The 72,089-nt window shown below is 46.4% G+C and overlaps 1 protein-coding gene across 5 annotated transcripts; it reads right to left on the reverse strand.

The window, feature by feature from the left end:
• Positions 1-31,121: 31,121 nt before the first annotated feature.
• On the reverse strand, positions 31,122-36,929 carry LOC123137156 (probable serine/threonine-protein kinase DDB_G0276461). Of its 5 annotated transcripts, none has more exons than XM_044556767.1 (9): positions 36,711-36,906; positions 36,082-36,231; positions 35,363-35,887; positions 34,657-34,822; positions 34,519-34,569; positions 34,091-34,273; positions 33,877-33,973; positions 31,980-32,683; positions 31,122-31,765 (listed from the first exon to the last, which is right to left on the reverse strand). In XM_044556767.1, exons 3-9 carry the CDS (start codon positions 35,824-35,826, stop codon positions 31,424-31,426), a joined length of 2,007 nt encoding a protein of 668 aa, XP_044412702.1. In that variant the 5' UTR covers positions 35,827-35,887; positions 36,082-36,231; positions 36,711-36,906; the 3' UTR covers positions 31,122-31,423. The 5 variants fall into 5 exon arrangements, with proteins under 5 accessions (XP_044412702.1, XP_044412703.1, XP_044412701.1 ...); XM_044556768.1 differs by lacking the exon at positions 36,082-36,231 and having other exon boundaries at positions 31,122-31,375; positions 31,499-31,765; positions 36,450-36,905; XM_044556766.1 differs by having other exon boundaries at positions 36,450-36,904.
• Between the last annotated feature and the right edge of the window lie 35,160 nt (positions 36,930-72,089).

Here is a 72,089-nt window from a genome sequence, read left to right on the forward strand (position 1 = left end):
ACAATAGAAGTACTGCTCAATGGAAAGCGCCTGGAAAACTCAGGCAGCTTCTTGGGAGCCATAGGTTTCCACTCAACCCCTCGTCTGTACAATAAGGATGCACCCTTGTTGGTCGCCTGATCCAATAGTAAAGAAATCGAAGCCCATTACGGGGCGCGGAACCGATCTGGAGGGATGGCTCGACGGGCGATGCAAAATACACACAACACCGGATACCATATCAACCCACAGCCTCAGAGCATGTTGGATACTCCGGCAAGTAGCCAAGAGCGGTGAAGATGTCCTCACCAAACATACCGCAGAGCAACATCCCACGGAAGACGATGACCTCAGAGTATTGACGGTCTTCGATACTTTTGCCTCAAACAATAGGCGCAAAAGGGCACTCCACGGCCTCGCCGAAGTCTGCCAAGTCACAGCAATAAACAACCCCTGGAATGACACGGCCATAACTTCCAATGACAGCGATGAACCAAAATTCAGGACAGACTGGGCACCAGTCGCATTGGTCCTCAGTCCAACTGTGGACGGCTTTCGGCTTACCAAAGTGCTCATGGATGGCGGCAGCGGACTAAACCTCATTTACGAGGAGACTCTCAGCAAAATGGAAATAGACATGAGCCGCATTGAGCAAAGTAGCACGACCTTCCGAGGAATCATTCCCAGTCGGGAGGCGCGATGTGCGGGAAAAATCACACTCGATGTGGTATTTGGCACGCCGGAGAATTATCGGTCCGAAGAGATAACCTTTCAAGTGGCCCCTTTCAACAATGGATATCACACCCTATTAGGGAGAGATGCATTTGCAAGCTTCCAAGATATACCCCATTGCGGGTACATGAAGCTCAAGATGCCCGGGCCCAATGGTATTATCACTCTTGCTAGTGATCCGAACATAACACTACACGCTGAAAATAAAACCGTAGCCCTGGCCCTCGAGGCATTGTGTGAAGCCCTTGCGGCCGAAGAATTAACTGCATTGCGCTCCGCGGTGGATAGGGACGACATGATCCTGGACAAGCGGCCCAAATCCACCTCCTTTAAACCAGCAGACGAAATAGTCAAATTCCAAGTCCACCCAACAGACTCCAAGAAGACAGCATCGATCGGGGCACAGCTGGACCCCACGGTCGCCGCCGCATTGTGAGTGTTCCTACGCAAAAACTGGGACATATTCGTCTAGCACCCTTCTGATATGCCAGGGATCCCATGCAGACTGGCCGAACATAGCCTAAACATAATGAAGGGATATAAGTCGGTCAAGCAAACATTGCGGCACTTTTCCGAACCCAAACGACGAGCTATAGGGGAGGAGCTAACCAAGTTACTCGAGGCCGGATTCACCAGAGAAATAAAACACCTGGACTGGCTAGCAAACCTGGTAATGGTACCAAAGAAGGATAAATCCTGGGGCCTATGTGTCGATTTCAAAGACCTCAACAAGGCCTGCCCTAAGGATCCCTTCCCCCTCCCCCGCATCGATCATATTATCGATGCTACCGCACGACACGACTCATTGTCCTTCCTCGACGCATACTCCGGATACCATCAAATCAAGATGAAGGAATCCGATCAAGCCGCAACAGCATTTATTACCCCATACGGGCCTTTCTGCTTCAACACTATGTCCTTTGGGCTCAAAAATGCTGGCGCCACCTACCAACGTATGATTCAAACATGCCTGGAGAAACAAATCGGCAAGACAATTGAAGCATATGTGGATGACGTAGTCATCAAAGCTAGACACGTCGAGTCATTAATAGATGATCTGCGTCTTACATTCGACAACCTCTGTACATAGGACATTAAGCTCAATCCAGAAAAAGTGTGTTTTCGGCGTTCCCATTAGAAAACTGCTGGGCATCATCGTTTCCAATAGGGGAATTGAGGCGAACCCGACTAAAATTCGAGCTTTGTCATAGTTGGCCAAGCCAACGGACCTTAAACAAGTCCAAAAACTATCCGGATGTGTGGCAGCTTTAAGCCGCTTTGTCTCCAAACTAGGAGAAAAGGCATTGCCACTCTATCGTCTTCTCCGACACACCGATCACTTCGAGTGGACAGATGTGGCAACGGCCGGACTGGAAGAAATAAAGGCTCTTCTAGCGAGCAACCCAATCCTAGCCGCGTCGAATATCGATGAACCCATGTTATTATACATATCTTCCACACACCAAGTCGTAAGTGTGGTGCTCATCATCAAACGGGAAGAGGACGGACACAAATTTCGGCTTCAAAAACCGGTATACTACGTATCCACTGTCCTCACACCATGCAAATCCCGGTACCCTCATTACCAAAAAAATAGTGTACGCGGTCTTCATGGCATCACGGAAGCTACGACACTACTTTCAAGAGTTCTCAATAACGGTGGCCTCCGAGGTACCACTCAATGACATAATAAACAACCGCGACACCACGGGCCGGATTGCCAAGTGGGCCATTGAGCTCCTCCCATTCGACATAACATACAAACCAGGTCGGGCCATTAAATCCCAAGTACTGGCCGACTTCATCACTGAATGGACAGGGGCCAAACTCCCTAAAGAGTACGGCACATATTCCAACTAGGTCATGCACTTCGACGGCTCCAAAATGTTGGCAGGCTTAGGAGCAGGCGTTGTCCTAACATCCCCCACTGGAGATACAGTACAGTACGTACTCCAAATATTATACACAGACTCCAACAATGTAGCCGAATACGAGACCTTGTTGCATGGTCTTCGGATGGCTGTCTCCATGGGCATATGATGCCTAGAAGTGCGCGGGGATTCAAACCTCGCCATATGTCAAATAAATGGAGATTTTGATGCCAAAGATCCGAAGATGGCGGCTTACCATAACGCCACTCTCAAAATGTCGGCTCGGTTCGAGGGGCTCGAGTTTCATCATGTGGCTCGAGAAAGTAATCAAGAGGCGGACGTCCTCGCTCGCATCGGCGCCAAACGCGACCCCGTCCCACCTAACATCTTTTTGGAAAGGCTCTTCAAGCCATCCATAGTGTGGCAAGGGGAGAGCGGCAACACCAATCCAGATCCGACTATAACCCCCGATTTCGAACACACCGATATCATCGGGGCCTCAGCCACCGAAATTACACTGTCAACCCATCTTATCATGGCAGTCATTGCCCCATGGACCGAACCCTTCTTGGCCTACCTTAATAGGCGAGAACTCCCTGAGGATCAGAATGAGGCGCACTGTATTGTGCGGCGCTCTAAAGCCTACAAGGTCCACAAGGGAGAACTCTACAAGAAAAGCGCTACCGGAGTACTTCAAAGATGTATCTCCAAGGAGGAAGGGCGGCAGCTCTTGGCTGAAATTCATGCCGGCCTCGGTGGTCACCATGCTGCGGCTCGGGCCCTCGTAAGCAAGGACTTCCGTACAGGTTTCTATTGGCCGACGGCCCGAGCAGACGCATAGGATCTTGTCCAACATTGCGTCGGATGCCAGCTTTTCGCCAACCAAAGCCACATGCCACCCACCGCTCTACAAACAATCCCCATCACTTGGCCTTTCGTGGTCTGGGGGCTCGATATGGTCAGACCCCTTAAAGGAGGAAGCCATAAGAAAAAATATCTGTTGGTCATGGTGGATAAATTCACTAAGTGGATAGAGGCCAAACCAGTTAAAACGGCCGAATCCGGACCAATGATGGACTTCATATCTGGTGTTGTGCACCGTTATGGTGTTCCACATAGCATCATCACCGATAACAGCTCCAATTTCATAGCCGATGAGGTGAAAACCTGGTGTACTAATCTGGGCATTAAGCTCGATTACGCCTCCGTCTATCACCCACAAACAAATGGTCAAGTCGAACGAGCCAATGGTCTTATTATGAGCAGTATTAAACCAAAAATAGTGCGGTCTTTGAAAGAATCAGACAAGCACTGGGTCAAGGAGCTCAACTCCGTACTCTGGGGGCTGCGGACCATGCCCAATCGCTCTACCGGATATACACCTTTCTTTATGGTGTACGGCGCAGAGGCTGTGTTACCCTGCAACATTATTCCGGACTCACCTCGAGTGCGCATGTATGAAGAAAGAGAGGCCGAGCTTGATCGTCAGGACAGCTTAGATGCCCTGGAGGAGGAGCGTGATGTCGCAAAAGCCCGTTCCACATTCTATCAACAACAGGCCCGCAGATATCAAAGCAGAGAAGTACGGGACAAGACTTATAATGTTGGCGAACTCGTTCTACGCTTGCCGGAGAATAAAAAGGACAAACTCAAGCCCAAGTGGGAGGGTCCCTTCATCATTGACAAAGTCCTCACCAGAGGAGCGTACCGCCTGCGTGATGCACCAGACAATCGCCTAGAGCCGAACCCATGGAACGCGGCTAGACTCCAAAGATTCTATGCCTAGCGCCGGACTCTTCGTTCGTCTCCTTTCTCCCTTTTATTTCCATTCTTTATTTTCCTCTCTTTTCACCTTTTCTTTTTTTAGTCTTAAAAGCTCTCGTGCGGCTAAACCGTACACCTACGACGCACACATTCTCAAATATGTGCGTCAATTATACCTGGGGGCTTCTTGTACAGAAGCTTATTATTATTATTTTCCGAGCATCAAGCTCACCACATATGTGTCTTTTCCGCGTATGTACCTTTTCTTCGCCATTATATGCATCGATATGACTTTAGTTTTGGCCAAGCTGGGTTGCCTGGCTCCTGTGCTTATGCCCTACGTTCCCGTTAGTTCAGCTAGGGCATAAAGGGAGCACCTCTGCGATTGTTACTGACGGGTCATCCGGATGTGTACCTCAGACTGGATGAAGCCGAAAGCTAGCGTTCTTAAGGGAATATTCGGTCGGTGGACTAAAGATGTTCTTTACTTGTTACACTATGAACCCCCAGATGTTACGTATGCTGTGATTTTTCAATCATAGTTCAAACATGCATGTTAACGCATGCTGACCCGGGGAAAGGAACCCTTAACGGAACTATTCTCTCTGGAAGATGTTTCTTACAATCAAAATGTAATATAACATGGCTAGCCGGATACTTGTCTGTTCAAGCAACTATGACCCCTACGCCTGGTTTCCACGCATACCCCGGTCTACATTACCAAGCGGGTATTCAGAAACACTCCGCACCTTCGGATCCAGAGGTCGAAGTGAAAAGGTCCGCCATGACAATCATTTTACAATCCAGCTAGGGACAAATTTGTCAATTGAAGTACATAGTCACTTGGACTCAAAAACTTCTTCCTCTATGCCATCTCACAGGCTATCTAGCCTACAATCCTGTTGGGAATACTTGACGGCTACTTGTACCTAGTCATATACCAAACTAACGGGAATTTCTTTTCCATCTGACCCTAAAGGTCTGACCCGGGCCATGTGATTCGGATCGAGCTTGGTATGTCGTGTTTTCACCATGGCCCAGGCCTCTCGCGCACCTTCCCAGCAGGCCGATATCTTCCATAATCGGAAGCGCCGCCGCACTCCCTTGAATAGTTGTACAAGCTCCTCCATACTTCCTGGAGGGGAGTCGGATGGCCATAAGGCCATGGCACTACTTTGCATCGCCTGCCGAGCTCTCTCGTGCATTTGTGACAGCTCTTGTAGCAGATCGCCCGAAGATCCGGACATCTCCTCTTCGGGACGGCTGGTCAGCATACCTGCAGACATAACTCTGTCAGTTCCTTTCCTCACCGAACTACGTGAAGATAAGTTTAAACACATACTAAATATGCTGCCTCGTAGCCTCTTATTTTCCTTCACGGATTCAGCCAGCTGGGCCCGAACATCTTTTAGTTCCACGCCCAGCTCGGTGTTGGAATCCTGGAGTTTATTTTTCTCCTCCCTGACCCGTGTCAGTATACGTTCGCCCGCGGCCAGTTGCCTTTGAGCTTCTGGACCTCCCGCCTGTGCGACTTCCGGTACCTCTCCCGGATGATCCGACGACTCTGCCATAAGATATGCACCAGTATTAATAATCCTGGTATATGATTATGTTTTCTCGATGGAGGGTATCATTACCAAACACTGCCTTCTTGGATTTCTCTAGTTCGGCGGTAGTAGTGGCTAGCTGGGTCTGACACTTTTCTAGCTCCTGAGACAACAAGTTATTCTTCTTTGTGAGCACCTGTTGATACGTCTCCAACGTATCTATAATTTTTGATTGTTCCATGCTATTATATTACCCCTTTTGGATGTTAATGGGCTTTATTTTACACATTTATATCATTTTTGGGACTAACCTACTAACCGGAGGCCTAGCCCATACTGTTGTTTTTTTTTGCCTATTTCAGTATTTCAAAGAAAAGGAATATCAAACGGAGTCCAAACGGAATGAAACCTTCGGGATCGTGGTTTTTGGAACGAACGTGATCCGGAGAGCTTGGAGTGCAAGTCAAGAAGCTTCCAAGGGCCCCACGAGATAGGGGGACGCCCCCCTGTAGGGCGCGCCCCCCTGTCTCGTGGGCCCCTCGGGCGGCCACTGACATACTTCTTCCTCCTATATATACCTACGTACCCCGAAAACATCCAGGGGCACCACGAAACACAATTTCCACCACCGTAACCTTCTGTATCCGTGAGATCTCATCTTGGAGCCTTTGCCGGCACTCTACCAGAGGGGGAATCGACCATGGAGGGCTTCTACATCAACATCCTTGCCCCTCCGATGAGTTGTGAGTAGTTTACCACAGACCTATGGGTCCATAGTTATTAGCTAGATGGCTTCTTCTCTCTTTTTGGATCTCAATACAATGTTCCCCCCCTCTCTTGTGGAGATCTATTCGATGTAAACTCTTTTTGCGGTGTGTTTGTCGTGATCCGATGAATTGTGGGTTTATGATCAAGTTTACCTATGAATAATATGTGAATCTTCACTGAATTCTTTTATGTATGATTGAGTTATCTTTGCAAGTCTCTTCGAATTATCAGTTTGGTTTGGCCTACTAGATTGGTCTTTCTTGCCATGGGAGAAGTGCTTAGCTTTGGGTTCAATCTTACGGTGTCCTTACCCAGTGACAGAAAGGGTTGCAAGGCACATATTGTATTGTTGCCATCGAGGATAACAAGATGGGGTTTATATCATATTGCATGTGTTTATCCCTCTACATCATGTCATCTTGCTTAATGCGTTACTTTGTTCTTATGAACTTAATACTCTAGATGCAGGCAGGAGTCGGTCGATGTGTGGAGTAATAGTAGTAGATGCAGGCAGGAGTCGGTCTACTTGTTATGGACATGATGCCTATATACATGATCATGCCTAGATAATCTCATAACTATGCGCTTTTCTATCAATTGCTCGACACTAATTTGTTCACCCACCGTAATACTTATGCTATCTTGAGAGAAGCCACTAGTGAAACCTATGGCCCCCGGGTCTATCTCTTATCATATTTGCTTTCCATCTACTTTTATTTGCATCTTTACTTTTCGCATCTATATCATAAAATACCAAAAAAAATATTTATCTTATCATACTATCTTTATTAGATCTCACTTTCGCAAGTGGCCGTGAAGGGATTGACAACCCCTTTATTGCGTTGGTTGCGAGTTCTTAGTTTGTTTGTGTAGGTGCGTGGGACTTTTGAGGAGCCTCCTACTGGATTGATACCTTGGTTCTCAAAACTGAGGGAAATACTTACGCTACACTTTGCTGCATCACCCTCTCCTCTTCGAGGAAAACCAACACAAGCTCAAGACGTAGCAAGAAGGATTTCTGGCGCCGTTGCTGGGGAGGTCTTCACTCAAGTCAAGAAATACCAAGTACCCATCACAAACCCATCTCCCTCGCATTTACATTATTTGCCATTTGCCTCTCGTTTTCCTCTCCCCCACTTCACCCTTGCCGTTTTATTCGCCCTCTCTTTCCCAACCTCCTCCTCTCTTTTTCGCTTGTCATTTTTCTGCTTGCTTGTGTGTTGGATTACTTGTTGCCATGGCACAAGATAATACCAAATTGTGTGATTTCTCGAATACCAATAATAATGATTTCCTTAGTACTCCAATTGCTCCTCTTAATGATGTTGAGTCTTGTGAAATCAATACTGCTTTGTTGAATCTTGTTATGAAAGATCAATTCGCTGGCCTTCCTAGTGAAGATGTCGCTACTCATCTTAACAAGTTTGTTGATTTGTGTGATATGTAAAATAAGAAAGATACGGATAACAATATTGTCAAATTGAAGTTATTCTGTTTTCACTTAGAGATCATGCTAAAGTTTGGTTTTCATCTTTTCCCAAAAATAGTATTGATTCTTGGAACAAGTGCAAAGATGCTTTTATCTCTAAGTATTTTCCTCCCGCTAAGATCATCACTCTTAGGAATGATATTATGAATTTTAAACAACTTGATCATGAGCATGTTGCCCAATCTTGGGAAAGAATGAAATTGATGCTTTGCAATTGCCCTACTCATGGTTTAAATTTATGGATGATCATACAAATTTTTTATGCCGGTTTGAACTTTGCTTCTAGAAATCTCTTAGATTCGTCCGCGGGAGGCATGTTTATGGAAATTACATTGGGAGATGCTACAAAATTACTTGATAATATTATGGATAATTATTCTCAATGGCACACCGAAAGATCTTCTAGTAAAAAAACTTCATGCTATAGAAGAAATCAATGTTTTGAGTGGAAAGATGGATGAACTTATGAAGATGTTTGCTACTAAAAATACTCCTCTTGATCCCAATGATATGCCTTTGTCTTCCTTGATTGAGAATAATAATGAATCTATGGATGTGAATTTTGTTGGTAGGAATAGTTTTGGAAATAATGCTTACAGAGGAAACTTTAATGCTAGACCGCTCGCTAGTAATCCTTCTAATAATTATGGAAATTCCTACAATAACTCTTATGGTAATTTTAATAAGATGCCCTCTGATTTTGAGAATAGTGTGAAAGAATTTATGATTTCTCAAAAGAATTTTAATGCTTTGCTTGAAGAAAAATTGCTCAAAGTTGATGATTTGGCTAGGAACGTTGATAGACTTTCGCTTGATGTTAATTATCTTAAACTTGGATCTTCCTCTCCTAAGCATGATATCAATGAGTCTCTCAAAGTAATGATAATTTCCATTGACGAGTGCAAGGAAAGAACCGCTAGATTGCGTGCTAAGAAAGAAAGCTTTATAAAAGCGTGTTCTTCTAGTTTCCGTGAAAATAATGATGAGGATCTTAAAGTTATTGATGCGTCTCCCATTAGATCTATGTTTTGCAATATGAATTTTGATGATTATGGGAGTGATGATGAATCAACTTTGCCAAGAAGGAGTCCCAAAAATTCGGAGTCTTTAGATCTTAATGTTAAATTTGGTAAAAGTGAGATTGGAGAATCCTCAACTTCTAATAATATTGAACCTACTATCTCGAATTTCAAGGAATTTGATTATGATAATTGTTCTTTAAAAGGGTGTATTTCCTTGTTGCAATCCGTTGTTAATTCTCCTCATGCTTATAGTCAAAATAAAGCTTTTACCAAACATATCGTTGATGCCTTGATGCAATCTTATGATGAAAAACTTAATTTGGAAGTTTCTATACCTAGAAAACTTAATGATGAGTGGGAACCTACTATAAAGATTAGAATTAAAGATTATGAGTGTTTTGCTTTGTGTGATTTGGGTGCTAGTGTTTCCACGATTCCGAAAACTTTATGTGATATTCTAGGTTTCCATGATTTTGATGATTGCTCTTTAAACTTGCACCTTGCAGATTCCACCATTAAAAAGCCTATGGGAAGGATCAATGATGTTTTTATTGTTGCAAATATAAATTTGGTGCCCGTAGATTTTATCGTTCTTGATATAGATTGCAATCTTTCTTGCCCTATTATTCTTGGTAGACCTTTCCTTAGAATGATTGGTGCAATTATTGATATGAAGGAAGGGAACATTAGATTCCAATTTCCCTTAAAGAAAGGCATGGAGCACTTTACAAGAAAGAAAGTCAAATTACCTTATGAATTTATCATGCGGGCTACTTATGAATTCAGTGCCAAAGATGGCACTCGTTAGATCGATCTTTGCTTTTATGCCTAGCTAGGGGCGTTAAACGATAGCGCTAGTTGGGAGGCAACCCAATTTTCTTTATGTTTTTTGTTTTTGCTCCTGTTTAGTAATAAATCTTGCATCTACCTTCTGTTTAGATGTATTTTTATCTTTTAATTATTGTTTGTGCCAAGTAGAACCTATAGGATAACCTACGATGATAGTTGATTTGATTCTGCTGAAATAGAGAAACTTTGCATGCACGAATATAATTTTGTTAAATCGCAGAAACGTGAATTTGCGTTGATTCTTTTTGTTTCTGTTCAATAAACAAATTTTCCAGGACTTCCTGTTTTGGTAGGATTTTTAGAGTTCCATAAGTTTGCATTAGTTACAGATTGCTACAGACTGTTCTGTTTTTGACAAATTCTGTATTTCGTGTGTAGTTTGCTTATTTCAATGCATCTATGGCTAGTAATTCAGTCTATGAACCATAAAGAAGTTGGAATACAGTAGGTTTAACACCAAAATAAATAAATAATAAGTTCATTGTAGTACCTTATGCGGTGGTTTTGTTTTCTTTCACTAACGGAGCTTATAAGATTTCCTGTTGAGTTTTGTGTTGTGAAGTTTTCAAGTTTTGGGTAAAGCTTTTATGGACTATGGAATAAGGAGTCGCAAGAGCCTAAGCTTGGGGATGCCCAAGGCACCCCAAGATATTCAAGGATATCCAAAAGCCTAAGCTTGGGGATGCCCCGGGAAGGCATCCCCTCTTTCGTCTTCGTTCATTGGTAACTTTACTTGGAGCTATATTTTTATTCGCCACATGATATGTGTTTTGCTTGGAGCGTCGTGTATTATATTAGTCTTTGCTTTTTAGTTTACCACAATAATTCTTGCTGTACACTCCTTTTGGGAGAAGCCTATTTGATTAAAATTTACTAGAATACTCTATGTGCTTCACTTATATCTTTTGAGCTTGATAGTTTTTGCTCTAGTGCTTCACTTATATCTTTTAGAGCACGGTGGTGTCTTAATTTTGAAGAAATTGCTAGTCTCTCATGCTTCACTAATATATTTTTGAGAGTCTTTTAGAACAGCATGGTATTAGCTATGGTCATAAAGTTGATCCTAGAATGATGACCACCCAAGTTGGGTATAATAAAAACTATCATAGAAAGTGAATTGGATGCTATGATCAACTTGATGCTTGATAATTGTTTTGAGATATGGAGGTAGTGATATTAAAGTCATGCTAGTTGGGTGATTATGAATTTAAAGAATGCTTGTGTTGAAGCTTGTGATTCCCGTAGCATGCACGTATGGTGAACCGCTTTGTGATGAAGTTGGAGCACAATTTTATTTATTGATTGTCTTGCTTATGAGTGGCGGTCGGGGACGAGCGATGGTCTTTTCCTACCAATCTATCCCCCTAGGAGCATGCGTGTAGTGCTTTGGTTTTTGATGACTTCTAAATTTTTGCAACAAGTATATGAGTTCTTTTGATTAATGTTGAGTCCATGGATTATACGCACTCTTTCACCCTTCCACCATTGCTAGCTCTCTTGTACCGTGCAACTTTCGCCGGTACCATACACCCACCATTTACCTTCCTCAAAACAGCCACCATACCTACCTATTATGGCATTTCCATAGCCATTCCGAGATATATTGCCATGCAACTTTCCACCGTTCCGTTCATATAACACGCATTACTTTTGTCATATTGCTTTTTGCATGATCATGTAGTTGACATTGTATTTGTGGCAAGGCCACCTTCATAATTTTCATACATGTCGCTCTTGATTCATTGCATATCCCGGTACACCGCCGGAGGCATTCATATAGAGTCATATCTTGTTCTAGCTTTGAGTTGTAAATCCATAAAAGTGTGATGATCTTCATTAGTAGAGCATTGTCCTAGTGAGGTAAGGATGATGAAGGCTATGATTCCCCCACAAGTCGGGATGAGACTTCGGACTTTACAAAAAGAAAAAAAAGGGAAAGAAAAGAAAAAAAGAGAAAGGCCAAAAAGAAAAAAAAGAGAAAGGCCGAAAAGAAAAAAAAGAAAAGGAGAAAAAGAAAAAAAAGAAAAATGAGAGAAAAAGAGAGAAGGGACAATGCTACTATCTCTTTTTCCACACTTGTGCTTCAAAATAGCATCATGATCTTCACGATAGAGAGTCTCCTATGTTGTCACTTTCATATACTAAGTGGGAATTTTTCATTATAGAACTTGGCTTGTATATTCCAATGATGGGCTTCCTCAAAAGTGCCCTAGGTCTTCGTGAGAAAGCAAGTTGGATGCACCCCACTTAGTTTCTTTTGTTGAGCTTTCATATATTTATAGCTCTAGTGCATCCGTTGCATGGCAATCCCTACTCACTCACATTGATATCTATTAATGGGCATCTCCATAGCCCGTTGATATGCCTAGTTGATGTGAGACTATCTTCTCCTTTTTGTCTTCTCCACAACCACCATTCTATTCCACATATAGTGCTATGTCCATGGCTCACGCTCATGTATTGTGTGAAAGTTGAAAAAGTTTGAAATTACTAAAGTATGGAACAATTGCTTGGATTGTCATCGGGGTTGTGCATGATTAAATACTTTGTGTGATGAAGATAGAGCAACAGCCAGACTATATGATTTTGTAGGGATAACTTTCTTTAGCCATGTTATTTTGAGAAGACATGATTGCTTTGATTAGTATGCTTGAAGTATAACTATTTCTTATGTCAATATGAACTTTTATTTTGTATTCATTTGGATATGAACATTCATGCCACAATAAAGAAAATTACATTATGAATTATGCTAGGTAGCATTCCACATCAAAAATTTCTTTTTATCATTTACCTACTCGAGGACGAGCAGAAATTAAGCTTGGGGATGCTTGATACGTCTCCAACGTATCTATAATTTTTGATTGTTCCATGCTATTATATTACCCCTTTTGGATGTTTATGGGCTTTATTTTACACATTTATATCATTTTTGGGACTAACCTACTAACCGGAGGCCCAGCCCATATTGCTGTTTTTTTGCCTATTTCAGTATTTCGAAGAAAAGGAATATCAAATGGAGTCCAAACGGAATGAAACCTTCGGGAGCGTGGTTTTTGGAACGAACGTAATCCGGAGAGCTTGGAGTGCAAGTCAAGAAGCTTCCGAGGGCCCCACGAGATAGGGGGCCACCCCCCCTGTAGGGCGCGCCCCCCTGTCTTGTGGGCCCCTCGGGCAGCCACCAACGTACTTCTTCCTCCTATATATACCTACGTACCACGAAAACATCCAGGGGCACCACGAAACACAATTTCCACCGCCGTAACCTTCTGTATCCGCGAGATCTCATCTTGGAGCCTTCGCCGGCACTCTGCCGGAGGGGGAATCGACCACGGAGGGCTTCTACATCAACATCCTTGCCCCTCCGATGAGTTGTGAGTAGTTTACCACAGACCTACGGGTCCATAGTTATTAGCTAGATGGCTTCTTCTCTCTTTTTGGATCTCAATACAATGTTCTCCCCCTCTCTTGTGGAGATCTATTCGATGTAAACTCTTTTTGCGGTGTGTTTGTCGAGATCCGATGAATTGTGCGTTTATGATCAAGTTTATCTATGAATAATATGTGAATCTTCTCTGAATTCTTTTATGTATGATTGAGTTATCTTTGCAAGACTCTTCGAATTATCAATTTGGTTTTGCCTACTAGATTGGTCTTTCTTGCCATGGGAGAAGTGCTTAGCTTTGGATTCAATCTTGCGGTGTCCTTACCCAGTGACAGAAAGGGTTGCAAGGCACGTATTGTATTGTTGCCATCGAGAATAACAAGATGGGGTTTATACCATATTGCATGTGTTTATCCCTCTACATCATGTCATCTTGCTTAATGCGTTACTCTGTTCTTATGAACTTAATACTCTAGATGCAGGCAGGAGTCGGTTGATGTGTGGAGTAATAGTAGTAGATGCAGGCATGAGTCGGTCTACTTGTTATGGACGTGATGCCTATATACATGATCATGCCTAGATAATCTCATAACTATGCGCTTTTCTATCAATTGCTCGACACTAATTTGTTCACCCACCGTAATACTTATGCTATCTTGACAGAAGCCACTAGTGAAACCTATGGCCCCCGGGTCTATCTCTTATCATATTTGCTTTCCATCTACTTTTATTTGCATCTTTACTTTTCGCATCTATATCATAAAATACCAAAAATATATTTATCTTATCATACTATCTTTATTAGATCTCACTTTCGCAAGTGGCCGTGAAGGGATTGGCAACCCCTTTATTGCATTGGTTGCGAGTTCTCAGTTTGTTTGTGTAGGTGTGTGGGACTTTTGAGGAGCCTCCTACTGGATTGATACCTTGGTTCTCAAAACTGAGAGAAATACTTACGCTACACTTTGCTGCATCACCCTCTCCTCTTCGAGGAAAACCAACGCAAGTTCAAGACGTAGCACCTGGATATACAACGATCCTCAAATCAGTTGCATCAACTGCTTCAAGTATCAGGGGCTACTGGTATATAATTATTAGAATTATACAAATGTGTACTTACCCGCATATCTTTCCAATATTGGTCAGTGGCTCGGGTAAGCCCATCTCGAGCAGCTCGGATGTATGCATCACCCGAGCTAAAGGTGTTGAAAGCCTCGTCTGAAAAACCAAGGTCGCGAAGAGCGGCCTGCCAGCGCCGATGATTCATGGCGCTTTCCACGTCAGAGTTTGTGACGGATACATCATCTGAATCCTCTGCAGAAGGATAATCCGGTGTCACTCCCGCGTCAGCCTCAGTCCTTGAGACAGGGTCCAGAATCTGGCTAGTGGAGGCATGACCGGCAGGATCCCCGGACATAGTCCAGCGAATGTTTTTCCTGATAAGATACAACAGATAGCGTCATACTTCAATGTGACAGCCAAGGAGCATATTTAAAAAACCATACCTCTTTGATAAAGGCTCGGTTGTGTTTTTATTTCCTTTCCTCTTCGAAGGCATGCCCAGCGTAGGAGCCGATCACCTGTGAGTCGCCTCAGGTGCAGCGTGGCGCGTCGATCGCCTCCATTTGGAGCACGAGATAGTGTGGTGGGTGAGGCAGAATGAGGAAATTCTTTCGAAGGAGAAGTCTCCTGATTACTTACATGTGAAGCAGGGAGAAGGCCGGGACAGTCAGCGGTGATGGCCACTTCCGTGTCGTCATGGCTCTCCTGGTAGAACACTCCATCCTCGAGCTCCATGAATATATCTAGATCCTCTTTGAATCCGGGGTCAAGGGCCTGGTCGTGGTCCTCTGGCTGTGGTGCGGGGCTGCGGAGATCCTTGGTGATCTTCCGCCATTCCTGTTACAAATGGATGGATTAATATTTAGGGTTAATTATCCTTTTGCCCTCAGTGGTGTCCATGTGCTCAGTTTTGCCCTCAGATGCGAATTGTGCTCAGTTTTGCCCCTAGTCCGTGCGCACCGACTCGTTCCGTGAACTCTGCCGTCTCCGTCAGGTCAACCTTTTGACTCGGCACTTACAGGTGGGACCAGGCGGCAGAAACGGCCAATTTTATTCAGACCGTTGCACGCGTGGCTTGTGGGACCCAGCAAAGAGCCGTTGAGCAAAGAGCCGTTGGCGGGTGTGCTATATAAGCGGGCGACAGCGGTGGTGACCACGGCGACAGAGAGCACGACGGTGGCCACGGCGAGAGAGAGAGCACGGCGGCGGGAAGCTAGCTGTGGAGGGCGCGGCGGCGTTGAGATCCCCTTCGGCTCCGAGCTCCATGTCTTCCTCAAGCTCCCACGCCACCTCGCGGATGCAGAGCCGGGCGCATGTGGACATGCCTGTCTTCGTCTGTCCGCGGTGCCGGGCGGGCGTTGATCGAAGGGTTTCTCAGACACCGAGGAACCAGAATCGTCCGTTCTATGTGTGCAGCGAGAATGGGGTAAGAATCGGGGCAATTGCACCATTTTTGTCGTCGAGATGTTTGAGCAATGGGTTGATCTGTTTAGTGTTCATGCAGGTGACATGCTTCTTTCTTTGGGTCGATGCTCTGGCCAAGACTCTGATGAATGAACTGCAAGAAGAGCATGAAGAATGGTTGTGCATGTTGCCACGAACGGCAGTGGCCACACCACGAGCTCCGAAAGAAGAGATGGATGGCGAAGCACGCACTGACAGAGAGCTAGCTATTGAGCTTAGGATGTTGAAGAAGAAGGTTAGGAAGCTTGAAGATCAAGCACTACCAATACCCATTTGCAAATACTTTTGGGCATTTGTAGGTATGGTAATCACACTGGTTGTAATGTTGAAAATGTATGGAAAGGCATGAATTATGAAGGAATTTGTAATCTTGAAATTGTTTGAGAAATTCACCTAGTTTAAATGTTGGTTAAAGTTGTTTAAATGTTGAAACAAAAAGAGAAGAAGTGACCAACATTTAAATATGTTGGAAAAAAAGAGAAGAAATTAGGAATTCAGAAACTTTTGATCAATGAAATGCAGCTCTCTGCTCTGCCTTTCTGTCCAAACAAAGGTTGCTCTTGGGCCAAATTCAGAGCGTAGAGCCAAGTGCAGGCTAGACTAATTAGGCCCATTCAGGGGTTTTCTTGCGTATTTTTCTGTTTTCTATTCTGATTTAATTTAGGCAGTAAATCATAATGCTGAAACTTTTTGTGGAAGCTAATTGAATTATTCCGGAGCCAAACAATTAATGTTAGAAATTTTTTGGAGCTGTTAATTAATCCAATTCAAATACACCGTGATTTAAATCAAAGACCAAAATGTCATGAAAAATGCGCCTCAGCTCTGGTAGAGGTTTACGCGAGGTGCCAAAATAAATGAACATTTTTTAAGGGCATTACATTGAGAAAAACATAATATGTCTAAAAAATGAAGGGTGGAAAATGCACAAAAAATTGGTGCGCCTGGGGACTCGAACCCAGGACCGCGTGGGTTTGTGGTGTTTAGGGCTACGCTGGTAACCGCTAGGACAGATGGCAAGACTTTGACATGGGTAGGGAAAGAAGGTATACATAGTGAGACTATGAATTTTTTTTTAAAAAAAAATAGTGAGACCGTGAATGTTGCACACGCGTGAGAGTGGTTTTCCTTTGTTTTGCACTTAAATTTTGGAGGGTTGGAAGGTTGAAAATGTATGTTGCACTACCACATGATTTTGGTCAGAGTGGCACTTGGTTTAGGGTTAGAGTGGCACTTGGTTTAGGATTTAAAGGGAATAAATTTGCATGTTAGTTCATGACTTTTTGTTTGAATGAAACAGAGGGCTTCTCACCCCCTCCAAAAACCACAAGTTCTCGAACTTCATGACTTGTTTAGGGAAGAAATGATAAGTTTGGGCACGGACATTTTTTAACACACATAATAAGATGGAACACACCGTACCATTACAACTTAGATAAGTTCACGGACAGTTCACGGACACATGATGAAACATGACACGACACGACACGACATAGAAAAGCAACAAAATAAAAAACCAAACATGACGAGCTTGACTCCGGGCTTGAACATCTTCATCTTGACCTCCTTCTTCCACCTTGGCCGCGCGCGCCCCTTCAACACCGTCTTCATCTTCACACCTCCTCCTCCTCGTCGTAGGGAAGGGAGTGCATCTGGCCTGGAGCGGGGAAGATGCGCTCGTAGTTGGTGTAGATGTTGTAGACGGTGAAGAAGATGGCCTCGCAGCCGCACCAAAAGACTTGGCCGAGGAGCTCGCGCGCGTCAAATGGGTTGGTGAAGGTGACCGTGAGCAGTAGGAGGATGCCGCCGCGGTCACGAACCTCGTTGAGGGTGAACATCCTCGGCGAGCCCCGTGGGAGGTGGGCATAGCCGGCTCTGAGGAAGGCGCGGGTGAGTTCGACGAAACCCCTCCACCTTGAAATAGCCCACACACGGAGCTCCCTCTCCACGAGCACGCCCGGTGGGTAGCGCAGCTCCGGCACCACACGCGGACGGCTGAAGGTCGGCCCGTTGAACTGCATCTTCTTCACTTGGTCTCGCTTGGGGAGGGCTCGGTCGCTTGGGTGTTTGAAGTTGGAGAGGATCGGATCTGGCTTGTGGGTGGGAGAGGAAGAGAGGCACCCCATTTATAGGCCTGTGGGTGGGAGAGGAAGAGAGAAAGGATGAGAACGGTGCGTGTGTGAATCCGGACGCGTGTGTGTATCCGTTACGTTTTGCACACTTAAATTTTTGCACGAAAACGATGCATCTTTGACCGGGCAGTGCATGTGAACCGATGCCCTGAACCACCTAGCTCGCCTCGCTAGCCTAGCTCGCCTAGCGCGCCTCGCTCGCCTCACTCGCATGCATGCACGTCGCCGCCTCCCGCGCATGCGCAAACCCACGTAGCCGCCTCCATGCATGCAAGGCCTGGAAAGGCTGAGACGGGCTATTTACTGCAGTCTCAGGCCCAGACAACGAGACGGCCCAACGGTCCATCCAGCGCGCCCGATATTTGTTAAAAAAACAATCTCCCAGCCAATCAGATTGCATCTCGCGGATCGCCCCCCTCCTCCCCGCAGATTCCTTCTAGAAGGGTTAGATCGACGGCCCTTGATCACCGCTAGGGTTAGATGAACGGTCCTTATTCAGCGCTAGGGTTAGCGGGGTTTGGGAGGGGTTTGGAGCAGTCAAAGCTATGTTTGACCAGATTTCAAATGAGCATAATAAATTAAATAAAAATCAGAAAAATGAAAAACCTGCGCACATAGTCTTCTTATGTCATATACTAACGATTTAAGTTGATAAACAAGCTTTACATACATTTAAATGATAAGTTCATGTGTATTGTATGATATCTCGAGTATCTCAAACTCTCTTGTATGAAGTGAAGAGAAGTGTTTTGGGGAAATGAACATGAAAATTTCAAAAAACTCACCACAGCTTCATTTTGGAGTGACTAAGAAGGATCCAGGCTTAGTTTTTCATTTTGATGTTTTACACTTGTTTAAATCTTGGTCAAAGTTAAGTTTGACCAGAATTCAAATGAGCAAAACAAATTTAAAAAAAATCAAAAAATGGAAAAACCAGCGCACATAGTCTGTACATATAGAATATATGTGTAGGAAAGTTATTTGACTGATTTAGATAAGGTCGAAAAAAACCTTGCTTAGAAATGAGGCCGTTTACCCTACCTTTGGACCCCTCTTTTTAGCACATTTTTCATGAAAATTTCAAAAACCTCACCACAACTTCATTTTGGATTGACTAAGAAGTATCCAGGCTTAGTTTTTCATTTTGATGTTTTAGACTTGCTTAAATCTTGGTCAAAGTTAGGTTTGACCAGAATTTAAATGAGCAAAATAAAATTCAAAAAAATCAAAAAAAGGAAAAACCATGTGCTCATTCAAACATCATCCAACAGATATTTAAACATCATGTCAAACATACTTCTAACATAGGTCCAACATCATCCAACAGAAATACAACATGTCAAGTGATAAATGTTTCATAATACAACATCATTCCTTATTCATAATGTTTCATAATTGTTCATAGATAGCGTTGGGGCTTCTGTCTGTTCCTTGAGCTTCTTGTCATCACTTTGCTCCTCGTGCACCTTGTGCTCATTGTTTCTTCTCTTCTTCTCTTGGTTGTCGGTACCTTGCGCGTCTTCTTCAAACCTACCATAGAGCTGTGCAAAACATAAAGGGTCCAAACATAAACGGTAATGAGATCGTGTCAAGTGATAGATGTACAGTAGTATTTGACCCTTGCAAGATTTACATACCTAGCAGAACTCACAACAACAGAAGGTTGGTCACCATTTGGAGCCTCACTTGGATCATCATTTGGAGCCTCACTTGGATCACCATGATCACCATTTAGAGCCTCACTTGGATTACCATTTGGAGCCTCACTTGAATCCGGCTGTTGACCATCATTTTCATCATCTGTTGAGGCAACCGGCTGTTGACCAACATTTTCATCATCTGTTGAGGCAACCGGCTGCTGACCAACATTTTCATCGAAGCCTTCATCGAAACTCTCTCCGAATGCTGGATCTACTGTGTTATCACAATACTTACCGAAATGACCAGACCCACCACATCTTGTGCACTTACGCTTCCTCGCTCCAAGTCCAGCTCCTTCGCTGCGAGGTCTTATTCGACTCTTCCTTGGTCTACCTGCTGCTCTCTTCAGAACTGGAGCGCAAAGCTTGAATCCAGGGTCCACCATGTCCCATTGTTGTTTTCCCTCCATAGCAGGCAAGGCATAAGCATATGTGGCTTTGAACCTTGCAACAGAGTAGTAATCATGCACATACTGCTGTATGTTCCCTGCTGGACCTGGGAGAGAAGTGATGAAAAACAAGGCATGAATGCATGGCAACCCAGTTATCTGCCATTGCCTACAACTGCAAGTTCTAGCTTCTAAATCCACTGGATATCTCCATTCCCTCTTCTCTTTATCCAAATATGATATCTCTGCTGTGGTACCCGAGCAAAGCGTCATGTTCATTTCCAAGCCTGTTGTCTTCTGCTTCAGTTCATTCATCACGGCAGGGATGATAATGTGGCCCATGAATTTTGCCTCGGCTATTCCTGCACGATAATGAAATTTCTGCATGTATTCTATCCTTATTCTGTCAAGCAAATCCACCACATAATGACCCTTTAGTTTCCGGATCGTTGAGTTGAAAGACTCTGCTAGATTATTGTGCACATAGTCAACTTTGCTCACTTCACTGAATTGGCTTCTGGCCCATAACTTGGAGTGGTGTGTTTCCAAGTATTCTTTCACTTTGGGATTCATGTATAACTGCCTCAAGTGGTAGTTGTGCTTCTTCACACTGCATGTCAAAGATGCTGGCCATAAATTGTCGGTATACACCTTTCCTTTGAATTTCTTCATGAAATTTGCAGCAAGGTGACGCATGCATTCCCTATGCTCTACTCCAGGGAACACATTGTCCACGGCCACTTCTAAACCTTTGCAGGCATCTGTATGAATGACCAACCCATTGGGATGTGCAATAGCCCGGCGGAGATTATGCAAAAACCAAGTCCAGCTCTCCTCAGACTCTGTCTCTAGCACACCATAGGCAACTGGAAATACAAAACTATGTGCATCAACTGCACAAGCTGCTACTAACTGTCCTTTAAACCTTCCTGTGAGAAAAGTGGCATCAATAGCCAAATAAGGCCTGCAGCCTGCCAAAAAACCCCGGCGACAAGCCTCAAAGCAGACAAAAACCCTTCTAAAACATTCCTTGGTCTTTGTCACTCCCCTGAATGTGTACTCCACGGTGTGGTGATCAATATCTACAATACTACCTGGGCTTGTCCTCTCCACTTCACCTTTGAATGAATACAACAATTGAAAACTTTCCTGCCAGTTACCATAAATAGAATCCATAGCATGTTGTTTACCATTGAACAACCTCATGTATGGTAAATCTATCTTGAACTTATCTTTGATGTTCTTCTGCAATTCCTTTGGACCCACTTGCTGGTTTTCTTTCACCCACTTTTTTACTTCTTCTGCCACCCATCTTGACTTGGCTCTACTGATTGTATCCTTCCTAAGGGTTGATTCCTGACATGTGTGCTTAAAAGGATTCACTTTGACCTGAACATTAGTGCTATTCCGCATTTTAGCTGCAAGCAGCCTCCATGGACAACCCTCAGTCGGACAGTGCACTCTGTAACGTACTTGATCGCTCTTGTCAACTTTGAAAGTACGTTCTACCTTGATGCAGTATGTCACAAGTGCATTTCTACACTCATTCATGGATGCAAAAACTGTACCTTCTTCCATTTGAGGGTTCAAAGGGTCCCATTGAACAGCTGCAAGGTCTTCGTCCTCACCCATCGCGTCATCATCCACACGGACTGCATTGTGAGCCTCATCTTGGTTTTCAGCCCTAGGTGCCCGTCGTAAATTCTGAATAACATCAGAATATAACTTCTCTTCATCAACCCCAGAATTGTAGCCATCAGGCTCCACTTCAAGGGGGACCCTACTGCTGTTGCCCACACTTGTCGAGCCACCACGTCGCCGTGCACCAACTGAACTGTTCTGGCTAGAGATGCCATTACGACGACTTGATTCTCCCCGAGATGTTGCACCCGCCATCCTAGGTCCAAATGCCTGCTCAAGCACATCAACTTGCAGCCTCACATGGAAATTATCTTTCTCTTTATGCCTAACAAACATGGTAGCTAGCTCTTCATCATTACTAACTGTCACCCAATTCTTTCCCCCATCATAGTATTTGTAAACCACTTCATCAAGCAAACCCCAAGGATATTGGCTACAAATTACCTCCCCAAATTGTCTGAAACTCCAATTACTAGCCATTGGCAACCGATAATCAAAACCTCCTTGGTATTTCTTCTTATCCTTTGCATCGAACATGTACCGGTCCCTTCTAATGTGCACCATGAAAGCAAACCGCAACTCCATCCTAACCGGCGAAAAACAGAGACGCAATCAGCACACTAATTGGGCAAACCTACTCGAATCGAGTGTTCAAATGCACAACTAAGCTCAATCTAAACAAGAGGCGAGACTTACCCCTCGGGAACCCAGTCGTGGACGCGGCGGATCTCCGGCCCGATGCCTGCCTCGCCAAATACTCCGGGGTCGCCGCTGCTCTCCATTTCGCCCTAGGGTTCTTCCTCCTAGTTCAAATAGCTCCAGCAGCCCCCACCTTTGAGCGCTCCGGCCGGGCGCACGGAAGGAGGCCGCGCCGCGGGTCGAGCAGGTGGCGGGCGCCCCACCCGTGGCGTCGCAGGAAGGTGGTGGGCGTCACAATGAGCCGTGGAGCGTAGGCGCGGGGAGGTAGCGGCGGAGCAGGGCGTGCAGCTGGTGGCGGGGCATGTGCTGGCCGCGGCGCAGGTGGCGGCGGCGGCGGCGCACGACAGCCGGCCGGGCGGATGGGTGTGAGCTAGAATGATTTGGGGATTTAGTTGCAGGGGCCTACATGTCAGCTCCGGACCCACGTCCACGCGGTCCCACGTGTAAGCTCCGGACCCACAACTACTAACGCCGGCGGACGGAATGGACTCAAATATGGCCGTTTGGCCTCGTCGTAGTTGATGTGCACGGACTAGGGGCAAAACTGAGCACAATTCGCATCTGAGGGCAAAACTGAGCACATGGACACCACTGAGGGCAAAAGGATAATTAACCCTAATATTTATGGAAAGTGACTCAGGGAGTAAATTGAGTGGAGTAGTGGGATGGAAACTCACCCAGCTGGGAGGATTGTACATGCAAAATCCATCTCTGCACTTAATGTGGATGAACTCCTCTTTCTCCCCCTTGTATAGTCCAGCCAGTATTTTGGCCAAAGCGGCGGGGGTATCTGGACCCTTCCGACCGCAGCAGGTGGCGTCATCTTCTCCATTATAGTGCCACATGGGATGCCCTATGTATTGAAGTGGCTGGACCCCCATACTATGGATGTCGCCATAACCTCGACTATTGACAATCCGGACCGGGAAAGCGTCTTTATCTTGCTCATCAATTGACGGACTTCTGTGCTATCTTCCTCCCCGAGGCTCCAGGGGTGCCAGCTGTGGCGTTTCTTCAACGGAGCACTTGAAAATTCAGGAAGAACCATTCGGATTGGGTCGGGAAGGGAGATGTCCTCAATATAGAACCATTCGGAAGGCAACTCTTCGGATGCCTTCTTCGGCGTGCCGGACAGGTATCCGGTCCCGGCGATGCGCCATACCTCGGCACCGCCCACTTGAAATATTGATCCCTCTTGATTACGAGGGACGAGGCAAAACAGTTTCTTCCATAAATCAAAATGGGCCTCACAACCCAAGAATAGCTCACAAAGAGCAACGTAACCCGCAATGTGCAGGATGGAGGCAGGAGTGAAATTGTGCAGTTGGAGGCCATAAAACTCCAGAAGCCCTCGAAGGAATGGATGGATTGGAAATCTGACACCTCTCAACAAGTAGGGAACAAAGCATACTCGTTCCCCCTGGATGGATTGGGGAAATTCTCCGCCTATGCCCCACCGTTGAAGGAAGCCAATCTGGCTCGAACGGGGACTAGATCTGCGGGGGGAAGAAATCCCTGTGTTTGTAGCTTTACTAGCTGATTGTGGGATACGAAACACTTTTCCCAATCTCCTTTTTGGGGCCGTGGGGCGGGAGGAAGAGCTGGGAGTGCTAGCCATGTTGGAGTGGTTTCTACTGGCAAGCTCTGAGGATTCCTCGCTTGGTGTGGACTGGATTTGAAGATCCCCATCTCTTTAAATAGACAAATTTCTTACATGGTCAGGGTGGTATGTGCAAAAATGCCCTGACCTCTCGTATTCGCTCGACACGTGGAAGCTGAAATCATGAAGGTGCAGAAGCCAATGAGCGCAACATTAAATGAAAAGCCGGATACTGCTCTTTAAGTCAGGTACTTTGAAGTAATCAGAGAAGGAACCCGCCTTGCAATGCCGAAGACAATCTGCGTATCGGACACCTCATCATTGAAGCCTGGTTTGGGTGCTACTGAGGGAGTCCTGGATTAAGGGGTCCTCGGACGGCCGGACTATTAACATGGGTTGGACTATTGGGCTATGAAGATACAAGACATAAGACTTCTTCATGTGTCCGGATGGGACTCTCCTTTGCATGGATGGCAAGCTTGGTGATTCGGATATGTAGATTCCTTTCTCTGTAACCGACTTTGTATAACCCTAGTCCCCTCCGGTGTCTATATAAACCGGAGGGTTTAGTCCGTAGAGCCAATCATAATCATATAGGCTAGACTTCTAGGGTTGTTACGATCTCGTGGTAGATCAACTCTTGTAATACTCATACTCATCAAGATCAATCAAGCAGGAAGTAGGGTATTAGCTCCATAGAGAGGGCCCGAACCTGGGTAAACATCGTGTCCCCCGCCTCCTATTACCATCAGCCTTAGACGCATAGTTCGGGACCCCCTACCCGAGATCCGCCAGTTTTGACACCGACAGGAGGATATATCGCCGACGATTCTGAGTCGTGTGGGATGGACCCCCCCCCCTATCGCACACATAGGCAAGGCGATGGGTAAAAAACCATTTGTATAGGATGTCTCTGCACCAGTGCATCTTCTTCTTCTCTCCAGCAAGCACAAATATGTTAATCATGGTGCTTCTCAAGTTATCTTAATCATTGACCTCGGGATTTGAGAGTGTACATGAGGATATGGCATAGAGTGTCATATGTAGGAAGCAAATCGTTGATAGATTCAACGACACAAGACATCTCCTCCTTATACGAAAACGATATCTCATCCTTGGTCCACCTAGTCTCCCTAACATGTCCAAACCTATCATGCTCCTCGAGATAGAATTGTTAAGGTGATATATGAAAACTTAGCCATAGGGGCATTGCACTCACGGGTGCCAGACATCCAATATAAGATTCTTGCAGCATCATTGTCAAAGAAGATCATAGCATAGAACTAGATCACTAGATCCTTGTTGTACGGGTGGCTGAAAGACACAAACAAATTGAGTTCAAATAGAACAAGAGCATCATATACTATGGGATATATGTGAGAATTGTCCCAAAGATTAGTCACATTAACTTGCTTGTGCAGTGCAAACTTCTTCCCTTTGGTCATCAAAAGGTCATAGTAGACTTTGTGATATAAGATGTTCTTGAACCCTGGATCAACATCACTGTCATTGTCACGAATGTAGGGATCCTCATGTATGTAGACCTAGTAGCGAGGCTTGTGCCAATGTGAAATAGGCAATGCTTTGGGATAAGGTCTAGCTGGAAATATGTCCTCATTCCCTTCACCCTCTTCGTACTCATTCTACTCATCACCTTCATTTCCCTCCGCCTCATAGTGAGCATAACCCTGAGAGTCATACTCCACATCATCTGTCTCTACATCGGATGCCCCTATCACTCGAGCCATGGTTGTAGCCCTAGCAGTGTTGCAGTAGCAGAAGAACACTAATCAAGACCCTCTCACCATTGATGATGGATGGAGACAATAAATTGTGCGATGTCAATCCTTGGCATTGTCCTGATACGTCTCCAATGTATCTATAATTTTTTATTGTTCCATGCTATTATATTATCAATCTTGGATGCTTTATATGCATTTATATGTTATTTTATATCATTTTTGGGACTAACCTATTAACCTAGTGCCCAGTGCCAGTTGTTGTTTTTTGCTTGTTTTTGGCTTTCACAAAATTAGTATCAAACGAAGTCCAAGCGGAAAAAAATCTTTGGATTAATTTTTTCTGGACCAAAAGGGACCCTACAAGCTTCAGTAGGAGACCAGACGAGATAAGAGAGAGCCACAAGCTCGAGGGGCACTCCCCTGAGCTTGTGGGTCCCATGCAGCTCCATTTGACCTAATTCCACTTCTATAAATTCGGAAATATTCCCAAACCAACAAAGAGCTACCCGAAACACTTTTTCCACTGCCAAAAGCTTCTGTTCTTCCGTGATCCCATCTAGAGGCCTTTTCCAGTACAGTGTCGGAAGGGGAATCAATCATGGAGGGCTTCTGCATCATACTTGCTGCCTTCTGATGATGAATGATTAGTTCACCATAGACCTAAGGGTCCATAGCTAGTAGCCAGATGTCTTATTCTCTCTCTATCTCTCTCTTTGATCTTCAATACAATGTTCTCCTCAGCGTTCTTGGAGTTCTATCCGATGTAACCTTCTTTTTGTGGTGTGTTTGTTAGGATACGGTGAATTGTGGGTTTATGATTTGAATATTGATAAGAAGTAATTGAGTCTTTTCGGAATTTTATTATGCATGATGTTTATAGCTTTGTATTTTTCTCCGATCTATCTGTTTGGTTTGGCTAACTAGATTGATTTATCTTCAGCGGGAGAGGTGCTTTGCGATGGGTTCAATCTTGCGGTGCTCTATATCCCAGTGACAGGAAGGGGACAAGACACGTATTTGTATTGTTGCCATTAAGGGTAAAACGATGGGGTTTATTCATATTGATTGGGTTTACTTTCTCTACATCATGTCATCTTGCTTAAGGCGTTACTCCGTTTCTCATGAACTTAATACCATAGATGCATGCTGGATAGCGGTCGATTGGTGGAGTAATAGTAGTAGATGCAGGAAGGAGTCAATTTACTTGTCTCGAACGTGATGCATGCCTATATACATGATCATTGCCTTGGATATCATCATAACTATGCGCTTTTCTATCATTGCCAAATAGTAATTTTTTCACCCACTGTATCCTATGTGTTCGAGAGAAGTGTCATCTTGCTTAAGGCATTACGCCGTTTCTCATGAACTTAATACCATAGATGCATGCTGGATAGCTGTCGCTTGGTGGAGTAATAGTAGTAGGTGCAGGAAGGAGTCAATTTACTTGTCTAGAACGTGATGCATGCCTATATACATGATCATTGCCTTGGATATCATCATAACTATGCGCTTTTCTATCAATTGCCCAACAGTAATTTGTTCACCCACTGTATGCTATGTGTTCGAGAGAAGCCTTACCTTAATCATATTATAAAAAACAAAATTCCTTTGCTTTAATTTTGTTTCTTTTTTTTGTTTTGTAATTTATCCATCTACCTATACAACACCATGTTCAAGTAGAGATTATGGCGGGGTGAAAGAGAATACATTGATGCATGGAGAGGGTGAAAGATGTTGATGCAGCGGCGAAGTTGATGGAGATGATTGTAATCACGATGGTTCCCCCAACGGTGCTCCGGTGCCACCAGGAGAGGGGGGAGAGAGGCCCCCCTCCTTCTTCTTGCTAGGCCTTCCCCTAGATGGGAGAAGGGTTCCCCCTCTGGCCCTTGTACTCCATGGCTCCCGGAGGGTGGGAGCCTCTCCGAGATTGGATCACCCCTCCTCTGTTTTTCTTTGTTTTTGCGACTTTCTGGAACTGTTTTTGAGGTCGATCACCGTTTCTTAAATAGCCGGAGACCCGTAACTCTAATCGAACTGAAATTTTTAGACGATTTGTTTCCCAAAAATTAGTGTTCTTATGCCCGAAGGAGACCTCCAAGCGCCATACGGTCTCCCCACATGGTGGGCCCCAGACTGCGCGAGCCGTCCATGTGGATCCCATGAATGTCGTCTTGCATTGATTCTTCCGCAAAAATTCAGATATATTCCAGAAAATCCACAAATCATTTCAGGTCATTCCAGCTCCATGATTTTTTTCACCTAAAAACACCAAAACAATAGAAAACAGGAACTGGCCTTTGGCGTTGGGTTAATAGGTTAGTCCAAATAAAAATAATATAAATTGTTGCCAAAAATATGTAAAAGTGGTGTGATAATTGCATGAAACAATCCAAAATTATAGATACGTCGGGCACGTATGAACACTCAACATGGTATTCGGCATAGATTCACGAAGGTAAAGCAAATATCCAATCATAGAATGATATACCTAATGATCCACTTTTTGGATCTAGATCAAGTTGCATTTATTGACATGGGTGTTTCACGGGCTTAGCATCTTCCATTTTAAACCTCTTGAGCATGTCTTCGATATATTTGGCTTGGTTGATGAAGGTTCCTACTTTCAAATTTCAATTGCTTGACTTGAACTCCAAGGAGGCAATGAAGAACTTACTCTCCCATCATAGACATGAAAAAATCCTTGGTCATAAGATTTCAAAACTCAACATTACAAGCATGGTCAGTAGCCCCAAAGATATTATCATCAACATATATTTTTCTCCTTTTACCCTCTTCATAAAGAGTGTGGAATCTATTATCCCCATCTCAAACCCCTTCATGCCTAGAAACCTCGTAAGGTGATCATAACAAGCACGAGGTGCTTGTTTAAGTCCATAGAGCACCTTATGAAGTTAATAGACGTCAGTGGGGTGATCGGGGTTTTCCAAACTGTGAGGTTTTTTTAAATAGACCAATTCACTAAGAAGACCATTAAGAAATGCACTCTTAACATCATTTGATACAATTTGAAATTGTGATGAGATGCATATGCAAGCAACATATGCATGACATATGAATGGACTCAAGACGGGGACGAGGCGAGGTTTCACCAAAATCCAAACCTTCAATGTGGGAACTCTTGTGCCACTAACCTTGCCTTGTTTCTTGTGACCATGCTCATGTTGTTTGTTCTTGAAGACTCATTTGGTCCCAATGACATTATGGTCTCTTCCTTTGGTCCTCTCCATAAGAGACCAAACTTTGTGGTTGCTGTAGTTGTTGAGGTCCTCATGCATCAACCCTATCCAGGGTCATCTAGAGCATCTTATACATTGAGGGTCTCAAAATAAGAGACAGATGAGTGATGTTCACAAAATTTTTTCAAACATTTATAAGTAGTTACGCCTTTTGAGATGCTCCCAAGGATGTTTGTTGGTGAGTTGTTGTGAAGTTTTCATCTTGGATGCTAGTTTTTGCTTATTCTTTTCAAGTTCATCTTCATTGGTTTTGATCGCATAGTAGCTTGAACTTGCACTTGAGCTAGATATTGGGTCTTAATATTTGGTCGATCATCACTTGGTTGTTCTTGCCCTTGATCTTGCTCGGGAACATGAGGGACTTGATCTTGTTCTTGAATAGGAACTTGATCTCTCATAGCATCTTAGAGCATCTACAACTAGACCTCCTATACTCGCCCCAAACGCCCGGACGGGCTGCCCGGTCAGTGCCCGAACGAAAAAATACCACCCAACCAGGTGCTCCATTTCCGGCCCAAACTCCCAGACTGACAGACACTCCCAATATACAGCCCAAATTTGGGGCGGATATGGGGACGCCTGGATGCGCCCACCATGTCAGATACGGCCCACTCTGGCCCACCCGACCCCACATAAATTTGACCCTAACCGCATTCCACTCCACTCCCACACTACCAAGCTTCTCTCCGGCCAGCTTCGGCATTCTCCTCCATGGCGGCGACTGGATCCGACTCTGACATGTCCGGATCCGAGGACTAGGAGCTCATCCCTTGCAGCCCTAAGGAGCAGATGGCCGTCAGCGCTGCTTTCCGATGCTCCTGAGGGGGAGTGCGCCCTCTCGCGGTCTTCAATGAGCTGGCAGGAATCCATTTCCCAACTGGCGGTCGGATCCGAGTCTGGCGGATCCGGGGCCAGAGGATCTCGGCGCGCGCCGTCGACAACGGTCACCACGGCCACATGGCGCAACCCCGCCATGCCGCCGGAACCTTTTAGCTGGCACCTCGTCCCCGCGACATCGGGCGCCAAAACGGAGGTCATTTACGCCTCCATGACGAGATGCGAATCAGAACAGGAGGCGCGACGCTCGAGTGCGTCTTCAAGCGAAGGCGGCTACCGCAACCCTCGTGACGCAGGCGGCCACGGCAGCACACGAGGCGGAGGAGGCTCCGGCAGCCTGTGAGGTGGCATTGGGGGAATCCCTCCGTGCCCACATAGCCGAGAAGCGACGGAGGAGGGCGGTCAAGGCGATGGCAAAAGACCAAAGTCGGGCAGTTCGCGCCATGGCCGGACTACCCCACCCACATGGAGGAGGAAGACGAGGACGGCAACGGATCGGACAACAAATCGGACAGCTCCGCTAGTGAGCAGAGTCGCCTCGATCCGTTCTGCGTCTTCAACCACTACTGCCGGGAAGTGCAAAGGCAAGGGCAAGGCCAGCCGTGGATGAACTTCTTCGGTCATCATTTTGTTCATAGTTAGTAGAGCATGTCAATTTTTGGTAGTCCGATGACAATGTGTTTAGGTACGTACGCTACATTGCATGAGCTAGATGTATCCGGTTGTGTGTTGTGCATCACTACCCGCGGACGCACCCAGAATTTGTTACTTGTGGTTGTAGATGCTCTTATAGTTATAGATGCTCTTATACTGGGTGTGATGACTTCCCTAGTGAAGAATCCACTAGAAACTTTATTTTGCGGGGAAAGAGAGACTTGAACTTAAAAGAGTGTTTCTTGTGAAAGAATGTGGCCTACTACCTGTTAAAAAAACCAATCGCCATGTGGGGTTGTTTGGACCAGAAACAAACCCCACTGTCAAGTTACTATGAGTTTGAACAGTTTCAACTTGCGCGACCAAACTGTTCCACGCGTAAGTTTGAGGGCTCCCGGTGCAGTTTCCTCGTACTAAACATGTTAGCAGTGCTTGCCCTTACAATAATTATAAGCCTTGAGCACCAAAGTTGTTTGGCTCTTTGCTCTGAAACACCGTGATACATCAGCTACGCAGCACTTTGAGAGTAAGCTCAGGAAAGAGTAAATCAGCATACGGTCCTTTTTACAGCACAAGTTAAAAGGGACATTTCCACAGTTCCACATGGTACAAGGTACAAGTAGATATACATATGTAAACATAAAAATTTATTAACAAGGCACTTGACAAACGACCGCAGAAAAACCGGCGTCCAGGTCGGCTCAAGCAACTATCAACACCCTTAAAATAACGAATTTTGGCAGGCAACAATCACAACAAATCTCATCCTTTTGCAACTTGCAGAGTAGCCTGTGATTAGAAACAAGAGAACCGAGATTACCGCGTGCTGATGAGAAGCTAGAATCCGGCCCATCCTGATGGCTGATCTACTTTCTTTGCTGCCCCCGTGCTCAATCTCTGGGAGGAACTCACCTTGGCATTTGTTCTGTTCATCTGTGTTGCTGCAGCAGTGCTACCCGATGATGTGCCGAAACCCCACGCATCAGGGGAAGGCCCCGCATTCGTGTTCCGTGTTAGGTTTTGCCTCCCATTGGTTGCATGGTCGACCTTTGGCCTGGCCTGAGCTTTTGCCTCAGGGAATGCCTGCCATGTCTTTGCCTCAGAGCTGGGTACCGAGGAGTTGCCTGAGAGCATTCCTTGCTCTAGTTCCCACACCGTTCCTTCAATCCTCTCCTTCCGCTACATGGATTGTAAGTCTCATGTAAGATGCTAGAAATATTCTCAAGACAAATGAGTTGTACTCCCTCTGTCCCATAATATAAGAGCATTTTTTACACTAGTGTAGTGTTGACACTAGTGTCAAAAACGCTCTTAAATTATGGGACGGAGGGAGTACTAGATATACATAGAGTAAGCACTTGTGTGCAAATAAAAAAAAAGATAGAGCAAGCACCTGGGATCCAAGTTCTGGTATCCTTGAGCTGACTTTACTTGAAGGCGGTGGTGTAGTCTCAGCAACGGTGCGCTTCAGCTCTTGAATTTCTTGGCGCTGGGAGCGGCAGATTGCCGACAGCTTTTCATACTTGGCTGTCATCTCAGCCTTCTCCGACGTGGTTTTCTTCAACTGCTCCTTCAGATTGGACACTTCAGCTTCAAGCTCGGATATCCTACCAGTAGCAGTAGTCCCTGAGTGCAGATTGTTTGCATCAAAATCTGCGACAAAACTGTTGAAGGGATCTTTCGCAGATATAGTCTTGCTTTGTGGCTGTGATGCTTTATTTTTCACATAACCTTGTGGTTCCATGAAAAGATTTATGTCCGAACCACCCTTAAGTCCATTACTGGATACAGTGTTACTTGCTGTATTTCGCAAAACCTGACCAGAATGACCATGCCTATCTCCAGGGGTAGTGGTGCTGATATCCACCCTACTTTGGTTATACTTTGATGAAGGTGATGGTTTAATTGGCTCCTCGTCAAACAAGGGATTCCTATTATCAACAACTTGAGAACCCTGTGCATGTTGGGTCACCCAAAATGCACCCAGAGGTGCATCTCCGGCGTTTGCACTTCCATGAGATGATGAGTTATCAGATTGTTCTCTTGGAGGTGCAGGAGGGTTCCTTTTAGGCGTCACATGTGTTCTTTTATAAGCACCTACACAGGCAAAACAAAATGGTAATAAAGTTAGACAGCAACCAGTCACACTATCTCTTCCGAGAATATTTAGAATAAACAATCAGACTCAAATAGCAAATACTTTGTTCTAGCACGCAGTGTGCTGTAAGGTGGCATGTCAGAAAGGTTATGTGAAGATAAGGTCATTTCACAATACCTAACACATGACAGTGTAGTGATTGACCCAGTCAGATGCCACAAAAGTAGCTCATAAGGCCTTGTACAATGCTAGGTGCTTAGGGAGGTGCTTAGAAAAATAAACCAGATTTTTCTGAAGCACCAGTGCCTATTTCTACTGGACAGACGCCTAATTAAGTGTCTACCCTCTACAAATAAGCACCGGTGCTTAAAGAAAGACTGGTTTATTTCTCTAAGCATCTCCCTAAGCATCTTGCATTGTACAAGGCCTAAGACAATCAATACAAATATTACCGTTAATTTCCCTCTAAATGGAATGATGTAAACTCTCGTATTAAACTGTATGGTACTACTCTACAACACCTGTAAAAATTATACAGATGCTTATATAACAATCTTATAATTAGGTGATGTAGGTATACAAATAGCAGTTTCTATAATTATGAGGATGCGAAATGAGAACTTTTTACTTAATTAATAGACATGTAAACTTCCACTTCATCCAAAAAAAATTCTAAAGCCAAATTTATTAATGGCAGGCACTTCCTAATTTTAACCTCACAAAACAAAATATGACAGAACATATACAAAAATATGGAGTGATGCAAAAAATTTCTATTTCTGTTAGGTCCATTTTTTCATGGCGCATCAAATACAATCATTGGAGTTATCCAATAAGCAAAAGAATATTGTATTGATTAAATATGATGGCATACTCTACAAAAAATCCCGAAAGTCCAAACTCTCTAGGAAACACTGTTGTGTCAATCTAGTTTCCAAATAATAACACTGATGACTAATATTATAAATAGCACAGAGTGGGTTGTAACACAAGGGTATTTTAATTAGCATAGTCCTGCTAATCAAAATATTTAATATGTTCAGAGAAGAAGTGAAGCACTGCTACAGTTTTCTACCAACAAAAGAAACAAACATGCAGATTCAAATTCTAGCCATTGCATGAATGAAGGCAAGACCGCATGATACAGAACATGTACTCTGCTCCTACAAATAGCATCTAAAGAAAACCTCACCATCGTCCTGCAAGCCCATAGAAATTGCTGCTGAAGCCCCATCAGGTAAACTCTTCTGTAACTCAAGAGGCAGTAGTTCGTTAACACGAAACCAGACCTGTCAATTGGATAAAATCTAGCATCAGAAAAATGAAAACCATGCTTATTTGGCTCCTAACACTACATGCAGCAGTCTATGACTAACCTAGTATCATGAAGATGAATGGCCAATCACCTGTGTGATATCTGGTCTGGCATTTGGAGATGCTTCCAGCATATCTTTGATCAGCCCTGTGACACTGGTGCTGTACTTGGGTTGTTCTGGAATGCGATAATTGCCATTAAGGACCTGCAACTTCGACTCTCCATCAAATGCGGATTTGAAGTAGCATATTCTATAGAGAAGACATCCCAGGGCCTGCCAATTGTGGAATACAAAGTGTTGCAAATCACTTCAACATACTTTGGATGCGAACATGTGGTTACTTTACAGTTGAGGATTTAGTTGTGATCCAACAAACTAATCATTCTGCTAGACATCACTCAAGATGGGGCTAGTGTAACAATTAAATCGGAGAATATATCACATGCTATGGCATTGGTTTAATTACTATTCAGATATATGAATAGTGAAGATCACATGTTCATATGTTATGGACTCACCCAAATATCAACTTTTTCACTAATAACTTCTCTTCTGTAGAGATCCCACATCTGAAAAACATGAATGCATAAATGAGACCACTGCAGGCCATACGAGTAAAAAAATTGTATCCATCATGCCAAAAAGTTTTCATTAACCTCAGGTGCTCTATACGCCGGGGTCGTATGCTTCCTAATGATATCTTCCTCAATCCCCCTATCTTCTGGCTTGTCAAAGCATTTATGATTTGTTGACGTGCTTCCAAAGTCACATAGTTTCCATGCACCATCTAATCCAAGAAGAACATTTTCGGCTTTAAGATCCCTAAAGGAAGGAGGCAGAATGTAAAATCGTGGTGAATTATAAAACAATAAATGTAAAGAAATGGTTTGCAAAACTTCAAAGCAAGTCCCACACTCTACCAAATCTTAAACATTCATGCAGGTAAGAGTTGCTTGCACATGGTATTTGCTCACATGCAGATAGCCAAGCTACAACATGGTATATGGATTCCGTACTGCAGGCAAGAATAGAAAGTAGTAATGGCCAACAAATAGCAGTGGGCAGTTTACTAACGTACCATCACTCCAGTAGTTGCTAAGTAAAGTTAAGTCTACTAATTAAATAATGAAACAGAACAACATAACTGTGCAGAAATCTGACTTGTGATATTTGATAAAAATGCCTATCACTGATTGTTTCTATATAATGGGAATAAAACATGGATTCAATATCTGTAAATGACTCATTCACTGTGCAGAAATCTGACTTGTGATACTTGATAAAAATGCCTATCACTGATTGTTTCTATATAATGGGAATAAAACATGGATTCAATATCTGTAAATGACTCATTCCATGTACCTATGTGCAATTGGTGGTGACTGCCCATGCATAGCAAAAACTGCATTGCAGACGTCTCTGAATATCAAAAGCGCCTTCTTCTCCTCATAGTAACCAGTACCTCTGCTCTCAATCACACTCACCAAGGACTTCTCACAAAACTCCATCACAAGCAATGCGTCCTTTGTGCGGCCCATGTCAAAAACATCATGGGCAACCAGTGTGACGACATTGGCATGCCCTTTGAGGAGATTCATCACCTGGATCTCCTTCGTGACAAGATCAAGCGATTCCGAGTCATTGCAAATGATATGCTTCAATGCATACTGCTTTGACGAGTGCAACGCGTCACATGCGAGATACACACAAGAGAAACCTCCTTGTGCAATGGCATTGCGTACTGTGATCTTCACATTCCTTACATCAATGGTGCGGCCTTCCAGTCCAGTCTGTACTTTCCCCCCAAAGGGATTGAACCTCCGCATTCTCACAATAACCAAGACGAAATAAATGAAAACTCAGGGTTCAATAGTTCTGCTAATGATTCTGCATAGATAAAAGAGGTGAAGAATGAAAATTCCGACATGCACAACAAACACAAAGCCAAATATTTACTTGAAGAGAATAGAACATGATATTGTCTAACAGTCTAAGAAGCCCATGAGTGAAATGCCCAATACTAGCTTCAACAGTAAGATTTCTTATGCACTGGCATCTGCATTAAGTGGTGAAAATCCTACAGTTATCACTTATAGGCTGATGTTTGGCATTCTATTTTCTCCATGAGGCAATGCTCAACCACAAGCATAACCATCAGAATCAAGTGAAAACAAGGTGCATGATCCAACTTCAATCCTGCGTGTTTCCTATCCCTGGGTTCATAAGAGGCCCTGGAATTTCAGAGTTCTCCATCAGTTAGAAGTTAAATCACTCGCACCCCATCTTAACTGCAAAGGTCTTAAAATAACCGTTTGTCTTGGCATGATCTAACTAAAATATGAACGAGGACAGACAAATAAGGCCGGATCTACATGCTGTACCGAACTTATGGAGGTTAGTGTGGGTTCAAGTGATCACTGGATGACCAGAAGTAGAAGCTCATGCCTACCTCAAAAGCCAACGGCCAAGATCGCGATGAGGTGGAACGGGAGCGGCAGTGGCCGCGACGGTTGCAGGGGTTTGGGGTGCGAGGCGACGGCGGAGGCGCTAAGCTACGGCACGGCGGCGGCAGTGGGACAGCAGCAGAGATTTCATAGCCGCATTGGGTCGGATCGGAGCTTGGGTGGAGGATGGGCCATGAGAGGGAGAGGAAAGGTGCGGGATGGTGGAGAGGAGAAGTTGGTCAGATTGCAACGAGGGAGGGGCGCACCTCTTAGATCGGAGGTGGCCTCCGAGAGGCTCGCCGTCGCCGTCAGGAGGTTGAGACCACAATCTCGTGCGGGGAGCAAGGTATCTCCGCCTCCGCGTCTGGGATGCCTGGCGGAGAGAGAGACGGAGGGGAGGGAGAAAAGCCGCGATGTGGAGCGGCGGTGGTGGAGCAGAGGTGGCCTGTCACTTTGCGCTGTGCCCCGTGCGAGCGTGGTTACAAAATAGATTTTGGATGCTAGTTGTGTTTATTTGGAGATTTTGTTCTTTTCCTCCGTTCTTTAATGAAAAAAAATGCCTGGTTTTCTCAAAAAAAATCAGATCTGCTATTATTTTTGATAAGTAATCAGATCTGCTATTAAGCAAACCATTGGTACAGAAAACCCCAAGAAGGGAAAATTCTTCAAAAACAATGGACCTATCATCTTCTTTCTCCTGGACTGGCAAGCCAGTCTATGTTGTCTCTCCAAAAGTCAGGCTAACCAGTCTTTATTGTTCACGGATAGGAAGTCATCAAATGTCTTGGTCAAGTCAGGTCAAATAGTCGAAGCATCATACTGAAAGATCGACACATCCAAGATTTCAACATCCACAATAACAAAAACTGGCAACCCCCATGTCGACACCGGAGGTTGCACTTACATGGCGGAGAGGATATCTAAGGGGCCGACAAGCCTTGCAAATCATAACCTCATTGGCAAGAAAGACCGGTAGAAACCTATGCTAGCAAGGGATTATACTACCATACATGTCATAGTTATAACGAGCAAACAGTTCAACTTGTGGTTTGAATTCCATTGTGGAATCAAATCATAAATTCATTGAAAAAGTTGAGCTCATCACCTTTGCAACTGCCTACTATGATGGCTTCTCCTAGGCCGCAATGTTGGGCTCGCCTTGCCGCTCTGGCAGCATGAAATTGGTAGGCCTGGGAGCAAGGTTGTCAGAATCGCGATTCTGTTATACGATCTATGACTTTACGATCCAAGATTACCCCTCTGATTCTACAATTTTAGTTCTTAGAATCTACGTTTCTACGATCCTGATAGTGAAGATTCTATGATTTGCGATCCTACCATCGAAGCTCCGATCCGATTCAAAATCGCGATTCAGACAACCTTGCCTGGGAGGCCTCGGTGTTGGCCTTAGTCATGACAGGTGGCGTGATGCTTGAGCTCGATGAGCCAGAGGTCTCCCAACCATAACTGGCTCTGGATTGACCGACGATGGCAACATGATACGTCCATTTTGCATCATGTTTGCCTACTGTTATTTACTCTGTTTTCATGCATAATAATGCCTTTAGGAGTAATTCTAATGTCTTTTCTCTCATAATATGCAAGGTTTACACAAAGAGGGAGAATACCGGCAGCTAGAATTCTTGACCTGGAAAAACTACGTCAGAGTTACTTATTCGGCACATCTCCAAATGAGCTGAAAATTTACAGAGAATTATTTTGAAATATATGAGGGATATTGGAGCAAATAACTACAAGAGGGGGCCCACCAGGTGGGCACAACCCACCTGGGCGCGCCAGGGAGCCCAGGCGCATCCTGGTGGGTTGTGCCCTCCTCGGGCCACCTCTGGTGCCCCTCTTCTCGTATATAAGTCATTTTGACCTAGAAAAAAAATAAGAAGATGACTTTCAGGACGGAGCGCCGCTGTCTCGAGGCGGAACTTGGGCAGGAGTACTTTTTCCCTCTGGCGAAGCGATTCCGCCGGGGGAACTTCCCTCCCATAGGGGGAAATCATCGTCATCATCATCACCAACAACTTTCCCATCTTGGGGAGGACAATCTTCATCAACATCTTCAACAACACCATCTCCTCTCAAACCCTAGTTCATCTATTGTGTTTAATCTTTGCACCAGAATCTTAGATTGGTGCTTGCGGGTGACTAGCGGTGGTGATTACATTTTGTAGTTGATTACTATATGGTTTATTTGGTGGAAGATTATATGTTCAGATCCATTATGCTTTTTAATACCCCTTTTGTTAGAGTTGTGTCGAATATTGTGTACAAGGTAGGTTACAGTTGGACTCTGAGTAGTATTGTGTTTACATAAGATACGGAGTCGTGTCCTAATAGGACACTTGTATCCTAGGCCTCTCTTATATAGCGAGGGTATACACACGATGCAACCTATGCCAACATAATAGCACCAGAACGCAGGGGAAGCCGGCAGCATGTGCCGGTGTCCAGGGCGACCGGGTGTGGTATTGTAGCGGTGTCATGGGGAGGAGCGCCCGTAGTCAGGCCCCGGGATGTAGCCATATCGGTGAACCTCGTTAACAAATCTCGGTGTCGTGCCTCCTCCTGTGATTGCTTGTGCCGGCGCCCGGGTGGCCGGTGTTGCGGTATCTCGGGGAGGAGCGCCCGTAGTCATTGCCTCGGGGAGTAGGCGAGTTCGCCGAACCTCGTTAACAAATCTTGGTGTCGTCATTGTTTGTGATTGCTTGTTCCTCGGGAGGAAGGCTTTGCATCTTTATAAGCTGCAAGGGAGCACTATTGCAGGTGGAGTCATGGAGACTGGAGTTGCGGGAGTAGCAGCGGGGTCTCACGGCGGCGGCGGTCTGGGGCAGACTCATCGAGTAGCTCTCAGTAAGCTACGAAGAAGACAACACAAGTCCGGAGTACATGGAAGTTTGACGCATGGACAAATTCAAGGTGGTCGAGAATATTCGCCAAGGTGGAGTTTGTTGTATTTGTGTCGAATATTTTGTACTAGTTGGGTTACGCTTGGACTTGGTGTTGTAGTGTGGGTAGGATACTTGTAGTGTCGGAGTCGGACACGTTGTACCCTTGGCCTCTTATATATGAGGAGGCACCCCATGTTGTAACCCATGACGACTAGATAGCGACAGGCTCGCAAGGGGGTGCCGGCAGCTTGTGCCGACGCTCGGGTGGTCGGTGTTGCGGTATCTCGGGGAGGAGCGCCCGTAGTCATTGCCTCGGGGAGTAGGCGAGTTCGCCGAACCTCATTAACAAATCTCGGTGTCGTCATTGTCTGTGATTGCTTGTTCCTCGGTGGATCGACTGTGTACCTCGGATTTATTCTAACACCTCTGATCTTGAGCATGATTATCATTTGTGAGTAGTTACTTTTGTTCTTGAGGTCACGGGAGAAATCTTGTTGCAAGTAATCATGTGAACTTGATATGTGTTTGATATTTTGATGGTATGTGTGTTGTGATTCCCTTAGTGGTGTCATGTGAACGTCGACTACATGACATTTCATCATATTTGGGCCTAAGGGAATGCATTGTGGAGTAGTTATTAGATGATGGGTTGCTAGAGTGACAAAAGCTTAAACCCTAGTTTATGCGTTATTCCGTAAGGGACCGATTTGGATCCAAAAGTTTAATGCTATGGTTAGATTTTATCTTAATATTTTTCTCGTAGTTGAGGGTGCTTGTGAGGGGGTTAATTATAAGTAGGAGGCTTGTTCAATTAAGAACAACACCTAAGCACCGGTCCACCCACATATCAAATTATCAAAATAGCGAACACAAATCGAATCAACATGATGAAAGTGACTAAATGAAATTCCCGTGTACCCTCAAGAACGCTTTGCCTATTATAAGAGACCATTTTGGCATGTCCTTTGCCACAAAAGGATTGGGCTACCTTGCTGCACTTTATTTACCATTACCGTTACTTGCTCATTACAAAATATCTTGCTATCAAACTATCTATTACCAACAATTTCAGTGCTTGCAGAAAACTACCTTGTTGAAAACCACTTACCATTTCCTTCTGCTCCTCGTTGGGTTCGTCACTCTTACTTATCGAAAGGACTACGATTGATCCCCTATACTTCTGGGTCATCAAGACTATTTTCTCGCACCGTTGTCGGGAAGTGAAGCGCTCTTGGTTAGTGGAAATCGGTAAGGAAAAATTATTACTACCTGCTGAAATTTATTGTCACTTGTTACTATGGAGAACAATCCTTTGAGAGGTTTGTTCGGGGTATCTTCACCTCGACCGGAACCACATTTAGTTATTGTAGCGACCAGACCTCAAACAGTCTGATTTTTGTGCATCAGTGTCATCCCTGGATCGGTAATGCTGACACGCACAGTACTTGAGGATTTATAACAAAGTAGCAATCACACACTTATTACATCGAATATCTCAAAAGGGAACTTATTATAATAATATGGCTTAAGGCCATCTAAATATGATAACAACGGAAGGCTTGGAAGATAAAGTGAGTCCATCAACTCCAACGACATCACTGAGTGAAAGACAACGACCTATGGCACCTTACTCGTCTGAAAAGTCTGCAACATGAACGTTGCAGCCCGAAACGGGTCAACACATGGAATATGGTGGCAATGTAACACATAAAGTAATAACAGAATAATTGCTATCACTACATGCATATATGGCTGGTGGAAAGCTCTACGGTTACAGTTTTGCATAAAGCCAATTTTTTTCCTACAACAAAGGAATAAATTTTATTTAACTATCATGGTGGTTGTTAAACATTGAGAAGGTTCCTCCAACTCAATCCCAATTAAGCATCATCATTAACCCAATCAAATTATATTTAGAGTGATGACATCAACATGATAATCCAAGAACTAGATACTCAAAACATCCATAACAGGGGACACGGCTAACCATGATTAGTTTGTACACTCTGTAGAGGTTTTGCGCACTTTTCCTCACAAGACTCGAATACATCCATGGTCGGAGAAATGAGACACAGTCTTTCTGAAACAGTAACTCTTTACTCTGGGTGGAGAGTTACACCTACTTTCCCCTACATCTGCTAGCCCACCACTGAAAGAGGTCTTGCAACATACTCAACTATGCTAGAGCCCATAATAGCTTGTGGCTGCACACGGAAGTTTCTAGCATGAATAATCTTACGATCCCTTTGAGCCTGGGTGGCGGACCGTAGGATGATCACACGGGTACTTCGGGATATCCTTGGACAACACTGGATTCCCCAGGTGCCCCGACAACCACTGGGTACTCCAGGGTGCCTCAAGCAATCCACCCAGATGTGTATTAAAGTAGCCACCTTAAGTTAACCATTAAGTAACAATACTCACATCTGTCATGGATTCACGCACCCAAACCACGTCTACGAGCATAGCATAGCAATATAAGCATAACGTGGAAGTAACTCCCAAAGGTTTGATAATAAACAGGTCAATAGGTACTACCTCATCTACTTTCCAAAACCCACATGTTAAACAGATCCTAACCATGCAATTGTTTGAGGATTGATCTAATGCAATAAAACTGGGTAGTAAAGAGGTATGATCAAAGTGTTACTTGCCTTGCTGATGATCCGTGAAACCTAGAGACTCATCGTAGCACGCTTTGCACTCTGGGTACTCTATCACAAACAAACAAGCATACAATAAGCACTCAACTAGAAGCACAGGTAACACTCAAATAAGAGATCTAACCAGAAAGTCCAACTTAAGAAATCCGGTTTGCAAAAAGAATCAAATCAAACGAAGCAACGAAACTCAAACTGCAAAAGAAACAAGATCCATTTACTAATCCGGACTTAAGTCAAATTTTATAGTACCAAAATCTTGTTCAAGTTTATTAAACAGAAAGAGGGCTTTGAGACGAAGATCTAGGCGCTTGAATCGCCTGATTCCGATAAACGAGCGAAAAGATAAACTAAAACGAAAAGCAGGGCAGAAATCGCGATCGAAAATAATCGCAGAAAATCCCTGGAAAAAGAAAAACTGATGAACAGGCTAACAAACGAACTTTCTCTGTCTGCGGCTAACGGGTGAACACCGTTCGTTAAAACGAACGTACGGACGAACGTCCGCTATTTAAGTAAACCGAGAAAACCGAACCGACCTAATCTAAAAAAATAAACCTAGGTTTCTAAAAAAATGAGCGGTTTTCAAAAAATGAATCGGCGGCGGCGGCGGTTTCTACCTCCGGCGAGGCTCCGGCGAGGTCCTGCTGCGGCGGCGGGGCTCCGGGGCGGTGGCGAGGTGGCAGTGGGGCGACGGCGAGGCGCGGCGGCGAGGTGGCGGTGGGGCGACGGCGAGGCACGGCGGCTCCGGCTTGCGCCGGCGGTGGTGTCGAGTGGGGTGGCGAGAGGCGGCGGGGCTGGCGGTATTTAAGGAGGGGAGGGGGCTCGGCGGCTTGGGGAGGGGGTCGAGGAGGAGGAGTCCTCCTCGGTCATGGCGGCGGCGGCGTGCGCCGGCCAGACTCCCGGTCAGAGTCAGTCGGGGCGAGGTGGCAGTGCTGGCAAGGCCGGCCCAGCTCGGCTGGGCCGCTGGCCCAGTCGGGCGCACGAACAGTTTTTTAAAAAATAAATTCCTCCGAAACTAAACAAATCCTAGAAAATAAAATAAAAATCTAAAATACCAAAATAAATTTTCACCGTCTAAATAAAATATTTAGAACAAGATGAACATTTTCTTGGCCTAAAAATGCAATTTTGAAAACGTGCAACTTTTCTAATTCAAATAAAATTGCAATAAAATCCAAGTAAAACTATTTATTTGATTTTAATATTTTTCCTCTGATATTTCATTTATTTTGAAGAAGTCATATTATCTCCTCTCATATATTTTTATTTTAGAAATATTAAGAAAGAAAAATAATTAAAACCAAATGATCCTCTTTTCAAAATTTGAGAAAACTCAAATATGAAAATAACGAAATCCCCAACTCTCTCTGTGGGTCCTTGAGTTGCGTAGAATTTCTAGGATCAACCAAAAATGCAATAAAATATGATATGCAATGATGATCTAATGTATAACATTCCAAATTGGAAATTTGGGATGTTACAGTTACCCCTCAACCTACTGCACCTACTGAAAAATATTGTTATTGAAATTCCTTCGGGCATGATAGAACAACTGCTAGCTAATCCTTATGCCGGAGATGGAACCGAACATCCTGATATGCACTTGATATATGTAGATGAAATTTGTGGATTATTTAAGCTTGCAGGTTTACCCAGAGATGAAGCTAAGAAGAAGGTTTTCCCTTTATCTTTGAAGGGAAAAGCATTGGCATGGTATAGGCTATGCGATGATATTGGATCTTGGAACTGGAATCGATTGAAATTGGATTTCACCAAAAAAGTTATCATATGCATCTAGTTCATCGTGATCGGAATTATATATATTATTTTTGGCCTCGTGAAGGAGAACGTATTGCTCTAGCTTTTGGGAGGCTTAAGTCAATGTTATATTCTTGCCCCAATCATGAGCTTTCAAGAGAAATTATTATTCAGAATTTTTATGCTCGGCTTTCTCGTGATGATCAATCCATACTCGATACTTCTTGTACTAGTTTTTTCATGAAGAAGACTATTGAATTCAGGTAGGATCTTTTAGAAAGAATTAAACACAACTCTGAAGATTGGGAACTCGACAAAGGTAAAGAGTCAGGTATTAAGCTTAAGTTTGATTGTGTTAAATCTTTTATGAATACCGATGCTTTTCACAAGTTTAGCACTAAATATGGACTTGACTCTGAGATAGTAGCCTCTTTCTGTGAATCATTTGCTACTCATGCTGATCTCCCCAAGGAGAAGTGGTTTAAATATCATCCACCTATTAAAGAAGAAATTAAAGAACCGGTAGTAGCTAAGCAAGAAACTATTATCTACAATGTTGATCAAGTTATTCCCACTGCTTTTATTGAAAAAACACCTTCCCCTATTAGGATAAAGGAACATGCTAAGGTTTAAACTATGGTCAATAAAAGTAATATTAGAGCACCTAAACCATCGGAACAAATCAAAGTAGAACCTAGTGTTGCTATGGTTAAAGATCTCTTGGTAGAAAATATAGATGGGCATGTTATTTACTTCTGTGATGAAGCTGCTAGAATTGCTAAACTAGATGAGAAAGATAAACATAGACCTATTGTTGGCATGCCTGTTGTCTCAGTCAAAATAGGGGATCACTGTTATCATGGTTTATGTGATTTAGGTGCTAGTGTGAGTGATATTCATTTTACCTTATATCAAGAAATTATGAATGATATAACACCCGCTGAAATAGAAGACATATATGTTACAATTAAACTTGCTAATAGAGACACTGATACGTCTCCAACGTATCTACTTTTCCAAACACTTTTGCCCTTGTTTTGGACTCTAACTTGCATGATTTGAATGAAACTAACCCGGACTGACGCTGTTTTCAGCAGAACTGCCACGATGTTGTTTTATGTGTAGAAAAGAAAAGTTCTCGGAATGTCGTGGAAATCCATGGAGGCACTTTTTGGAATTAATAAGAATTTTTGGCCAAAGAATTAATGCTAGGGGGGCCACGGCCTGTCCACGAGACAGGGGGGCGCCCCCCTAGGGCGCGGCCCCCTATCTCGTGGGCCCCCTGGACCTCCACCGACGTCAACTCCAACTCCATATATTCACGTCCGGGGAGAAAAAAATCAAGGAGAAAGTTTCATCGCGTTTTACGACACGGAGCCGCCGCCAAGCCCTAATCTCTCTCGGGAGGGCTGATCTGGAGTCCGTTTGGGGCTCCAAAGAGGGGGATTCATCATCGTCGTCGTCATCAACCATCCTCCATCACCAATTTCATGATGCTCACCGCCGTGCGTGAGTAATTCCATCGAAGGCTTGCTGGACGGTGATGGGTTGGATGAGATTTACCATGTAATCAAGTTAGTTTTGTTAGGGTTTGATCCCTAGTATCCACTATGTTCTGAGATTGATGTTGCTATGACTATGCTATGCTTAATGCTTGTCACTAGGGCCCGAGTGCATGATTTCAGATCTGAACCTATTATGTTTTCATGAATATATGTGTGTTCTTGATCCTATCTTGCAAGTCTATAGTCACCTATTATGTGTTATGATCCGACAACCCCGAAGTGACAATAATCGGGATACTTCTCGGTGATGACCATAGTTTGAGGAGTTCATGTATTCACTATGTGTTAATGCTTTGTTCCGGCTCTCTATTAAAAGGAGGCCTTAATATCCCTTAGTTTCCGTAAGGACCCCGCTGCAACGGGAGGGTAGGACAAAAGATGTCATGCAAGTTCTTTTCCATAAGCACGCATGACTATTTACGGAATACATGCCTACATTACATTGATGAATTGGAGCTAGTTCTATATCACCCTATGTTATAACTATTGCATGAGGAATCGCATCCGGCATAATTATCCATCACTGATCCATTGCCTACGAGCTTTTCATATTTTTTTTCGCTTATTTACTTTTTCGTTGCTACTGTTACAACTACTACAAAAACCCAAAAACATTTATCTTTACTTTTGCTACTGTTGGAGATATAACTATTTGTGTAAGCCGCCTAGGAGGGGCCGGGTTATGCAAAGAAGACTCACCAGAAAGAAGCCCAAGGCCAAGTATGAAGATGGTGGTTCAGTAAAGGGCCTAAGGCCCACAGGCGACTTAAGGCCCGTCGTAGTAAACCGTCGTAATGGCATGACTTGTATCATAAGGTAGATTTAACTAGTCACCGGGCCGGATACTGTTTATAAGCCGGCCGGGACTCTGTAAGCCGCAAGGCGTCAACCCGTGTATATAAGGGGACGACCCGCCGGCGGCTTAGGGCAAGAAACAACTCATCGAGAGCCGGGCATAGCGTATCTCGCTCCCTGGTCATCGAAACATCAATACCAACCCAACTAGACGTAGGCCTTACCTTCACCGTAAGGGGCCGAACTAGTATAAACCTCTCGTGTCCTTTGTCCCGATTAACCCCTTCAAGCTTCCTAGTTGCGATGGCTCCACAACTAAGTCCTTTCACGAGGACATCTGACGTGACAATTCCACGACAGTTGGCGCCCACTATGGGGCCAGCGCACGATGGATTTGAGTTCTTGAAGGGCAACTTCGAAGGGCTCAAGGGATACGTAGTGGGTCGGATGACCAAGAGTCATCGCAGCAAGATCTACATCAACGACGAAGGCTGGGGCCCCGACGCTGGCTCAATTGAGTACGGGTACCGGGTCCCCTTCGGCGGAATCCACGTTTTCATCGGCCGGATTGGTGAGCGAGGCCCTAAGCCGGACAACTGCACCGACCTCGTCGAGACGGCTCAGCGTGCGAGAAAGGCCCGAGTTCAACCTGTCATGAAGCATGCCTTCATGGGCTGCATCCATGGAGAGGAACTTTCTGAAGGATCTGAAGATGATGGTGAGACAGCCATCCTCTCGGACGATGATTCGTCCGCCGGTTCAACAGATTCACTATACCAAGTGCAAGACGGCGTGCTTGGGGGCTGTTTCGATGGCACTAGTATACCGGACCCCGATGAGCCGCCAAGATGGGCAGGAGTATTCATGGCTGGGACTCAACCCGGCCAAAATTCTACAGCCGCTACAGTAATAACGTCCGAGACGGGAGCAGCCGGGGCAGGAGGCCATGTGCGCCCGCCGGCTCAGGTGCTGATAGATCTCATGGATAAGCTTACGACCCTGTTAACTGCCACGGTTATTCCTGCAAACAAAGATGAGCATGACGCGGAGGTGGCACGGGTGCGTGAGGAGATAGCTCGGGCCAAGGAGGCCTTGGCAGCTGAGGACACTAGATTAGCCATAGAGCGGGCGGCTCTAGATGCACGGGCGCAGCGGCTACAGTCAGAAGCCTACCAGCTCACGATGAGCCTAAATGTGTCCAACGAGGTGATGAGGAGGAGACATCAGAAATCCTAGTCCCGCTTACCACCGGTTTATGATCCTCGGAATCTTTTCGCTACACCCGGAGCCGGTCCAAGTAACCCGCCAGATACAAATCAGTTTATGACAGCCGGAACAGGAGGACCGGCTCAGCCTCGGGAGATGGCACCTCCTCATGGGAGTATGGTTCTGCCCCGTTACGTGCCGATACCGCTGGGTCACTTTTCCAACCCCATGGAGAAGTTAATTGCAGCATCGGCGCGCTTGGCGGCTCTCCCCGCGGATGGCGCTGACTCGACAGCGATGGAGACCCATAGGGTCAGGGAGCTTCTCCAGACGGCCCTGGCTCAGCAAGAGACGTATTCTTATAGCCGGGACAGGATTCATTCAACTCCTCCGCCTTGGTTAGCACCGCCTCATCAAAACCGGAGTCCGAGTTATAGCAGGCACATGGAGTCTGAAGCTTTGTCAAGCAACGCCCAACGCCGTAACCAGCCCGGTGGTTATAATCCGGTACAAGACCGAGTACGTCAGGAGAACGAGCGGGCGGCTCAGCTAGCGGCTCAACAGATGGCTCAAGATTTCCCAGAGTATCCGACGACTTCTGTTAAGACGGGAGTAGCCACTAGAACCGGTGGTGTTCCTTGTTTGGTACCGGCTCTGCGTAATGTGCGCCTACCCAAGGACTTCAAGGGACCTTGAAAGGTGCCGAATTACACGGCCGACTTGCAGCCCGGAGCGTGAATCGAAAGTTATGAGATGGCCATGGAGCTGTTGGAAGTCAGCGACGCGGCCATGGCTAAGTACTTCACCATGATGTTAGATGGAACGGCCCGGTCTTGGTTAAAGGGTTTGCCATCCAATTCCATTGGTTCATGGGCAGAGTTAAAGGCCCGTTTCATCTAGAACTTCAAAGACACCTGTAAGCAATCTATATCGATTGTGGACTTGACGAATTGTAAGCAGGAGGAGGGTGAATCCACGACTCATTGGGTACGCCGAGTCAAGGAGATAATACATTCATCTGACAAGATGGATGCCAGCTCTGCAGTCCTCATGTTGGAAAAGAATTGCCGCTTTGAGCCATTGAGGCAGAAACTGGGGCGCCTTAAGCGTGATTGCAATGATATGGGTATGTTGATGGCGGCTTTAGTCAAATATGCCGACTCTGGTAGTACCAAGGATCCCGCGTCTGATGAGGAAAAGATAGGGAAGGAAAAGAAGAATGGCAATGGAAAGGGTCAGCAGCATAACCCGATGAATCAAGGTGGCAATAAGCGTAAGGCGGATGGTAACCCAGAGTTTGTGGCCAACGCCAATGCACAAGGTAACAATCAGAGACGTAAGGGCAAGCCGCCCCCTCGATCTGGCGGGTCAGGCCCATCTCTTGAGCAGTTACTTAATGAGCCTTGCCCGAGACACGACACCCGGGAAAGACTCGCCACCCACTTATGGAAAGATTATGCGATCATGAAGGCCTTTAAGAATTCCAACACGTTTGGTGACAATTCTGGGTCCGGCGGCGGTTCAGGAGCTGGCGGTTTTCATGGCCAGGGCGGCGGTTCAAACTCCGGCTTTCAGGGACATCAAGGCGGTTATAATCAACAGTAGTCTGGTCAAGGAGAGCAACATCAGCAGTCGGGTTATCAAAGCCATCCGAAGCAGTTGAATAGTGGGCAGTATCACGTGTTTACCACTAGCTTATGCAAACGTGACCAGAAGGTTCATAAGAGGGTCGTGAATTCTATTGAGCCGGCAGTTCCTCGTTATTTGAGGTGGTCAGAACAGCCCATTGTATGGAGTAGAGAAGATCACCCTCCACGGGTTGATAATCCAGGTCAGTTAGCCTTGGTGGTAGCACCTTAGGCTGGTGGATATAAATTCACTAAGGTACTTGTCGGTGTCAAAACCGGCGGATCTCGGGTAGGGGGTCCCGAACTGTGCGTCTAGGCGGATGGTAACAGGAGACAAGGGACACGATGTTTTTACCCAGGTTCGGGCCCTCTCGATGGAGGTAAAACCCTACTCCTGCTTGATTAATATTGATGATATGGGTAGTACAAGAGTAGATCTACCACGAGATCAAGGAGGCTAAACCCTAGAAGATAGCCTATGGTATGATTGTTGTTCGTCCTATGGACTAAAACCCTCCGGTTTATATAGGCACCGGAGAGGGCTAGGGTTACACAGAGTCGGTTACAATGGTAGGAGATCTACATATCCGTATTGCCAAGCTTGCCTTCCACGCCAAGGAAAGTCCCATCCGGACACGGGACGAAGTCTTCAATCTTGTATCTTCATAGTCTTGGAGTCCGGCCAATGATGATAGTTCGGCTATCTGGACACCCCCTAGTCCAGGACTCCCTCAGTAGCCCTTGAACCAGGCTTCAATGACGACGAGTCCGGCGCGCATATTGTCTTCGGCATTGCAAGGCAGGTTCCTCCTCCGAATAATTCATAGAAGATTGTGAACACCAGGATAGTGTCCGGCTCTGCAAAATAAATTCCACACACCACCGTAGAGAGAATAATATTTACACAAGTTCAATCTGCTGACGTATTTCGTGGCGTGACATCACACCACGGCCAAGCCTTTACTCGAATCGTTTTTGTCATACCACCTCAGCGCGTTTAGCGAAGCGGTTTCCTTGGCACGTCTTGTCGAAGCAGAGATCGTGTTCCCCTTATTCCGAGATTCCCATCAATACGGACGTGGGTAACCCAACCGCGCCATTGATTGTGGCGCTTGGGAGATACGCGAGTTTTACCAGGCTGGTGGGGACGCATAGTTTCGTCCGCCCATATATAAGGGGATAAGGATCCACCTTTTTACCTACGCCTTCTTCCTCCTTTGCTTATTCATCTCCGCGCACTCGAGCTCCAGCACCCAAGTCCGCACATCTCACCTCAACCTTCTCCAACCATGTCCGGAGCGGGAGGAAAGTGGATGGCCTCCTCCGTTACGGAGGGGCACATCAAGAAGCTGCGCAGCGCCGGATATTTGTCCAGCGATATCGCGCACTAGCTCCCCGACGAGGGGTAGCTCATCCCCACCCCCGGGCCCCATGAGAGGGTGGTATTCCTTCCCCATTTCCTCTGCGGACTGGGCTTCCCACTCCACCCCTTTGTCCAGGGGCTCATGTTCTACTATGGCCTGGATTTCCATGATCTGGCCCCGTATTTCATCCTCAACATCTCGGCATTTATCGTCGTGTGCGAGGCCTTCCTCTGCATCCATCCCCACTTCGGCTTGTGGCTCAAGACCTTTAATGTCAAGCCGAAGGTTGTGAAGGGAAGCCAAGCGGAGTGCGGAGGCGCCATGGTAGGCAAGATGCCCAACGTCACTTGGCTCGAGGGCGCCTTCGTGGAAACCATCAAAGGGTGGCAATCGGGGTGGTTCTACATCACTGAGCCGCATGACCCTGAATGGGCAGCGGTCCCCGAATTCAGATCTGGCATCCCCATGCGGCTCACTTCCTGGAAAGAGAAGGGCCTGCCGTGGGGTAATTAGGAAGAGCTGACCGGACTCCAATCCTGTCTCCAAACCCTGGTGAACAAGAAGCTCAAGCTTGTCAACGTAATCCAGGTCATGCTCATCCGCCGGATTCTCCCCTGCCAACAGCGGGACTTCAATTTGTGGGAGTTCGATCCGGCACAGCACCAGACCTTGAGCGGTCTCTTCGACACTACGTACGAAGAGGCCTGGAAGGTGCTGTTCAAGGGCGCCGAGGCTCCCGCATCCGCTATCGAAGATCGCGGATTCAGCTCGTAGCATCCGTCTGGCGAGGTAAGCTATATTATCCTTTATGGGACACTTGCTTTTCATAGTTTGACTCTATGTGGGATCTAAACTCCCAATACCTTTAACAGGCCTGGCAGGAGACATCCGGACAGGTTAACTGTCTAGCTCCCCTTCCAGAGGACCCAGTGGATGCCCGTTTGACAGGGCTGCTGGTCCCGGCACCCTACGTGGTGCCGGAGAAGAAGGCCACGGGAACCCGGAGGAGTTCTCGGTGTTAGGTGTTATCGGATTCATCGTCCGATGACTCCGAGGCGGACTCCTCCCACGAGGACGAGGAGGAGAAGAAAGAGGCCTCTCCCCCAGCGGGGGAAGAGAAGAAGAGGAAGGCCTCCCCAACGAGGGAGGCCGAAGGGTCCAAGAAGGGAAGGACCCTTCCCCAACGAGGAGTGGCCCTCAAGGGCCAAGCCCCTGGCGAGACCGTAAGTATCCGGACTCCTGAATAACTCATAATTTTTCTTTTTGTCGCATGGTGTCTTTCTAACGCCGCATACAACCCTGTAGTCCGCCCAAGGACGATCTTCCCGCTTCGTCGAGTGGGTCCTTGGGTACGTCGGATGTGAATAGCACTTCACTTTCGGCCGCCTCCCCCCCCCCCCCCCCCCCGTGACACCGACGACGCCGAGGTGGGATCCCGGAAAGGGACCCACCAGGAGGAGGAGGCCCCGGAGGTGCCGCAAGGCAACCTCCCAGACTTTGGACCGGACTCCGCACCGGAACCTGCAGTGGTTTCGGAGTCCGGCGGGCGGCCCCTTCGTAAGAAGGGCAAGATTGTGACGCTGGCGACCTCCGTCCAACCGGAGGCGCCGGATAACTTGCTGGAGGCGCTCAACGGTGCTTCCATCGAAGAGGAACACCGCACTGTCATGAGTGCGGTGATTCAGAAGGTTCGGCTCGCCAAAAGTGGGCTGACCGAAGCCTACAGCAGCCTTCTAACAGGCTTTGAGGTAAGAATTTTAAGATATGTAAAATAGTACCGCATAGACAGTAGCCCCTGATGCTCGGTTCGGTGTTCGGAAAGAAAAGCCGGACTGAGGATCTAAAAAGATATACGCAGGAGTCTTAACAAAAATATGTCAATATGGGAATGCAGGTTGCACTGCTGACCTCTGCCGCACTGACTGCGGAGGTCAATGCCTTGAAGTAGAGCCTCAAGCGGTCTGAGAGCGAGCTTGGCCGTGCCAAGAAGCAGCTCGAGGAGAAGGAAGGTGAGTAACACCTTATTAAAGTTGTACCTTACAGAAAAGGATTTGGTTGCAAGAGGAATGACAAGGATAACATGGGTACTCCAGGGGCTACGAACGAGGTGGCGACCCTGAAGGAGGCGGTGTCCATGGCCGAACGCAATGCGGCCGCGGAACGTGCCAAGCGAGAGAAGCAGGAGGTGCGGGTGGCGGAGGTAGGGCAAGAGCTCCAAGCTCTCGTGGAAAAACACGAGATTTTGGAGCGTGACTCGAAGACTCGAGAGTCCGAGCTTGCGTCGGCTCTTGAGAGTGCCAAAGCCGCTAAGGCCGAAGCCCACAAGGCCCTCCAGGAAATCAAGGCATTGAAGAAGATAGCGGTGGGGTAAGGCATTCTTCATGCAAAGCAAGCATGTAAAAGTGAACTACCTGTTACTTACCCGAATTCGGAGCTCTCTAGGAGCGTTTGCAGATCTGCCCCGTAGCGTGTCTGATGCTGCCGCTTTCTACAGAGCCGAGGAGGGGAGCTCGACGGAGAAGGTGTTCTGGTCTCAGTATGTTGAGGTCGGACATCCGGTGCCCCTTAGCGACCAGCTGAAGCAGCTGGTCGAGCTCCACAAGGTGGCCGAACAGGCCATGAAGGGCCTCATAGTTCGGCTGTGGCCCAAAGAGGCCATGCCTGGGAGCTACTTCAGCCTGGTGCGGCGGCTGGTGGATGCTTGTCCGTGGGTTGAAGTCATCAAGCACTCCGCCTGCATTGAAGGTGCCCGTCGGGCCCTTGCCCATGTTAAAGTGCACTGGGGCAGGATGGACGCTGAGAAGCTTGTGACGGATGCGCCACCGCCGGGCAAGGAGTATTGCATGCCCGAGATGTATTATAAGGGTGTCCTAAAGGGTGCCTGCATTATTGCGGGTGAGTGCTCCAAAGATGTAATATTTGAGTAGACTCGCATTTTGTTATCCTGTGCGCTGAAAACTTTGTTCGTATGCGCTAAGCAACGCTTGTTAATTTAAAATATTACCTTCTGTGCGGCCGTTTATCAAATCTGAGAGATGGCAAGTCATCGGCTTCAACCCCCATGCCACGAGTGCTGGGGTGTTCGGGATAAACTTGAGCGCTCTTGTTCCCATTTTTGGGTCCATCTAGGGAGGCGCTCAACACAACGAACGAGGCAACCAGACTTATAATGCTTGAACACTCTCACTTAGCCATAGAATTCTATAATTTTAAATTTCGGCGAAGCCCCTAGTGTTCGGAAGGCCGAATTTGGGGCGCTATCCACGCCTGGGCCGGACAATGCCGGTTCCTCGCTCTAAGCGGCATAAGTCTTTAGGGACTCGAAAAAACCTCTCGAACAGCGACCGGCTCTCGCCTCATCATGATGGTCAGTTTTAGCTTTCTCCATTGAGGTGCTCGCCCAGCTCAACTGGGGCACAATCGCAGTGGTTCTTCCAGCGCTACCTTAGCCGATATAACGGAACGTAAGGTACCAAAACATGGGAACCGGGCAAACCGACTATTGACCCAAGACATGATTTGGAGCCGATACATATAATGCTATAAGTTCGGGGTGCCGCACTTGTGAAAGTGTTCGGACTTATCACACCATAATGTGGGGAACTTAGGCCCCTGGTGTATTTAGCCGTACCAAAGTGTACGGATGCAACATGTCATAAATGAACATATGTATAAGAAAGAAATGCAATTATAGGCAAAAAAGCGATGCATTGTTTATTCAAAAAGTACTGCCATGAATGCAGAATGATACAAATAGTGCGATAAGCAAGGGATGGAACTATTTAGCGTGTCCCCTTCCAGGGGTAGGCTGCAGAATGGTGTATAAAACAGGTATAATGCTCGTAATGGAGACCACCTGGATGCTCGTTGTGGCCTTTCTTCTTCCCTGGTTGTTGTATCGTGAGTCCGGCGGATCTACTGCCGGACAGGGCCTCTGGTAAACGGAGTCCTGAGGGAAAAAAAAGAAAAAAAAGAAGGATGATGACCTATTTGGGAGCCCCTGGTGTGGTTGAGCCGCACTCTGGGCCTGCCGTGGTCGTGCCCCTCCCCCTTTGCCCATGGCATTTCCAGAGCGTAGTGATGTACGCAGAGTACTGGTTTTGCCATTTTGCAAGGGTTGGGGCTGCATTGCTACGCGTGCTCGGAACGTGCCAGGTGGTCTTGTTGTAGGTTACTCCGGGCGTGCTTGACGGTGTCCGGTCGCTTAGCAGCCGGACTCGAGAATTGCCTTAAGATGCTACTCTGAACTTCCGCCGCGAGAGCCGCTGTATGCTCCTCTGTACGGAGAGAGCGTTCGGTGTTTCCGTTGACCGTGATGACTCCTCGAGGGCCTGGCATCTTGAGCTTGAGGTATGCGTAGTGTGGCACCGCATTGAACTTTGCAAACGCGGTTCGTCCGAGCAGTGCATGATAGCTGCTGCGGAACGGGACTATGTCGAAGATTAACTCCTCGCTTCGGAAGTTATCCGGAGATCCGAAGACCACTTCTAGTGTAACTGAGCCTGTACAATTGGCCTCTACACCTGGTATGATGCCTTTGAAGGTCGTCTTTGTGGGTTTAATCCTTGACGGGTCTATGCCCATCTTGCGCACTGTATCCTGATAAAGCAGGTTCAGGCTGCTGCCGACGTCCATCAGGACTCTAGTGAGGTGAAACCCGTCGACAATTGGGTCTAGAACCAATGCGGCGAATCCGCCATGGCGGATGCTGGTGGGGTGGTCCCTTCGATCAAACGTGATCGGGCAGGAGGACCATGGATTGAACTTCGGGGCGACTGGCTCCATCGCGTATACGTCCCTGAGTGCACGCTTCCGCTCCCTTTTGGGTATGTGGGTTGCGTATATCATGTTCACCGTCCACACTTGTGGGGGGAAACCCTTCTGTCCTCTATTGTTCGGTGGCCGGGTCTCTTCCTCGTCATCGCTATGCAGCCCCTTGTCATTGTTTTCGGCAATTAACTTGCCCGCCTGCTTGAATACCCAACAATCCCTGTTGGTGTGATTAGCTGGCTTTTCGGGAGTGCCGTGTATCTGGCACGAGCGGTCGAGTATTCAGTCCAAATTGGACGGACTCGGAGTAGTTCTTTTGAATGGCTTTTTCCGCTGACCGGGTTTGGAGCCTCTGAATCCGACGTTAACTGCCGTATCTTCAGTATTATCGCCGTTAATGCGGCGTTTGTGCTTGTTGCGACGCGACCTGCCATTGCGGTCCTTGGTATCCGGACTGCTAGAATATTTGTTGAGGTTGTTACTGCGGGCTAGCCAGCTGTTCTCTCCCGCGCAGAAGCGGGTCATGAGTGATGTGAGGGCTGCCATGGATTTCGGCTTTTCCTGTCCTAGGTGCCGGGCAAGCCACTCGTCGCGGATGTTATGCTTGAAGGCTGCGAGGGCCTCTTCATCCGGACAGTCGACGATTTGATTTTTCTTGGTTAAGAACCGTGTCCAGAATTGTCTGGCCGATTCATCTGGCTGCTGAATTATGTGTCTTAGGTCATCAGCGTCTGGTGGTCGCACATATGTGCCCTGGAAGTTATCAAGGAATGCGGCTTCCAGGTCCTCCCAACACCCAATTGATTCTGCTGGCAAGCTGTTAAGCCAATGCCGAGCTGGTCCTTTAAGATTGAGTGGGAGGTATTTGATGGCGTGCAGATCATCACTGCGGGCCATGTGGATATGAAGGAGATAGTCTTCGATCCACACCGCGGGGTCTGTTGTGCCATCGTAGGATTCAATGTTCACGGGTTTAAACCCTTCGGGGATTTGATGATCCATTACTTCATCTGTGAAGCATAGTGGGTGTGCGGCGCCTCTATATTGGGCTATATCACGATGTAGCTCAAGCGAGCTTTGTCTACTATGTTTGGCCCGGCCGGAGTTGCTGCTTTTTCTTGAGGCTACTTGCCGTGGCCATAAGCCTGCGTTTAAAATGCTCTTGTTCGACGGGATCCTCAGGCATGATGAATTCGTCGTCGTCGAGGCTTGCCTCATCTCCGGAGGGAGGCATGTAATTATCGTCCTCTACCTCTTTGTCTGCCGCTCTCTCGTGAGGGCTGGCTTCTTCATCCTCCTGTGCTAAATCTTGCTGGAGGGGGTTGTCTTCAGCACTGTCCGGGGTGTTGTTGTCTCCGGTGCCGGAATCTCCATTCTTGCTGTGGCGGGATTTAGAGCGGCGCCGCTAACGCTGGCGCTTAGGCTGTTTCTTGGAGGGGTCTTCCTCTGCCGTTCCATCGCCATTCCCATCCTTTGGGATGTCCACCATGTATATGTCGTATGACGAGGTGGCTTTCTAGTGCCCCGTAGGCGCCGGCTCTTGGTCGTCTCCGGCATCGTCGTCCATGCCGTCGATGTCTTCGGAGTCGAAGTCTAGCATGTCGGTTAGATCGTCGATAGTGGCTACAAAGTGGGTGGTGGGTGGGCTTTGAATTTCTTCGTACGCATCCCAACCGTCCTGACCGTGGTCCGGCCAGGGCTCTCCTGATAACGAGAGATACTTTAGCAAATTTAGGATGTCGCCAAAAGGCGAGTGCTGAAAGATGTCCACAACGGTGAACTCCATGATCGGCGCCCAATCAGATTTGATTGGCAGGGGCGCGGGAGGTTCGGAGTCCAGCGAGGAATCCGACACCTTGGAGTCACGAGCTTTACAAAGGACAGGGTCGGTATTCGGCTCCATCGCCGTAGAGGTAGCAGCCCCCGAGGCGGTGTCTAGCCACCCATCCTCGATCAGCGCAGTCGGCTCCGAGTTGAGGGTCGGAGCGGACTCTCGTGCGGCCTCCAGGGCACTGTCCGGCAGCAGAGCTAAATCATGCCCATCGCAACAGTGCGGCACACTCGGCCGCGGCTCGAATCCGTCGAAGATCAAGTCTCCGCGGATGTTGGCCGTATAGTTCAAACTTCTAAATCTGACCTGATGGCCAGGGGCGTAGCTTTCGATCTGCTCTAGATGGCCAAGCAAATTGGCTTGCAGTGCAAAGCTGCCGGACACGAAGATCTATCGGGGGAGAAAAGTCTCACCCTGTACCGCATTGTTGTTGATGATCGAAGGAGCCATCGGGCCTATGGGTGACGACACAGAGGAACTCTCAATGAAAGCACCAATGTCGGTGTCAAAACCGGCGGATCTCGGGTAGGGGGTCCCGAACTGTGCGTCTAGGCGGATGGTAACAGGAGACAAGGGACATGATGTTTTTACCCAGGTTCGGGCCCTCTCGATGGAGGTAAAACCCTACTCCTGCTTGATTGATATTGATGATATGGGTAGTACAAGAGTAGATCTACCACGAGATCAAGGAGGCTAAACCCTAGAAGCTGGCCTATGGTATGATTGTTGTTCGTCCTATGGACTAAAACCCTCCGGTTTATATAGGCACCAGAGAGGGCTAGGGTTACACAGAGTCGGTTACAATGGTAGGAGATCTACATATCCGTATTGCCAAGCTTGCCTTCCACGCCAAGGAAAGTCCCATCCGGACACGGGACGAAGTCTTCAATCTTGTATCTTCATAGTCTTGGAGTCCGGCCAATGATGATAGTTCGGCTATCCGGACACCCCCTAGTCCATGACTCCCTCAGTACTCATGGACGGAGGTAGCAGCATCAATATCCTCTATTATGAGACCTTTCGACGCATGGGGTTGACTGATAAGAATTTGAGGACATCCAACACTGTTTTCCATGGAGTAGTTCCTGGTAAGTTGGCTTACCTAGTTGGCAAGATTGAACTGGAAGTGGCCTTTGGATATGAATATGATTCCAGGGCTGAGAAATTGACGTTTGAAGTGGTCAAAATCAGGAGCCCATATCATGCTCTGTTTGGGCGCCGGCTTATGCTAAGTTCACGGCATAGCCGTGTTATATTTATTTGCAGCTCAAGATGTCGGGTCACAAGGGCACCATCACTATGCATGGGAGTTGAAAGGTAGCCTTGGAGTGTGAAGAAGGCGACGCGGCTTATGCTAAGTCTGCCTGTGCAGCAGAAGAGCTCAAATTTTATCAAGACAATGTTGACCCGACAGATATGACCTCCCTAAAGAAGCCAACTACAAGCATGACTCGGCGTTGAAGTTTAAATCGGCCACTGAGACGAAGCTTGTTGACTTTACCCCAGGCAACTCTTCTAAGCAATTCAGCATCAGTACCAATTTGGATCCCAAATAGGAAAGCGCGCTCATCAAGTTCATTCGTGAGAATCGGGACGTCTTTGCATGGAAACCTTCTGACATGCCAGGTGTACCGAGGGAACTCGCTGAGCACACTCTCAATATTGATCCGAAGTATAAGCCGGTCACGCAGTTTCTTCGATGATTTAATGAAGAGAGATGGAAAGCTATTGGAGAGGAAGTTGCCCGGCTCTTAGCGTCCGGGTTCATTGTGGAAGTTTTTCACCCGGAGTGGTTGGCTAACCCGGTGCTTGTACTCAAGAAGAACAGCACCTGGCGGATGCGTGTGGATTACACGGACTTAAATAAGGCTTGTCCGGCTGATCCCTTTGCTCTCCCCCGTATTGATCAAACCATTGATGCTACGGCGGGTTGTGAGCGTTTAAGTTTTTTGGATGCTTACTCTGGTTATCATCAGATCAAAATGGCAGTTAAGGACCAGGAGAAGACGGCTTCCATCACTCCGTTTGGAGCCTTCTGTTATGTATCTATGCCATCTGGGCTCAAGAGTGCTCAGGCGACTTATCAGCGATGTGTGCAGAACTGTTTACACGATAAAATCGGGCGTAATGTTCATGCTTACGTGGATGACATCATGGTGAAGTCCAGAGAGAAGGAAACCTTGATATCTGACTTGAAAGAGACCTTTGATAATCTCCGGGTTTATAAGATGATGCTTAACCCGGCCAAGTGTGTGTTTGGTGTACCTGCAGGCAAGCTCTTGGGGTTTCTGGTCTCAAACAGAGGCATTGAAGCTAATCCGGAGAAGATCAAGGCGATTACCTCTCTGGCTAAACCGGTGTGCATCAATGATGTTTAGTGACTGGCAAGTCGTGTTGCTGCTTTAAGCCGTTTCATAAGCCGGTTGGGTGAGAAGGCCCTACCACTGCATCAGATGATGAAGAAAACAGACACCTTTGTCTGGAGTGATGCTGCTGATGCTGCCTTTGAAGATTTAAAGAGACAGTTGTCAGAGCCACCGGTCCTTGCGGCTTCCATTGATAAGGAGCCATTGCTGTTATATGTGGCTACTAACTCATGAGCCATCAGTGTTGCCATTGTGGTAGAGTGTAAGGAAGCTGGCAAGGAGCACCCGGTTCAATGGCCGGTTTACTACATCAGTGAGGTGCTCATTGAGTCTAAACAAAGGTATCCACAATGGCAGAAACTTGTATACGGAGTGTTTATGGCAAACCGGAAGTTGAAGCAGTACTTCCAAAGTCATCCTATAACTGTGGTAAGTTCTGCCCCCTTGGGAGACATCATCCAGAATAGGGAAGCTACAGGACGAGTCACCAAGTGGGCTATTGAGCTTGGGCCTCATGGTTTGAAATATATGCCACGTACTGCTATCAAATCTCAAGCTTTGGTAGATTTTATCAATGATTGGACAGAGTTGCAGGCACCTGAGAGAAGCCAGATAACACATATTGGACTATTCACTTTGATGGGTCCAGGCAGTTAGAAGCCTCGGGGGCTGGAGTTGTTTTAACTTCCCCTCGAGGTGAAAAATTTTGTTATGTGCTCCGGCTTATGTTTCCTTGTACTAACAACGCAGCTGAGTACGAGGCCTTACTCCATGGTCTCCGGATGGCCAAAGAGATGAACTTGAGCCGGGTAAGGTGCTTGGGCGATTCAGATCTCGTGGCCCAACTGGTGTCAGGCAAGTGGGACTCCAAGGATCCCCTTATGGCGGCTTATCGTCGTGAAGTAGATGCTGTGGCTGGGCATTTCAAATGTTATCAAGTGGAGCACATTGATCGAAGGAAGAATGAGGCGGCTGATGCTTTAAGCCAGTTGGGATCTCAACGTAAGCCGGTGCCGCCTAACACCTTCCTTGATGTGTTGCATAACTGATGCGAAGCATCCTTCCATTATCCCCATGGACGCATCTACATCGCCTTCAACACCAAGTGGACCCATGACTCGAGCCCGCTCTAAGGCTATCGAAGATAAGGTGAACTCGCTCCTCTCCGAAATCCCTCTTTCTAATCAAGAGACATGGCTGCTACCTCAGACGGAAACTCTGTGTGTGATCAGGTACAACGCTGAAGGAGAAGCGACATGCGTCAACTCTCTGCCCAACCCGGAACCTGCCCGGAAATTCCGGCCTCCTTCGACATCGACCACCCCAGGCGTGCCAACTTTCTGCTTAGCCCGGAACCTGCCCGGAACCTGGCCCGGAACCTCTGGCCCGACCCGGAACTTCCAGCCCTCGGAAGCCAGCTCTGCCGCCACTGTGCCAACTTTCGGCTTAGGCCGGACCCCGCCCGGAACCTCCGGCGCCCGGAACTTCCGGCCCTGCCTGCGCGCAGCCACTTGGGCCGAGGCCCGTGTACCCTTTCGCCCCTTAGACTATATATACTCATTCATCCCGTACGTTTTAGGGTTAGCACTGGATTAGCTCATATTTGTGAGAGAGCCTTTGCTCATCCACTTGGATACTTCTCCTCGGAGTTCAGGACCTCTTCGGAGAAGATCCCCCAAGCGGATTCAAGACCCCTTTCTAGGGAAGACCATCAAGACCTCCGTTAGGAGATGAACTGTCCTTTGTATCCTTACCTTTGTTGATTGTGGATCATATGTATCTCTTTGTGTTCGATGATCTAGCACTCGTGTGATTGATTCTCTGTCGGTTTCGCGATTCTCTCTCGTTCTCCCTGTGATTTCTCCTTTGTGCTTCCGTGTGTTCTTCGTGATTCTCCCGTGGGATCCCTCCAAACGTGAAAGATCAACCACCTAGGGTTTTGCCCTACATCATATGGTATCATGAGCCACATTGATCACGTTTTTGGAGCCCCTACCCCTCTTTTTCTAGCTTGATTTTGTTGTTTTCGTCCTAATTCCGAAAATTCCCCATCAAAAATAGCCCTAAAATTTTTTGTGATCTATTGGTGAGTTGAGATTTTGTTGGATTTGATCCATGGATTTGCTTTGTTTTGAGTGGATCTAGCTTCCCTGCCCTTCCTTCCTTCTAATTTCTTCTTTCTCCCCTCGGATTTGGGTTTTTCCCCAAGTTTTTCCGCCCAAATCCGCGACCTCGAAGTCCCTGTTCTTGGCAGATTCCCGACCCCCGGAACTTCCGGCCTTGCCCGGAACTTCCGGCCCCCAGACCTTCCGGTCATCCCGGACCTTCCGGCCCCCGGACCTTCCGGCCACCCCGGACCTTCCGGCCCCCGGAACTTCCGGCCTCCCCGGAACTTCCGGCCTAGGCAGAAAGGTTGCACTTCTTCGACACTTTCGCTACTTCGGAAACTTCGATCACGGTGCAGCGGCATCTTCGCCAACATACTGAAGACCGTGCATTGAGTCCCCATCGACTTTCGCATTCGTTTCAACCCTCAACCGAAGCAAGGACGGTAACATCGACGACATCTTTGTCATACCTTGCAATTGCATTGATAACCCACATTGCCTCATTTCGCGTAGCTTACCCATCGAGACTAGCCATTGAGTATTGCAGGCAACATGACTTGTGCACATTAGGGATCATACTCCATAAGCATACATACCATACCATAGTGGTGCATATCTTGGGATCCATTTGTGTGTCACAAAGTTGTCATAGTAAACACAATTGCTATCTTGGTTCGTAAAGTTTTGCATAAGAAAAGAGCTCAAAGAGTGAAAGAGCCACCCAAGCTTTTAAGCAAAAGAGGAAAGATAAGCAAAGAGCTTATGAACAAGAACCATAGCATCATACTACATTAAGATTGTCATATTGGATCATCTTGGATCATTGCACCGAAATACCATACATATAGCATACTTGGGATAGAGATAGTTGCATTTTGCCTAGTAGGTTGTGCACAAGTTTGCGTATCCACCTATTGTGCAATCGTGCTAGCGCCTCTCTAGTATTGTGCAACAAGTGCATTTTCGTGGTTTCCACAATTTGGCTCACTTTTGGATTGCACAATCCCACTTATCTATTTGCGTGTGTGTTTCCGTGTACCCATACTTGCTTGGTCTACTTGTTGCATTTGCAAATTTGTGAACCTTTTCCAACATTATTGAAGCTCACTTAATATTGCATCAAATTTTGTGCCACCATCCTAACCAAGCTCCACCAAAAGCTTTTACTTGTGTAGGTGTGAGAACCGACAAGAATTGGTACCAACAGTGCTATTTCATTGTCCGCATTTGAGTGAATTTGATTCATCTTCAACATCGATCAAGGTACATTTGGTACACGTTCTCTTCCTTCTATCACTTACATTTTGCTTGGTATGATGGATAGTCCAAGTTCTTCTACCAATCCACCTCTCATCGAGAACGGCGACGACATGTCCTCATTCGTCACAAAGAGCCACCTCTTTGGTGCTCAAAGGGCGTTACACCAAGAGCAACAAGCTATGAGCGACCGCATCGACAACCTCGCCACCTACTTGCGACTATCCGAGCAACGCACAAGAGACTACTTTGACGACAAGTTCGGCTCTCACAAGCAAGAAAATGATGCAAGAATGGACGAGATCCGCGCCTTGATGAGGAACCGACATCATTCCACTTCTTCCTCCTCAAGACAGAGCCGCTCGAGTCGACACTCCGATGACACCTTCTCCGGCTCAAGTACACCGTCTTCGACGAGCCGCGCATCAAGACCGTCATGCACCTCGGAACCCACTACAAGACAAGCATTCACAAGAGAAAGTCGATGAGCAAGTCCCTCGTCCTCAATCAAACCAAGTGGCTTTTGCTCAAGCTCAAGAATGGCAACGACTACGGCGCCAAGAAGAAGAACGAGCGCATCTACACCAAGAAGAACAAGACACCGAGGCTCAACGTCTTCAACAACAACAACGAGAAGCGCAAGCTCTTGAGGTGCAACGTGCCCTTCAAGAATCAAGTCGAGCCATCGCCAACCGCAATCCTGAACGGCGCAATCAAGAGGAAGCTCTTCGAGAAGAAATCCAAGAGAGGAACTACCAACCGCGTGTGCAACGTCAAGCTCCACAAGCCCCTCCACAAGCTCGTCAAGCTCCTCTTCAACCTCAAGTTCAACAAGTGCAAGTTGATCATGGACTTCCTACGCGCCAAGAGCAACATGTGGATGACTATCCTCCATGTCAAGGACGTCATCATCACCATCGCCAACAACACAATGAAGAGCAACGCTATGGCAAGCTCAAGTTCACAATGCCCAAGTTCAATGGAAGCAATGATCCGGAAGAGTACCTCTCATGGGCATTGAAGGTCGACAAAATCTTTCGTTTGCACAATTATGAGGAAGAGAAGAAGATCGCTATGGCATCACTTGAGTTCCAAGACTATGTGCTCATATGGTGGGAACAAGTCCTTGAACGCCGCGAAGCAAGAGGTGAACCTCCAATCACCACTTGGGCTCAAATGAAGGATGTCATGCGGGCACGCTTTGTACCAACCTACTACAACCGCGATCTCTTCAAGAAGCTACAACTCCTCAAGCAAGGCACAAAGAGTGTTGAAGAATACTACAAGGAAATGGAGATAGCCATGATTCGAGCCAATGTTAAGGAAGATGATGAGCAAACAATGGCACGATTCTTGAATGGACTCAGTCATCCCATCAAGAAGATCGCCGACTTCCAACCCTATTCCAACCTCATTGAGCTTGTACATCAAGCAACCAAGGCGGAACGTCAAGTGCAAGATGACTTCAAGTACGCCAAGTACTCATCCAAGACCTACGGTTTCTCCAACATCCAAGCTTCAATGACTCCTTCAACATCTACATCAACCAAACCTTATCAAAGCAACGACGACAAGTCAAGTTACAAGAAAACTTCGGCAAGTTTAACTCGCCTTCCTCCTACGACAAGCAACTTCAAGCCGCGTGCTTCATCATCTACTCCAACCGATGAGACCGTCAAGACAAGTTCATTCAAGTGTTTCACTTGTGGCGGCCGAGGCCACAAAGCCTTCCAATGCACCAACAAGCGCACCATGATCCTCAACGACGATGGCACCTACGACTCAATGAGTGAAGATGAAATGGAAGCTATTGAGCAAGTGGCCATGCACCGGCGCGTGAATGAGGATGAAGATGATCAAGTCTTTTGTGATGAGGATTCGAGCCCCGCTCTCGTTGTCTCCAAAGTCTTGACACTTCAACATCAACAAGAAGAAGACCAAAGATGCCACATCTTCCACACAAAGGCCGGCATCAATGGAAGGTCCGTCAAGGTCATCATCGATGGAGGTAGTTGCCACAACTTGGCAAGTGAAGAACTATGCTCCAAACTTCAATTGGTCAAGAAGAAGCACCCACACCCCTACAAGGTTCAATAGCTAAGTGACTCCGGCACTATACGAGTCGAGCATATGGTCCAAGTCTCTTTCAAAATAGGTGCTTATGAAGACACTTTGGAGTGTGATGTGGTCCCAATGACCATTTGCCACCTCCTTCTTGGTTGACCATGGCAATTCGACCGTGGTGTCTTCCACAACGGGCGTACCAATCACTATAGCTTCAAGATGAAAGGAAAGGAGTATGTGCTATGACCTATGTCTCCTAGTCAAGTGATAGCCGACAAGCAAGCCACCCACTATGGAGAGAAGAGTGAGAAAGTGACCCACCCAAAAGTGAGTGAGAGCCACAAGCCAAATATGAGCACCTCTTCGCCTAGAGAGAAAAACCTCATCCTATTTGCCACCAAAAGTGAGATAAGAGAAGTGTGTGAGAACCCATCGAGTGTGATGCACTTCATCCTCGTGTGCAAAGATGGAGAGCCAACAACTAACACATCTCACGAGTTACCTTTAGTGTTTCAGTCTCTTTTGCAGGAATTCAAAGATGTCTTCCCCGATGAGCTACCTCCGGGTCTACCTCCACTACGAGGCATTGAGCATCGAATCGACCTCATCCCTGGAGCCCCCTTCCAAACAAAGCCCCATACCGTGTCAATCCCGAAGAAACCAAGGAGATTCAACGACAAGTACAACAACTCATCGACAACGGTCAGGTACGTGAAAGCCTAAGCCCATGTGCCGTTCCCGTTATACTTGTACCTAAACCCGATGGCAGTTTTCGCTTGTGTTCCGATTGTAGACCCATAAACGCCATCACCGTACGTTATAGGCACCCCATTCCTCGTTTAGATGATATGCTTGATGAACTTAGTGGATCCAACTTTTTCTCCAAAATTGACCTTAAAAGTGGCTATTATCAAATTCGCATTCAAGAAGGTGATGAATGGAAAACCGCTTTCAAAACCAAATTTGGCTTATATCAGTGGTTAGTGATGCCTATGGGTTTGTCAGAAGCACCCGGAACTTTCGTGCGTCTTATGCATCATGTGCTTAGACCTTACATTGGAGTCTTCGTTGTGGTTTACTTTGATGATATCCTTGTGTTTAGCAAAACCATGAAAGAGCATATTAATCATGTTAAATCTGTGTTGCAAACTCTTCGCAAGGAACGTCTTTATGCAAACTTGAAAAAATGCACTTTTGGCGTTGACAACGTGATTTTCTTGGGTTTTGTTGTCTCTTCCAAGGGTGTCCATGTTGATGAAACTAAGATTCAAGCGATTAAAACTTGGCCCCAACCCACCAATTTGCAACAAGTGAGAAGTTTTCTTGGTCTTGCAGGATTTTATCGCCGCTTTGTGAAAAACTTTAGCACAATTGCCGCTCCTTTACATGCTTTGAGTAAGAAGAATGCTCCTTTTGTTTGGGGATCTTTGCAATCCACCGCTTTTGATGAGCTCAAGTCTTTACTTACTCATGCTCCGATTCTTGCTTTACCTAACTTTGACAAAACTTTTGAGGTTCATTGTGATGCAAGTGGTACCGGAATTGGCGGAGTTTTGATGCAAGAAAAACGAGCCATTGCTTATTTTAGTGAAAAACTCTCCGGTGCTCAACTTAACTATCCCACATATGACAAAGAATTGTATGCTTTAGTACATGTGCTACATGTTTGGGAACATTATCTTAGACCTCATGAGTTTGTCATCCATACCGATCATGAAACGCTTAAGTACCTAAAAGATCAAACTAAGTTGAACAAGCGTCATGCAAAATGGAGTGAATTTATTGAGTCTTTCCCCTATGTGATCAAGTACATTAAGGGTAAGGAAAATATAGTTGCGGATGCACTTTCACGCATATGCACACTTGTGACTAAACTTGAGTTGAATGTTATTGGGTTTGAGCATATAAAAGACTTGTATGAGCATGATCCTTCTTTTGCTACTCCTTACACTAAGTGTTTGACACACACGTCTTGGGAACGATACTACATAAAGGATGATTATCTTATGAGAGCTAACAAACTTTGCATTCCCGAGTCTTCTCTTCGTTTGCTCCTTTTGCAAGAGGCTCATGGAGGCGGACTTATGGGACACTTTGGATGCGACAAGACTTTTGCCACGCTCTCCAAGAACTACTTTTGGCCCAAGATGTTTCGTGATGTCTCACGCTTCACCAACCGTTGCTCCACATGTCACAAAGCTAAGTCTAAAGCTCAATCCCATGGTCTTTACATGCCCCTTCCCATCCCTTACCAACCTTGGGAAGACATTAGCATGGATTTTGTACTTGGTTTTCCTAGAACTCAAAATGGCAAGGATTCCGTCTTTGTTGTTGTGGACAGATTTTCTAAGATGGCACATTTCATTCCTTGCAACAAGATAGACGATGCTTCACATATTGCAAATCTCTTTTGTAGGGAAATCTTGCGACTTCATGGATTGCCAAAGACGATCGTCTCCGACCGTGACGTCAAGTTCCTGAGTTACTTTTGGAAGACGCTATGCGCCAAGCTCGGAATCAAGCTCTTCTTCTCATCCGCATACCATCCTCAACCGACGGCCAAACGGAGGTGACGAACCGGACACTATCCACTCTACTTCGCGTGTTGATCAAGAGGAACATCAAGGAGTGGGAGGCGTGTCTACCCATCGCCGAGTACGCCTACAACCGTGCAAGACATTCGACTACCGGCAAGTCCCCCTTCGAGGTCGTCTACGGCTTCAACCCGTTGTCACCATTGGACATTCTACCTCTTCCTCTACAAGAGCGCACCAACATGGATGCGAGTGCACGGGAAAGCTACATCAAGAAGATGCATGAGGATACAAGACTCACCATCGAGCGCCAAGTACAACAACTAGCGACCAAGCTCAACATCAGCAAGCATCCCATGGTATTCAACATTGGTGATCTCGTGTGGCTACAGCTTCGCAAGGACCGCTTCCCCAACGAACGCAAGTCCAAGCTTCTCCCTCGAGCCGACGGACCCTTCAAGGTGCTAGCACGCTACAACGACAACGCCTACAAGATCGAACTCCCACGAGACAAGTACACCGTGAGCGACATCTTCAACGTCAAAGACCTCTCGCCTTTCCATGGTGATGAAGTTTTTGATCCGAGGTCGGATCTTTCCCAAGGGAGGGGAGATGATGCATAGCATCCTTCCATCATCCCCATGGACGCATCTACATCACCTTCAACACCAAGTGGACCCATGACTCGAGCCCGCTCTAAGGCTATCGAAGATAAGGTGAACTCGCTCCTCTCCGAAATCCCTCTTTCTACTCAAGAGACATGGTTGCTACCTCAGACGGAAACTCTGTGTGTGATCAGGTACAACGCTGAAGGAGAAGCGACAGGCATCAACTCCCTGCCCAGCCCGGAACCTGCCCGGAACTTCCGGCCTGCCCAAAACTTTCGGCCTCCTTCGACATCGACCACCCCAGGCGTGCCAACTTTCTACTTAGCCCGGAACCTGCACGGAACCTGGCCCGGAACTTCCGGCCCCCGGAACCTCCGGCCCGGCCCGGAACTTCCGGCCCCCGTAAGCCAGCTCTGCTGCCACTGTGCCAACTTTCGGCTTAGGCCGGACCCCGCCCGGAACCTCCGGCGCCCGGAACTTCCGGCCCTGCCTGCGCACAGCCACTTGGGCAGAGGCCCGTGTACCCTTTCGCCCCTTAGACTATATATACTCATTCATCCCATACATTTTAGGGTTAGCACTGGATTAGCTCATATTTGTGAGAGAGCCTTTGCTCATCCACTTGGATACTTCTCCTCGGAGTTCAGGACCTCTTCGGAGAAGATCCCCCAAGCGGATTCAAGACCCCTTTCTAGGGAAGACCATCAAGACCTCCGTTAGGAGATGAACTGTCCTTTGTATCCTTACCTTTGTTGATTGTGGATCATATGTATCTCTTTGTGTTCAATGATCTAGCACTCGTGTGATTGATTCTCTGTCGGTTTCGCGATTCTCTCTCATTCTCCCCGTGATTTCTCCTTTGTGCTTCCGCGTGTTCTTTGTGATTCTCCCGTGGGATCCCTCCAAACGTGAAAGATCAACCACCTAGGGTTTTGCCCTACATCAATAACCCTTCTATCAAAATACCTACAGAGGAAGAACTAGCAGTGCCAGACCCGGAGGCACAGCTGGTGGCAGCTCTTCACGTCATCCCGGACGGGACAATGCCGTATTTGGCCTATATGACCCGGGGAGAGTTGCCTGAGGATGAGACCTTGGCAAGACAAATCGTCAGGCGGTCCAAATCCATGACAATTGCTCATGGCGAGTTACATCACCGAAGTGTCACTGGGGCGTTTCAACGCTGTGTGTCGCATGCGAAGGGACAGGAGATACTTCGTGGGATCCATGAAGGAGATTGTGGCCATCATGCCGGGTCAAAATCTCTTGTGGCCAAGGCTTTTTGTCATGGTTTCTATTGGCTGACTGCTCATGCTGATGCGGAGGATCTAGTCAGCAAATGTGACGGATGTCAAAAATTCTCACGACGAGCTCACGTGCCGGCTCAAGAGTTGAGGATGATTCCAATCACTTGGCCATTTGCAGTCTGGGGGCTTGACATGGTTGGACCTTTCAAAAGGTCTAAGGATAAAAAGACATACCTCCTGGTGGCAGTGGATAAGTTTACAAAGTGGATTGAGGAAGAGCCGGTCAGTAAGTCTGATGCAGCCACAGCGGTTCAGTTCATGAAAAAGGTGATCTTTCATTTTGGTTTTCCACACAGCATTATAACTGATAATGGCACTAATCTTTCCAAGGGTGCCATGGAAGAGTTCTGTCAACGAGAACATATCCGGCTTGATGTTTTGGATGTTGCTCATCCTCAATCCAATGGTCAGGCAGAAAGAGCTAATCAAGAGATCCTGAATGGTATCAAACCCCGGCTCTTTGTCCCCTTGCAGCAGACTCCGGGTTGTTGGGTGGAGGAGTTACCTTCGGTACTATGGAGCATCAACACTATGCCTAACAGATCTACAGGTTACACACCTTTCTTGATGGTGTATGGTGCAGAGGCAGTCCTGCCAAGTGACATCCGACATGATTCGCCCCGTGTGGCGGCTTACGTTGAAGCTGACAACGAAAAAGCTCGTCAGGATGCACTTGACTTGTTGGATGAGGAGCGAGGCTTGGCAATAGCCCGCTCAGCGATTTATCAACAAGACTTGCGCCGCTATCACAGCCGCCGGGTTAGGAGCAGAACCTTTCAGGAAGGCGACTTAGTGCTCCGGCTCATCCAGGATCAGCCTGACATGCACAAGCTATCCCCACCTTGGGAAGGACCCTTTGTGGTCAGCAAGAATCTGCACAACAGGTCATATTACCTCGTCGATGTTCGAGAACATAAAGATTCACGTAAGTCAGAGGAGGAGACCCGCCGGCCGTTGAATATTGCTCATCTTCGGCCTTACTATACGTGAGCCACCAGCTCTCAAGATGTACATATTTTGACAATGTATATATTATATAAAGCAATAAAGCAGGACCTCTGTCCTTTTTTATCCTCAAAATTGTATATGTCTTCTTTATCAGGTGGTGAAAACAACCAACAAGGAACGGATCATATTAGAATTCGGCTTTCCGTTTGGTCCGGCTTATGATCATATCTGAATCTAGCCATTATCACTTGGGGGCTTCCTGTTCAAACATAGGTCATATTCGAACCAAAGAGAACACAACTGTCGATACCCACTTGATAGGCATACTGCCAAACCCACTTGGGGGCTTCTTGATCATATTTGAATCATAGCTTAACCCCTTTGGGTCTGATGTGGATCGTATTCGAATCAGCGTCATTAAACAACTCTTATGGTCACTTGGGGGCTTCCTGTTCAAACATAGGTCGTATTCGAATATAAGAGAACACAACTGTCGATACCCACTTGATCGGCATCGCCAAAGCCACTGGGGGCTATATGATCGTATCTGAATCTTAGCTTAACCCCTTTGGAGCGGTTTACTGATCGTATTCGAATCAGAAGCCTTTGAATATTGTTTATTATCCATTATATTTCATAAGTATAATTACTTGACTATCTTGAGACCTTTTTGAAAGTTATGAGATGCTTTTTTGTTCTTCCGGCTTAATATTGATCACCCCAGGTTGTTAAGTGCCAGGTGAACATTACATGTTCCGACTTTCAGGAGTTTAATTTAACCACATGGTGAAGGTCATATAAGCAGTTGAGATTACCAAAGGGATCACAGGTATGCTATTGTGGTTATGTTTAACAAATATGGTTATAAACTAGCATATATATGATGTTTTGGGTTTGCCCTCTGGGTTATCAATATCTTATGTGACCCCCGAGGCGATAAATTGCTAAGGGAATTTTTGATTGTTTTATATGTAGGATAAGGCAAGCGAAATTTAACATCAAGGAAATAAACGATCAACATAGGCTGGAAGTATATCACGATGGCGGCTTACGAAAGTGTTAAGCACCATAAACATGCACGACGGCATGACAAACATTAAGAGGTTTTTTCTACCCTATTACAAGACTCCCCGAGTGTGAATAAATGGAGCATTGTTTTTTGCAAAGTCATAAAACGCCCGGCGGTTTACTCCTTCGGCGGGCTTGAAGATTCTGGGTTATCCTTCTCCGCCTCTTCGTCGGTTGCTTTGTCCTGGAAGGTTGTCGAGGCCCAGTCAATGCCACTCAAGGCTTCAAACTCAGCTTCATCATCTATTAAACCGGCTGGGTCCACTTCAGGGGCAAAAGTATGCTTACGAGTTGGAGGGATCAGGCTGACTTGATCATATGGACTGTTTGGAATTCTCCAGTTCTCACTGTCATAGCCCGGCGAATACTTGGTAAGGTCAGTGTCATTCCCAAATAGGGTAGCCACGGGACGTATGTCTTTGACGCAGGCGGTGAAATCTTGATCATCAAATACGGTACCATCCTCTTTCAGACTCGGGTATCCAAGAGCGAGGTCGACCGGGTCTAGTTCTGGAATCCATGCCTTTGCCCGGCTCAACGCGGCTACGGCCCCGGCTCTTGAAGACGCCCGCCTTAAATCCTGGATCCACTGAGGTAGCACAGCGAGACACTTCAGCACGTCTTGCAGAAGGTTGGGAGTGGTATTTGATAAAGCTATAACGGCCAAAGCACGTTGTGACCCGGTGTACAGTTGCTCCACTAGAGTATAAACCGCCTTTAATTTGATCAACATGTTCTGCTTGAGGTTTGTGCTCCTGGGGCCTGTGTTCGCAAACATAAAGTGAGCCGGGGATAACGATTACAATAGTCATCAAAGGAAGGATTACAATGTTTGAGGTTATGTACAGTAACTTACCGAAGATGGCTGAGACCATTTGAGATATCTGGCGCTTTAAGTCGGA

Source organism: Triticum aestivum, chromosome 6B (assembly GCF_018294505.1).
Source record: "Triticum aestivum cultivar Chinese Spring chromosome 6B, IWGSC CS RefSeq v2.1, whole genome shotgun sequence".
NCBI lineage: Eukaryota > Viridiplantae > Streptophyta > Magnoliopsida > Poales > Poaceae > Triticum > Triticum aestivum.

What these genes read in the sequence shown, in the direction of transcription:
- LOC123137156 (XM_044556765.1), bottom strand. Translation starts at nt 35,826, where the DNA reads ATGCGGAGGTTCAATCCCTTTGGGGGGAAAGTACAGACTGGACTGGAA. An exon ending in GTGAAAAAGTTGATATTTGG is followed by an intron (nt 34,274 to 34,518) that starts GTGAGTCCATAA and finishes CACAATTGGCAG; the next exon opens with GCCCTGGGATGTCTTCTCTA. An exon ending in CCAGACCAGATATCACACAG is followed by an intron (nt 33,974 to 34,090) that starts GTGATTGGCCAT and finishes TCCAATTGACAG; the next exon opens with GTCTGGTTTCGTGTTAACGA.